The 72,089-nt window shown below is 45.5% G+C and overlaps 1 long non-coding RNA gene across 1 annotated transcript; it reads right to left on the reverse strand.

The window, feature by feature from the left end:
- Positions 1–6,033: 6,033 nt before the first annotated feature.
- On the reverse strand, positions 6,034–35,862 carry LOC144797787 (uncharacterized). The gene is made up of 3 exons (XR_013603465.1): positions 35,815–35,862; positions 6,133–6,218; positions 6,034–6,049 (listed from the first exon to the last, which is right to left on the reverse strand). It is a non-coding gene; the product is annotated as an uncharacterized LOC144797787 (long non-coding RNA).
- Positions 35,863–72,089: the final 36,227 nt, after the last annotated feature.

Here is a 72,089-nt window from a genome sequence, read left to right on the forward strand (position 1 = left end):
ATAGGTACTGTTTAGTAAAATGTAAACTTACTGGGGCCAGCAAAGGAGCCCTCGCCTGCCCGATCCTGGCCTGCATCCTCAGCACCCTCCTCCTGTGCCCTCTTGCCCTTGGGGGGAGCTGATGTACAACATGAAAGAAAGAAAAACCATAAAACATGGATGAGATTTTTCAACCAAATCAAACATTTCAAAAGAACAATAACAACATATTTTGGAAAAATAGCAAATAGATAGACAACTATTCCACGGGATCTATCTCATGTGGTATACTACGTTATTCGTATTGCCTGATTTGCGGAACGTTGACTTAGAAAGTTCCTATGTAACTCAATAAACAGACTACTAAAGAGGTTTGCCTAGGCCTGGCACTGCAGGCAGTAGTGCACAACACGTGACAGACAAAGTCCATCCTGCTTGCAGATCAGTGAATACTCAAACTATCAATCCACCCGCCACCACCGCCACTATTTCTTCTGATAGCCATGTGACTGTCTAAAGGAAGGACACTGGACTTCAGTCTGTTGGGGCTGATTTATAAGTCCCTTGCGGAAGTTGCGGCTGATTTTCCTCCATTGTTGCGTGCCTTTTCTGACGCAGCGGCAGAACAAAAGACTCGCCATGGTGTTGGTGCGGCGTATATATTAAAAAAAAAAAACACATATGGGCATATGGGCGATGCATCACGTTGTAAAGCCCTGCGCCATCAGGGGGCGTTCCGGCGCAAGGGAGGGCGTACCTGCGCAGGAACGAATCCTAAAAGTGGCTGAGGGAAATCTACAAGATGTCAATCAGTCATTTTTATGACAATGATGCATGACTCAAACCCTGCGCGCTTGAAGCCGACGTACGGCTTGATGCAGCATTGGGGAGATAGGGTACCCCAGAGCATTGCTGGAGCTGCGCCATCGTTGGCACGCAACTCCAGCAATGCGCTGCCTTTACGGCACAGATGCGTAAGGCTTCTGTGACGTTTTGGGCCAATGGGTGGTGGTGGCATGGCACACAATTACTGCCGCATCCCTGCTACTTTGCAGGGATGCGCCGGTAATTGAAAATATGACCCTTACTGTCTAGCATTACGCAGTTCTTTTCTTTACAGTACACTGATACATAATTTCTCAGGCCAATGAAATGCTTCTGAACACAACATACAAAACAAAGAAGCATAGTAGCAAGCAAGGCTACTGAGAAGGAGAGCAGTGCACCTGAAAATGAAATGCATAGAAGATTTTGAAATATAATTTACCTCAATGTAATCGGCAGCATTATTGCTCTTGGTAAAGAACAAAGATTTGCAAATAACAGAGCAGGATAAAACAGAGTAGTAAATGTACTACTACTACTACTCACCAAGCCCGGGGACCTCTACGCCGAGCGCGTCCAGCAAGTCCCGCTCCCGGTCCATGACATCGGTCCAGCGGTGGGTGGCCTGGTTATATGTGCGCCGGACCCCAGAGATCTTGTACATGGCCCGGCACACCTTCTCCCACCGCTGGCGGCGCTCCCGGATGCCATAGCCGGTCGCGATCTTGCCGCCTCCCAGGATCGTCTTGGGGAGGCGGCGCTGGACATGGAAGATCAGTGCCGCCACTTCCTCCGCGCTAAAGATCTCCCTCGGGACCACTTGCTCCCCCCTTAAACGCCCGCACGGGAGCCGGGCACGGGGTGCGGGACCCTTCCCCTTCTCAGGGTGCTTCCCGGCTCCCTTTACCATGGTCTGGGCAGAAATAAACTTAAATGATAAAGAAGAAATAGAATAGTGAAGAAGAAAATAAAAGAGTTTAAAAAAGTAGTTTAAAAGTAACTAAAAGCTGCAGAAAACACAAAAATATAGAGCTAGAAAAATAGAGGGTTAGATAATAAGTAAAATTAGATCAAAAAAACTTCAAACAAGCAAAGGATGGCAGAGATTGAGAGAGGATAGAGAAAGCATGCCCAGAACCATAGCAATGAATGAGAAACAAGATGGCCGCGCCCGTTCACGACCGCGTGGGTAAGTTCGCGCGAGATTTTCCTTGCGAGTACGCGCGAACTTGTACTCGCGAGCAGCACACTTTGCGAGATTACACATAGCGGGCGGAAACGGAATTACGTCACGCCAACAAGATGGCCGCGCCCGTGTACGACCGATAGGGTAACTTGGCAAACGAATAGCTAGAAGCGCCTCGCGAACACGCGCAAGATCACGCGAACATACACGTCGCAACAAAAACAATTTTGTATTCGCACGTATTCGCGGCTTCCGAAATCGATCTCGCACGGATTCGCGCCCCAAATAACGCGCGAAATTGCAAAAAAAACGATTTTAGCTAAAATGAAAGCAATGAGCAGGTGCAAAAGTTCAAACTTAACATTAGTAACATTCAAGGTAGTGCTTCCTGATGGGCCCCTCCAGAGTTTGCAACAATTCTATGACCCTGCTATGACCCAAACAGCAGGCTCATAGAATAGCACCATAAAGGTCCTGTAAAAAAAAAATTTCACTGCAACAAAAAGCAAATTACAGATAAGGAAGGAAGCAGGTGCCAGCCAGACTGGAACTTTCAAAATTACTGACACATTAATGAAACACAAATTAATTGATGGCAGTTGAAGAAGGGCAGGTGTGCTAGCTTTTTTCAACCACCATAATCTACAGTAATAAATAAACCTAATAGGTGCCTGTGAGGATGTACTAGAGGGTGGCATGGGTGTCCCAGAGGGTGGCAGTGGTGAAACAGAGGGTGCTGTGAACCTGTGATGATAAACCAGACGTAGAAACAACATAGTCGCGGCCGTTGCAAGCCGAAAAGTAAGTTCGCAATTGCGAACTTGTCCCAAAATCGGCGCGAACACGCGCCAACACAAAAAACGGAAAAATCCGCAAGTCCGCTAGAGTTCGCGGATCTTCGCGGATTGCGAATCCGTAAATACGCAAGTTCGCGGATTGCCAATCCGCAAAATCCGCCCATGCTTAGTGACCATGGTGATGCCACTTCTGTCCTGAGTGTCAGGCAGACTTGTACACGACACATTAGTTGTGTCACCCTCAAGGAAGTCCTGGTGCGCCAGGCATCTGACCAAAGAGGTACGTCCCTTGGTTGGGGAGCCAGGGTCAGGTGTTGCCTGTCCTGGACGGCAGGGCGACTGTAGCCAGTGTCCTGGCCGGTTTGTCTTCTAGGGGTGCCCCTGTGAACACAGGTGGGGCTCATCTTAAGTGAAGAGACCCTGTGTTTCCCAGAAGGGGTGGTACAGGCCTAGCAGGGATCTTTAGGGTTCTTGGTGGAGTGTTGTGGTACTACCCTGAGAGCAGGTGGGGCCTACCTTAAGTGGAGGGACCCTGTTCTACAGTGGGAGGGTGCAGAACTCTGGAAGGGGGTCAGATGGAGTCTGACCCCTGTGCATCCGGTGAATTTGAATCCCAGGTGGTAAACCAGTTAAGGGAGCTGTGACTCTGTCATGACCAGCCTGGTGTCCTGTAGGCACCGCACTGAGCCGCGTCTGCCTTCGGCCGCGCAGCCTATGCCGCTCGCCGTCCCCGTCTCGACGCGGTCCGCGAGCCGCCGCCTGCGCCGCATCTGGCAACCCGCAAAGTGCAACGCCTTACTACACCGTTCTTGTGCTGGTCTGACTGTGGTCACTGCTGCTGAGGAAGTCAGGTCCTAAACTGGTGGGAGAGTTGTGTTCTGGAGGGTGCTTCAGAAGTAGAGGTAGGGTGGGGCAATCGTGCCCGTGACCTCTGGTCAGCCTGAGGGTGCGGACCCTAGGTTGAAGGATCAGTGGTAGTTTGGAACTACACTGAGAAAGGAAGTGGAGAATGGCTATTGTAGGCCAGGGGTTACCACCCCCCACTCTGTCGATTGGCAAGGACCAGTGGTATCTGGGTGGCCTAGGGCCTGGTCCTAGCCGTGGACAACTAAGGAGTACCAGTGGGGTAGCCTAGTTGGGCCTGTTTTTTTTAAGGATGTGCTTGTCTTATGGATCAACGTGGCGTAGAACAGGAGGGTGTCCCTGCAGTGCGGGCCCGCGTCCGTGTTCTATCGCCCTAAGCAGGGAAGTCCATCACAGTGGTGATTGGCCTACCCTGCGTTTTGGCTGGAAGGGGGTTGTGTTGGACTTGGCCCGTTTGGCAGGTTCACCCCTGAACTGTTTGCCTTGCAATTATAGTGATTTCTGGTCTTTGCGCACTTTGACACTGTGGCGCAGTGTAAAGTGCGTGCGCACTTGGAGTGCGTGTGTGAGATAGGCCTGCCCTCCCATAGGAATGCATGGGGAATGTATGTGTCCCTGGTAGTCTGAGAAAAACAATACCTAGGCAGTATTTCAATATATCAGACAATATTATAAAGACCAACACTGGCTGCAGAACAGTTTCTAAGTCATAACAATTTTTATTACAGTCACATTAAAAAATTATACATGTATCTAATATAAATTATTAAAACTATACCATCCTTAGAAAGTATATATACATAAAAAATACGTGAACATAAATGAATGAGTTGTGTGTCGACGCGTTTCGGCGGCCAGCGCCTTTCTCAAGACAGTTTACAACTACCTGAAAATGAAAAACAATAATCACTATATGAAGTATAGTCATACATTATAATTTTAACTACACAATACAGGCATATTGAAAAATCACGTATATACATAATTCAATTTCTAACCTAGAAACAGTTGTTCCGCCAACCGGGTCCTACATTAATATAATGTGAACAGAGTTGATGATATGACATATTTAGCATAACGAACATGCTCATGATATAACCTCTATTGTAGCTTTCTTATAGTAAGGACGTTACTTCAATCTCTACATAACTTTCAGACATAGATACTATAACTGATACAATATGTGGCTGTTTCCTACGTCAATCTTCTAATGGCCACTATTGACCAATGAATTCTTTGCACAACATTGCCACTGTATTGACTTTGCACTTATCGACCTAGATCTCTAGATAGCTAAACAGCATAACTATTATGGATATTCCAGACGCTCGTATTCTGATGCAAATAATTGAACGTATATCAACCATAAAAGTTAGATACTTGTTTCTGGTGCAGGACTCGCTCTGTCAGTCGATTACCAGGTTATTAATGTTCTATCCGTTTATGATTCTCATATTAATCTAGGCCTCTCATGAACAATGAATACAGTGATGTCTCCCAATTAAATCCATCTATACCGTCTAGGTTCAGGGAGAGGAGACTGACAGAAAAGGAAATGACAAATAGAGTGAGATAGACAGCAAAGGGTCTGTGGATTCCCTACTACATATGTGTTTGCTTTACTATTAGAAAGGCCAAGCTATTAAGGGTCTCCTATATTATTGCCACATATACGGACACTTCTAGTAATTACTCGAGTCTCATTTTTAGATATTTTTATAGATATGAAGGGTCGTTTTTAATTTGCAGGGATAGATATCTAAGGAAATGGTTCCACTTACCTAACAAAGTGAAATAAAACTACGATTCACTCCACAGTGGTTAGCACTTCACACTATGGGGATCCATATGATGGTTTAAAATAGAATTGCTGCGTGAATTCGTGCACAATTCTATAATCAATAATGACAAAATAATTTTTGTTAGTCCCACATCTCAAAGCTGATACTCGTTTTATCATCCCAGCAAATATACTGACCTAAACTGTTAAATTTGCAATTTGTGTTGTAATAGACAAATATGCAAAGGCCTCTGCACTCTGACACTTCGGCTTCTGTTGCCCAGATACCCGAACTTCCTATATGAAATGAAAAAAGCCTTATTATATATGTACAAAGAGGGCTTATCGGACCTAAGTACTCCTATGTGAGCTCCTTACCTGCACACGGAGCTTGTAAATTGCAGCGCCTCCACAGACTGGTTCAAACTTTCAAGTAAAAAATTATCTGAAATAGGATAAGTGAGATACAGATTTTAGGATTTGGCCGAAGGGGAGAGCAATAAATCAGCTAGTACTACCCTCTATGTTCTTACCCGGTGGTTTTGCGAGTCTCAAACGTTTATTGTTGTGGGGTCTGATATTCAGGAATATGCTGAATTGTCGTGCTCAATTCCAAGCCTAAATAAATAAAACACTTGCTTACTCGCGATTGAAAACAGGCGTCCTCGCTAAATCTCTACTATAACTAAAAATTAACATACCTCCAGAGTAGGCTCTTTAAATTTTAATACGCTCGCACAATGGCGATCAAAACACATGAAGACGCTGAATGCTTCTCGAGGAGTGCCTGCCAATTAACAGAATGATAATCTATTAACCGCAGGTCCTGCACACGTAGCGGCTAATTTACAGAAAATAAACAGGCTTGCTGAAGTTCTCATCGAGAACGCAATGATATTCTAAATGACTAGTCATTTAATGAAAACCGAAGCATACGACTGTTAGGTTAAATGTGCGTGCCGGACTTCTCGTGTAAAATGAAATAAACTTTTAAATAATTGGTGCATTTAATAAAGACTAAAGCAAACGACTGCTCAGTAGGAGCGAGAAACAAATGTGGAGCCGGCGTCTGTGGCGTACATACCTATAGTTTCATATCTGGAAACCACATGGAGGCGGATATCTCACTCCTTCGAATTCCGTGATGATAATGAGGGTCGAGTCAATTGCGCGCGCATATTTAAATAGACCACTGGGTGTCTCATTAGGCTGCTCATGACGTGGCTTCAAGTAATGAAGCTCGAAAAAATACTACTCTGCTAGTTACTTCGGAACGAAGTGACCTACTCAGCTGTTCCTATATTTACTAGTTGTAATAGATAATCCATCATGATTTAATACATTAGATTCTCTCTAAAACACGGATTACCCATCTAAAGAATATATATACATGAGAGACGAAAACGGCTCAAAATAAGACTACGCTACTGGTTATTTAAACTGGAATTAACTCGCTCTACTCTTTTATTTTCTCCACTACTATTCGCTGTAGATAGTCAACTATTATTTCCCACATGAAAATTCTATTTCAGGCACTAATAACAAGTCGAAAAAAATGTATAAATACATAAAGAACAACAACATCAGTTGAAGATCCATATGCATGTATATTAACAGCTAATCATAGGCTGATAACGGGAACGCAACTATTCAAGTGGCTCTTTATCATCACTTTGTTTTATTCTGACGCTATCTATTTAAAAAATCGCATTTTCCCATGGAATTTCGCTGTTTAACCCCTCACGGAATGTATTAAAAGAAAAAATCCAGAAGACTTCACGCTTCTTGCGTATTGCCTCGCCTCCTTTGTTGTCACTCATATTGATTTTTTCTAGTATGCGCCACGTGAAGTCATTAGGACCATGGCCATGGTCTAAGAAATGCTTCACGATAGGTGCTGTTGTTTTTTTAGTTCTCACCGCAGAGCGATGTTCAGTCAGTCGTGTCTGGATGGCACGAGATGTTTCGCCTACGTACCCTAGCCGACATGGGCATTCCAGAAAATATATAACATTGGAAGTTCTGCAATTGAACATCCCTTTGGCGCTAGTAGTATAGCCATTATGAGTGAACGTTGCACCTGCATGAATATTGGCGCAAGATTTACAACTAGAACAGGGAAAGGTACCTTCTACAGGGTTGTCTCCTATTAAAGATTTCTGTGCTAAATATTGAGAATTTACAGAGTTTTTCATTCTTGAATGGACAATATAATCCTTAATATTTTTGTTTCGCCTGTGGGCAAACAAAGGTTTTTCCAATTTGATTGTACCATTACTGTTTAAAATGTGCCATGAGGAGTTGATTACTTGTTTCACTTTGGCATCTACTGTGGAATGCCGTGTGATACAAACTAATTTATTCGCTTCTTTTGTGGGCTTAGATCTCAGCAAACAATCTCTATCATAGTATCGAGCTCTCTTGTAAGAGTCTCGTACTAATCTATGAGGATAGCCTCGGTTTAAAAATTACAATTTCATCTCCGCTGCCTGTATATCGAAGTCTTGGAGATTGGTGCAGTTCCTCCTTACTCTCAAAAATTGAGAAAAGGGGATGCTCTGTTTCTGATTCCTCGGATGAAAACTGCGGAAATGCAAGAGCGTATTCCTGGCAGTCGGTTTTGTAAAAAGATCAACTTTCAATTTTCCTTCCTCATGGAAGATCCAGATATCTAAAAATTCCAACTTCTCAGCACTAATGTGAGAAGTAAATTTAAGGTTGGGATCACAAGAGTTCAACCATGCTAAAAAATCATCCAAGGCTGATCTCCCATCGGTCCAGACGAAAAAAATATCGTCTATATACCTGGACCAATGGGAGATTGACTCATAAAAAGGCGCTACTTCATTATAAATGTGTCTTGCTTCAAATTCAGCCATATAAATGTTTGCCACAGATGGTGCCACTGAAGCCCCCATGCTGACTCCTTTGGTTTGGCGGTATAATCTCTGTCCAAACTCAAATATATTCTCAGTGAGCACCATGTGGAGACATTGAAGCAGAAAGATCTTAGGACAAGGTACAGAGTAGAGGTCAATGAACCATTCGACCGATGACAGAGCTTCTCTAATAGGGATATTACTGTAGAGAGACTCAATGTCTAATGTAACAAGGAGATCTCTGGACGGGTTAAAATTGATGCTCTCTACTTTATTGATCATCGCTCCAGTATCTTTAATGTAAGATGGAACGTTAGGTATAAATGGACATAGAAAGGTGTCCACATATTTAGAGAGTCCCTCTGTGGGAGTACCAATCGTGGACACGATCGGTCTATATGGGGGATTTTTCTCATCTTTGTGAATCTTTGGTTGACCGTAAATACAGGCAGTCTTCCCTGCGTTAGTATTTAGGTAATCATACTCTTTAGTGTTTATATCTCCATTCTCTAAAGCCTGGGTGGTTAGTGTCCGTATGTCCTTAGTTATTTTGTTAATGGGATTATGCCTTTCCACTTGATAAAATGTTTGATCTTCTAACATTTTGAGCATATTCATCTCATATGCTTTAGAATCTAGAACTGCTATGCCTCCACCTTTGTCGCAACTTTTGATTACGATGGATGTATCTGAGGCAAGATTGTGAAGGGCAGCGTGTTCTAATCTGTCCATATTATAAATGGGTTTTGGGATAAAGCGAAGTGTTTGCTCCAATTTTTTAAGGACAACTAACTCAAAGGCTGCTACCTCCGGTCCTATCTGATCTAGAGAAGGGCTGAATGTAGATGGAAGTCTGAGGGTTGCTGGTTCTATAGGTACAGAATCAACTAATTCATTTTGAAAATACTTTTTTAATCGAATTTTCCTAAAAAACGATATTATATCGCTATATAATTCAAAAACGTTCGTGCCACAATGGGGTACAAATGACAATCCTTTTGATAAGAGGCTGACACTCGATTCATTTAAGGGGGTACTAGAAAGATTAAATATGGGAATTACATTCCCGGTTTCCAGTACTGTCTGTTTCTTGTCTCTCTGACAAACTGAGGTTCCTGCTGTTGATACTGATTCTGAGGCTCCTGCTGATAATGATGCTGGGGTTTGTACCCTCCTCTGCTTTGAGTTTGGAACCTCACTCTCGATCCCCCCCTGCGACCACCTCGGTTGCCTAAAAAAGGAGCCTGATTTTGATTGCGGTTTATTTGAGCCGAATTAAAGTTGCCTTCTTGCTCGTAAAACGCATCTTCTCCTTCTCCGCCTGATTCAGATGAGGCAGAAAAATTATTAACCCTCTGTTGTTGGTTCCTATTAGTATCCATATTGTGGTAAATAAATAAATAATACCCTATTTTTGACTAGGCATATAGCATAACAGATAGCTCAATAAATAAGAGTCAAGATTCGAGGTAGTAGGAGTTTCTGCAGGTTTATTACAGCATAAGGACAGGATCAGGACAACCTGCATAGGAATAGGACAATAAGGCCCGGCAGCTGCCGGGGCTGGGTCTGGGATGAGCGCGCTAATATTCAATAACAAAACACAGGCATATATACATAGCGCGAACACATAGCATTACATTGCAGTAGGCGTAGCAGTGGGTGGAGCAGAAGGCGTGACGCGTAGCAGTCGCGAGAGATAACAGTAAAAGTAGGTGTAACTGGGAGTATACATAGACATGTGATGCAAAAGTAACAGAATATGTCATGAATGGGCGGAATCATTGGAGGGGGCTACCTAAGGAGCCGGGACCTCTAACCTAATGGTGCGCGTAAACTGGCAATGACGTATTACTAGGAGAAGCTGGGGGCTATGAACTCTGTGCTAGGAGCAGAGACTAAAGTCTGGAGGGTCGGAGCGACATGTACCTAAACCCTATCTAGTATCTGATGTTTAGGGAACATGTTGATATAAACTAGAAGTCATGAGGGGAAAAGCTAACTTGATTCTAAGACTGGACCATGCATTGCACTACATGTAGTGCGTGATGAAGAATATTAAATGACCATTTAAATACAGTATTTCTCTAACGTGGAGACGTGAAGGCTAGACAATGACGGAAACTATTGATGCAGTTCAGTAGCTTAGGAATGCAGAGAAGGAGGACTGAACTGATAACTGGAACTATAACATACTTTTGGCAGACTCAGAGGCAGAGCCAAGCTGCACCGGGCACTGCGAGGCAGGAAGTAAGTGAAAGGTCGAGGATACAGGTGGGGGCTGTATCGCTCCTCAGCGAGGCTTTCAGGAGACAGGAGCTGAATCTAGTGTCCGGGCCCTGTTGAGGCCTGGAAACGGGGACTTTATAATGGAATAACGTGCACACTGAGAAACGTGGCAACGTAACTTTACATAGGCCTGATATTCGTAGTATTCACGAGGACTGGAAACTAACATACTAAAGGTGGACACAACTGGAATTGCGTCATTAATTGGACATGGGGAATAACATATGCATATTAGTCATGCACACATAACATATGATGGATGAGGCGTAGGGACACAGAACATGGCAAAATTTACTTTTCCACATTCCCTCCTTGTCACTACGTTTCCATCAGGAAACATCAATATTCATGATACCATCTATCATTTCATACAGTACCATTTGCTCGTCTCGAATTGTCTTGGAACGGGATTTAGAACGGGGCTTAGGACTAGGAATACAAGAGGTAGCACACATGCTGCAAATCGCAGGGCCACATTGTATACAGAGGCAGCAGCTAAATATGATCGCTACTGCTATACTTAGAAAGGACAGGACTTTCCATCCCCATGCGGAAATTATATTCCAGAACCAACCGGACCATGTCCAGGTGCCTGGGTCTTGATGTAACAGATGGGCAATTTTATGGAGTCTGGTTATAGCTGAATAAACAGACGGCGCGTTATTTGGAATAAAAATGCAGCAACTAGATCCGAGAACTCTACAGGCCCCGCCCCTATCGGCCAGTATGACGTCAAGGACGAGACGATTCTGTAAAACGACAATTCTCATAAAGGATTGCTCTTCGGTTAAGTTACCTAGAGCGGAGGCAGTCTCATCTACCACTGCTTCAAGGGTTCTTGTTAACCTACGGATTAGTTTACTATTTACAACTGTACCTAAATAAGGGAAAACACCTTTATCTATATCAATGAATTGTTCTGCGGCGGTTTCAGTATAATCGACAATCGGGAGATTTCTCTTGTGTCTAGTATGTACTAGGAAGGAATTCCTATGGTAGTCAGGTGGGGCTAGGAAAACAGGTGGCAGTAGGAAGGCAATGTAACAGGTTCCCTCCCAATCGAGGGGCAGACGAACATATGCGGTTTGACCACAAACAAAATAAGAATGACGTGAAGCTTTGAAAACAGATTTCCCACTGTCACTATACTGGATAACAGTAGTACATTCACTATGACCTACATGTACAGAACCATAACTACGGACACATAATTCGCCTTTTACAGGTAGTACTGAAATAGCAGGTGAATCTGGAGTAGTATCAGACTGAACATTCAGGACCATGAAATTCGACGAATAATTACCTAAATTATAAACTTCATTTTCTAGATCTAAACCTGTTCTGTGGGGGAAACCTTGCTTATCTGGAAAACATGTACTGTTAAGAAAAGACATATCTGTTGCGGATGACGTTAACGTGGACCATGCTCCACACGAACCATTATGTGAAAATGGATAAGGAAAGAGTGGCAGAACTCCCTTCGGTGTCTGGAAAGGGGGGAGTCGACCACACACCCAACAATTAGTGGCATTGCTGGTCTGGTGTGAGTAATGTAACATACGGATAAATGAGTTGTTGCGCATAGCGAGGCGGTAAGAATATTCGTGAGGAGGCAGATCACTAAACGTGTGCTCTACTGTAGCATTAGCAGACATATTTACATGAGGAACTGGAAAATACAGATAGAACGCATAGCTGATGCAGGAAATCATAATGCTGATGAATAATATGAAACTTAGAAAAACGATACATCTGATTGAACTTTGACTGACTCTCTCACTATGGGGGTCTATTTTATACATGTCAGAAACAGTCTAACCGTTTCACCTAGGGGAGGACTTATACAATCAAACTGACTGACTTATTTTGCTAGACCTGAGCTTTAACTTATACTCCTGTTGCGGAGTTTTCTCTAACAAGGGAGGGGTTGTAGTAATGTCTTTTGCGGGACAGTCCTTTAAAACAATGTTTTGGCAGTCTTTAGAATCTTGGGAATCCTTGGAAATGTTCTTGGAGACTGGTTTCAATCCATTGAAAAGTTTTACATGAGAAAGATGGACCCATCCTTTTCTGCCTTCCAACTTGACGGCAGTACGGGTGGTCAAGAGGACCTGACGTGGCTCTTTCCAACGAGGCTCCAGCGGACTTGATCTGTCAAAATTGCGGACCATCACAAGGGAACCTGGAACGATTTCATGCGGTGCCACCTCGGTATTGTCTGGAAATGCGGCGGCAACCTGTGAACGACATGAGTTGAGGGCAGACATCAAGGAAGCTAGGTAATCTGTCAGCATATTACATGAAACATCGGTAATACTTCGGGGTCTAGGAGTACCCCACATGTTAGGGGGGCGGCCGAATACGACCTCATACGGGGACAGACCTGATCTGGAATGTGCGACCATGCGCATATAAAACAAAGCGACTGGCAGAGCTACTAGCCAGTCCACACCTTTTTCCTTACAAACTTTGGCAATACGGATTTTCAGGGTCTGATTATGTCTCTCAACTAGACCGGCTGCTTCAGGATGGCGTACACAATGGAACTTCCACTGGTACCCTAACAACAGGGAAACGTGCTTCATTAACTCTGAGGAGAATGGCTGACCGTTATCAGAATATACGACTCTAGGGAGTCCATATCTAGGGAAAAATTCACGAACCAACTGCTTGGCAGTGGTCGCGGCTGTGTAATCTGGGACTGGATATGCTTCTGTCCACCTGGACAAAGCGCATACTACTACAAGGACATACTTGAAACCTCGACATCGCTCCATTTGAATATAATCCATCTGGAGGACCTCAAAAGGGTGGTCAGGGGGCTGGAAACCACCTTGTTCCACCGAGACACTTTTACCTGGATTAAACTGACAACATATCATACAGGTACGGACTTTCTGTTTGGCTGCAGCTCGTAAATGCTTATTGAACCAAATATTCTGGATACTGTCTAACATAGCTTTTTCTCCTAAATGTGCTGGACTATGTGCGGTATTGATAATGACTTGAACCATAGAGTCGGGGAGAAACCATGTGGCTCTACCCTTCGTTAACCATCCTTGATCTGTCTGGACCCCTCCTTGTTCAGACCATTTCTTGATTTCTTCGGGAGTAGCATGTAACTGGATATCTATGACATCTTGAGTAGGGTCCTTAACTGTCATGCATGTAGTCGGATCTGGAGTATGTGTCATGTTAACTGGAATGTCTGGAGTCTGTGCTGTAAGCTTGGCTGTGCGATCTGCTAGATCATTACCTTGGGAAATAATGTCAGTAATTTTCGTATGTGCTTTGCATTTCATGATAGCAATGGATGTCGGTAAATGTATGGCATCTAACAGGGCTTGAATAAGGAGACCATGCTGAATCTTGGTTCCATGAGAAGTCATGAAACCTCTCTCCTGCCAGAGCACTCCGAAGTCGTGTACAACTCCAAATGCGTAACGTGAATCTGTGTAAACATTAACTTTCAGGTTCTTGGCGTGTATACAGGCTTGTGTCAGAGCGACTAGCTCTGCTGCTTGAGCGGACAGGGTATCAATACGGTGTGTTTCAATAACTTCAGTGTCAGTAGTTACTGCATACGCGGCGACTAGTTCTCCTGTACTAGTTCTCATACATGAACCATCCACATAGAGTGTCAGATCGGGATCTGGTAACGGAATGTCTGTCAGGTCTTGTCTTGGCTTTGTCGTAATGTTAATTACTTCCACACAGTCATGTGGGTCAGAATTTGAACTAACTGATGGTAACAGTGTAGCAGGATTCAGGACGTTGCAGCGTCTAATTTCTATGTGTGGCTGGAACAGTGTCAATTCATAACCTGTTAAACGTGCAATTGTCAAGTGCTGAGTTTGTGTTCGGTTCAAAAGAACTTCCACGGAATGTGGGACTTGTACTGTCAGGGAATGTCCTAAAACTATGGAATCACTTTGTCTGATAGCTAGTGCTGTGGCTGCAACTGACTTGAGGCACACAGGCAACGCCTGGGCGACTGGATCTAGTGTGCTAGAAAAATAAGCACAGGGCTTGTATTGTCCTGCTTGATCTTGTGTAAGAACAGATAATGCTGTACCTTCACGTTCAGTAACGAAAAGTGTAAAAGGCTTACTGTAGTTCGGTGTAGCTAGAACTGGAGCTTGGCATAGGGCTTTCTTTAATTCGTTGAAACTAAGTGTATGTTCAGATGTCCAAGGGAGGACAGTCGATACGGCTGCCTCCTGTGTCGTTAACTGTATCAGTGGCTTGGCTAGAAATGCATACTGGGGAATCCATTGTCTACAATAAGAAGTAAGGCCGATAAAGGCACGTACCTCCTTCTGGGTTCTGGGCTGGGGAAGACTCGCTATTAACTGGATACGGTCGGGTGTCAACTGCCTACCCCTCTTGGACAGCAAGTGTCCTAAGTATACCACTTGCTGGACACAGAATTGAAGCTTCGAAGGTGACACCTTGTGCCCCATCTCGGCTAGGAAATACAGAACCGTCAGTGACGCTCGCTCGCAGTCACGTTCAGAACGGGCTGTGATCAGTAGATCATCGACATACTGGAGCAGGGCAGTGTCAGTTGGCATATGAACGTTGTCTAGTTGTCTCTTGAGTGCTTGACTGTAAATACTAGGGCTTTCTGTGAAACCTTGAGGAGCGCGTGTGAACATATAGCTCCTTCCATTAAAACAAAATCCGAAAAGAAACTGGCTGTCTGGATGAATTGGAACACTAAAAAATGCATTCTTGAGGTCTATGACAGTGAAAAACGTGGCTTCAGAATCAATGGCTGTTAACAGGGAAGAAATGTCTGGGACAACTGGGTACTGAGGAATAATACATTTATTAAGTTCTCGTAAATCAATCACTAATCGATATACTGGGGGTGCATTTGGATCAGTACGTTTCATGACTGGAATGATCGGAGAATTACATACATTGGAGTCAGTTTCTACAACTACTCCTTGAGCCATGAGCTCGTCAATAATTTTGGATAAGGCTGTTACAGCCTCAGGTGGCAATCTGTACTGTCTGATTCGTGGTAACACTACACCTGGCTTGAGAGTCACACGATAGGGTGTGATTTGCATGTAACCTACATCAGTTGGACCTTGCGCCCATAAGTGCTGTGGAACATTAGACAATCTCGAATCAAAATCTCGTAGTACATAGTGACCCTTGAAGTCACGTAGGAACAGACGTATTCCCTCTGGGGAACAGCAAATGACTGCACCTAACTCTCTCAGTGTCTTAATGCCTAACAGATTTTCTGGGCATGACTTAGTAAGTAACAGATCAGTAGTGCGGGACAATGGACCTACTTCTAGAGTAACTGGCTTAGATATCTCATTAACTATTGGCTTTCCTGAAAATCCAAGGGAAACATTTCTTGAGCCTGAGAGCGGAGCCCCTGGAACTTCGGCATGACTAATTGTGGTCCTACTTGCCCCTGTATCGATCAAAAACTTTCTGTCTTTCCCTAATACTTGACTATGAACATAAGGACCTTCTTGATCTACAGGTATCTCGATGAGAGGCAAGCCTACCTCCCTCTCTAGGCTGTTTCATGAATATGGCTGGTACTCTGGATACTCGGACTGTGCATACTGGTACATCTGCGATGTAACATGCTGTGTTGCAGCGATAGGCTGCGGTACTGTAACTGTCTGTGGTGCATTCTGTAACTGAGGAGTCTGTGAAACTTGTTCTTGTCTAGGCGGACGTGGTCTTTCTTTAGTCTTACCAGTAGCTATGTTGTGTTTCAGAACTGCACATTCGTTTATAAAATGACCTGGCTGTTTACAATAATTGTAGTTCCCTTTAACGGGAGCTGCAGGATGACTGACTTGATTCGGACCCCTCTTCTGACTGTCTTGAGGAACAGATTGTGCAACTAGTACTTTCATTTTCGTATCTTTCATACGTTTTCTCTCGTGTTCTTGCTCTTCCCTGATTCTATTCTGGTGATACTGGAGCATCTGGAGCATCTGGGACGGAGTATTTGCTTGCCAGGTGCTTTCGACTTTCAAGACTCGATTTTTAATTTGTGGACTTGAATTCTCGACTAATTTAGTAACGAAAAGGTGAGGGTATGACTCACTACTTGTCTTGAGACCACTGTTAATACTGAAACATTTTTCAAACCTAGAATAAAAATCACTAATATCTTCATCTTGTTTCTGTTTACAGGCTGAGATTGCATCCCAGTCTTCTTTTCTCGTTGTCAATAATCTGGGTAAAACTTGAATCAATAATTCTGGTAATTCTTTACATTTATCTCCAAGACCGGTACCTGGTACTCGTGCCTTGTCTTCAGCTTCTAGAGCTGTCCAATCGATCTTTTTCTCTCCCACCTCCCATTCTTTTTCCTTTAACTTTTCATACACCCCTGCGGGCAACAGGACTTTTAACATTTTAATGATATCTGGGTAAGTGTATTCTCCCATACGGAGCATGTCTTTTAATTCTCGATGGAACCCCGCTGGATCTTTGTCATGACAGGGAATTAATTTCTTCATTTCAAGAAGTTCCATCTTTGATATTGGAGTGTATACAAACACTCGTTGCATTTCGCCACCCGTCCCTCTGACTGGGTGGACTTCTCGTAACGGATTCTGTCTGTCTATGTAAAATGATTTATTTTCTGGAGGTGAGACATGAACAAAATGCGGGTTCAAGAACGTTCTATATTTGTGACGCTGTTCTAGAATGACACTAATTAAATCGGTACCTAGACCTCTCCATTTGTACTGGAGTAACTCGTTCAGAATATCATGTAACGGACCTGGATCAGAGTGCTGACCCTCGTACAGAGTAATGAGGTGCTGAATCATATACATACCCACCAGTCGTTGCTCGGCTGGGGGCAGTTTCAGAAACATTTGTGCCACTATTTCGTCTGGAAAAGTGGTAGAATCAGTAATCCATCGGACTGCTGATCGAGCTAGTTCTTGTTCATGCATAGTACTTAACTCACTATAACCGATTCGTGATTTCAGAATGTGATCGGTAGCTTGAAATACTTGTTCTAGAGAACCTTGTTCTGGTGCTGAATGATGAAAAATAGACTTGTGTTCTAGGCGTAAATGGCGATCTGGAAATCTAGATTTTCCTACATACGCTATTCTGGCGGGATTCTCGTCGTCTACCTCTTCAGTATCAGAGTTACTTTCTTTCTCACTTACTTGTGCTGCTTTACGTTGTTCGTGTATCTTTATTATTTCTTTACGGATTTTCTTGTACATACTCTCCATAGCACCGACGGTCTTGTGCTTACCCTCGGCTATATTATCACTCCACCTTGTCAGGATTCTCATTTCGGCGGAATCTTTAGACGGGTAATCTTGTTCTCTTATTAGACAATTGATCAGGAACTTTAATATCATGAGCTGGATCTCGGCTTTCCTTTGAGACATAGTCTCGCTAATACTTTCTGGATCATCCCCTGTACGGATGAAACGATATATTCTGTCTAGATCTTCTTTCATATTCGGTAAGGTGACTAGATACTCGGCCACCTTTCTTACGCGAAATGAATATAAAACCATATTATCCTCGCCTGGGACTGGATCATAGCAACATTCGGCAAGGGATTTTCTTATTTCTGCAACAGACTGATACCTAGGCGTACGCTGTAATGCTTGTGCATGTAATTCGGCTAACGTTAAACGCTTGTGTGGCGGCGGGGTTTGAGGAGGACCTCCTCCTGCGGCCCCTAAACTGGAGTCATCGACGGACATTCTTCGTGGCGGAGCGGGAAGTTGAAATGCTGGCTGGACCGGGGGTACCGTAGCAGGTACTCCGGTGTCTGGAAGAGCGGGAAGTGCCTGATTTACAGGGACTGGCGGAGCGCGAACAGGATTTGCATATTCGGGGACTGTGTCGTCCAAATAGGACGAAATAAAAATATCAGCTGCGGTCGGTTTGTGACGTAGCTTGGTCGGAACTAATGGTGGCGGGAAATTACTGGATGCCTCTGGGGTCGCTTTTGGCAAGCCCTCGGCAAGAAGAGGATACATACCCTTAATGAGGGCATGCCTCTGTCTGTCTGACTGTTCGGCTTTGACTTGTTCACCTATCTCGATTAATTCTCTTTCTTGGGCTCGTTCTTGGGATTCCCTACTTAACTCTGACTTTCTGACTTCCTTTTCGGTTCTTCTATGCGCTTCTTTACGCCATAACTCGATGGCATCTTTCTGTGACTGTCTGGCTTTCTTTTTCCATAATGCTTCTTCTACTCGCATGATACATTCGGCATCCCATGTACCCGATACGGGCCATCTATACTTTTCTTCTAACTGTTTGGTATACTCTACCCATAAATCTAGATATAATATGGCGCTTATGCCATGTTTCTGATACATAAAGTGACCTGGACTGTCCCTAGGCGGAACAGGAACTGCTGCTTCCAGCAGACCCTTTCTAGTTTTTAACTGACGTAACTTGGAAAATATAGGCATGACTGAACTGTAATCTGGACACAATACAATATACAATGAAAACACGAAATCACATCACACTCATACCACAACATTAAAATACATAAAGAACATTATAAATAACAGTTCGAACAGAATATTACCTGAAATACTGAGAACAGAAATACAAGAATTTTCTCGAGAACGGAACAGACTAGAGTTACTAGATGCACTGCTATAACAGTACGGAACATACCGGTCCCATAAAGGGACGCATCAAGACCCGTATCCACCTAGGTGAACACTTCGTTTGTGAGTCTGGGCACCACCAACCCACGGACCAGGAGTCAATTTAGATTGGTCCTGTCTAGATACTACCCCAGCAATGGTACTCACCGGGCAGCACGGAACGGAAGGCTTCGGACTGGACTGGATTTCTACGACGACGAACTTCGGACTTCAGTTACGGGTGGGCCTCCGGATACCTCGGACCTTGGACTCTCGGCTTGGGCTCTGGTCGGGACTCGCCGCGTTCCTCCACCGTCTCGTTCGGATGCTGGACCGCCTCCTCCGTCTCCTCCGTGGGCCTGAGGGATACTTGGAGCAGAAATATCTGCCAGTGCACGGTATGGTTCCGTCACGACTGCAGAGGGTCAGGGGGTCGGCGTGGCTTCACCGACGCGTGGGGAAAGGGCAAGTCCCTGTTCGGGCGCCATTATGTGGTAAATAAATAAATAATACCCTATTTTTGACTAGGCATATAGCATAACAGATAGCTCAATAAATAAGAGTCAAGATTCGAGGTAGTAGGAGTTTCTGCAGGTTTATTACAGCATAAGGACAGGATCAGGACAACCTGCATAGGAATAGGACAATAAGGCCCGGCAGCTGCCGGGGCTGGGTCTGGGATGAGCGCGCTAATATTCAATAACAAAACACAGGCATATATACATAGCGCGAACACATAGCATTACATTGCAGTAGGCGTAGCAGTGGGTGGAGCAGAAGGCGTGACGCGTAGCAGTCGCGAGAGATAACAGTAAAAGTAGGTGTAACTGGGAGTATACATAGACATGTGATGCAAAAGTAACAGAATATGTCATGAATGGGCGGAATCATTGGAGGGGGCTACCTAAGGAGCCGGGACCTCTAACCTAATGGTGCGCGTAAACTGGCAATGACGTATTACTAGGAGAAGCTGGGGGCTATGAACTCTGTGCTAGGAGCAGAGACTAAAGTCTGGAGGGTCGGAGCGACATGTACCTAAACCCTATCTAGTATCTGATGTTTAGGGAACATGTTGATATAAACTAGAAGTCATGAGGGGAAAAGCTAACTTGATTCTAAGACTGGACCATGCATTGCACTACATGTAGTGCGTGATGAAGAATATTAAATGACCATTTAAATACAGTATTTCTCTAACGTGGAGACGTGAAGGCTAGACAATGACGGAAACTATTGATGCAGTTCAGTAGCTTAGGAATGCAGAGAAGGAGGACTGAACTGATAACTGGAACTATAACATACTTTTGGCAGACTCAGAGGCAGAGCCAAGCTGCACCGGGCACTGCGAGGCAGGAAGTAAGTGAAAGGTCGAGGATACAGGTGGGGGCTGTATCGCTCCTCAGCGAGGCTTTCAGGAGACAGGAGCTGAATCTAGTGTCCGGGCCCTGTTGAGGCCTGGAAACGGGGACTTTATAATGGAATAACGTGCACACTGAGAAACGTGGCAACGTAACTTTACATAGGCCTGATATTCGTAGTATTCACGAGGACTGGAAACTAACATACTAAAGGTGGACACAACTGGAATTGCGTCATTAATTGGACATGGGGAATAACATATGCATATTAGTCATGCACACATAACATATGATGGATGAGGCGTAGGGACACAGAACATGGCAAAATTTACTTTTCCACAATATAATGATTTTGCTTGTAAAAATCTGGTCTGAGATATGGATAAGCAAGTTCTATAGAATAGAATCTTTTTTCTTTGGTAAGTTTGTCATTTTTACGTTTTTCTAGGTAGCTCACAAATGATTCTACTTCTTTATTTAGGTCTTCTAGTTTTTTCATTGTTTCTTCTAGATTGCCGAGTTGTTTAATGGCTTCTTCTAGGGTTTCTATCTCTTTTTTAATGTCTGATGCTAATTCTTTGGCAGTCTCTACTATGAGCATCATTAAGTCTCGCGAGCATCGACTCGCGATCATGCTCCATTTTTCAATGAAACTACGATGATGTACGAATAAACCAGGGATGTTTCTTACTCGTAGTCCCATGGGAATTATGCCTGATTTCAGATAAGCTAGCATAAATTCTCCATGGGCTTCCATTCGTCTTAGTTTCTTTTTTAAATCAAATAATTTGTTATAGTCATCTTGTCCTCTTTGGGTATTCAAGGAAGAGGATGTTGTATTAGTGACAATATTTGATGTTCCTATCAATAAAGCAAATTCTGCATCGGAGAAGCCAAAGGTTTGGATTTGTGCCATCTTATATTTTAATGATGTAGGAGATGTCTATATACTCAAAGAATAGTAAATCAGAGATAGATGTTAATGGAGACTAGAGAGTGTTAATAAAGTGGAGAATTATTTCATAGAATGAGCCACACCAAGCTACCAAGATAACTAGAGGTTAGCAATATAGCATTATGATATAATAGAAGAGAACCACCCTACACAGACAAGCTGTGGGTACAATACTTGTAATCAACAAGGGTTCCCTGTTAGAACAATTAACATTCAACCCCTAGGTCAGGGAATAAATCTGAGAAAAACAATACCTAGGCAGTATTTCAATATATCAGACAATATTATAAAGACCAACACTGGCTGCAGAACAGTTTCTAAGTCATAACAATTTTTATTACAGTCACATTAAAAAATTATACATGTATCTAATATAAATTATTAAAACTATACCATCCTTAGAAAGTATATATACATAAAAAATACGTGAACATAAATGAATGAGTTGTGTGTCGACGCGTTTCGGCGGCCAGCGCCTTTCTCAAGACAGTTTACAACTACCTGAAAATGAAAAACAATAATCACTATATGAAGTATAGTCATACATTATAATTTTAACTACACAATACAGGCATATTGAAAAATCACGTATATACATAATTCAATTTCTAACCTAGAAACAGTTGTTCCGCCAACCGGGTCCTACATTAATATAATGTGAACAGAGTTGATGATATGACATAATTAGCATAACGAACATGCTCATGATATAACCTCTATTGTAGCTTTCTTATACTAAGGACGTTACTTCAATCTCTACATAACTTTCAGACATAGATACTATAACTGATACAATATGTGGCTGTTTCCTACGTCAATCTTCTAATGGCCACTATTGACCAATGAATTCTTTGCACAACATTGCCACTGTATTGACTTTGCACTTATCGACCTAGATCTCTAGATAGCTAAACAGCATAACTATTATGGATATTCCAGACGCTCGTATTCTGATGCAAATAATTGAACGTATATCAACCATAAAAGTTAGATACTTGTTTCTGGTGCAGGACTCGCTCTGTCAGTCGATTACCAGGTTATTAATGTTCTATCCGTTTATGATTCTCATATTAATCTAGGCCTCTCATGAACAATGAATACAGTGATGTCTCCCAATTAAATCCATCTATACCGTCTAGGTTCAGGGAGAGGAGACTGACAGAAAAGGAAATGACAAATAGAGTGAGATAGACAGCAAAGGGTCTGTGGATTCCCTACTACATATGTGTTTGCTTTACTATTAGAAAGGCCAAGCTATTAAGGGTCTCTTATATTATTGCCACATATACGGACACTTCTAGTAATTACTCGAGTCTCATTTTTAGATATTTTTATAGATATGAAGGGTCGTTTTTAATTTGCAGGGATAGATATCTAAGGAAATGGTTCCACTTACCTAACAAAGTGAAATAAAACTACGATTCACTCCACAGTGGTTAGCACTTCACACTATGGGGATCCATATGATGGTTTAAAATAGAATTGCTGCGTGAATTCGTGCACAATTCTATAATCAATAATGACAAAATAATTTTTGTTAGTCCCACATCTCAAAGCTGATACTCGTTTTATCATCCAAGCAAATATACTGACCTAAACTGTTAAATTTGCAATTTGTGTTGTAATAGACAAATATGCAAAGGCCTCTGCACTCTGACACTTCGGCTTCTGTTGCCCAGATACCCGAACTTCCTATATGAAATGAAAAAAGCCTTATTATATATGTACAAAGAGGGCTTATCGGACCTAAGTACTCCTATGTGAGCTCCTTACCTGCACACGGAGCTTGTAAATTGGAGTGCGTGTGTGAGATAGGCCTGCCCTCCCATAGGAATGCATGGGGAATGTATGTGTCCCTGGTAGTTCCTGATGCGTGGGGAGTGCAGGCTCGAGTTAGTATGTGTGAACTCGTGAGAGTGAATGCTGCGAGATGGTGTATGGGGCATGTATGTGTCTAGAAGGGAAGTGCTACTTCTGGACATTGATGTGTGTGTGCAGAGAGGGTGCTGGAGCGTGATTGGCTGGAGCTGGCTGGCATGCCAGGCTCCAGAAAGTCTGGATGGGTCTGCCCGGTGGTGAGTGTGAGATTAGCATGAGTGATGTGTGGGAGGAGTGTACCTGTGTCCTGGATGGGCTGGGTTTTCCCCACACAATGCTGGCTCCGCCCCCCTGTGGTGTGACTGATGACCCTAGCCTCCCCAGTGAATGAAATGGGTGGTTGGGCCATCAAGAGTGCTCCAGAACCAGCTGCGACTGGTTTCTCCCCCACCCTGCACCCTTAGACAAAGGATGTGTCTGTATAAAAAGAGGCTGTGACCTCTTGGAAAATGTTCTTGTTCTCAACTTGAATCTTGCCAGGGGCGTGCTGCTGCTTGGGCTCAGGGGAAGGCTTGCCTCCCTGAGCCCTGCCCAGCCCCTGGACTGCTGGGATGCTGAATTGCTGAAGGACTTTGTTGCTTTCTGTTGCTCTAGCGCTGGGGAGCGCTTTATCCTGCTTACTAGCGCCTGGAAGCGCTGTATTTCTTTCCTAGCGCTTGGGAGCGCTTTTATCCTGCTGATAGCGCTGGGAGCGCTGTCCCTTGACCCCTAGCGCTTGAGAGCGCTTTTTATGCCCACAGCGCCTGGGGAGCGCTGTATCTTAATTGGCTCGTGAGCCGAGATTCGCAGGAGCCTACCCTGCATGGTGCCCGATTTTCATTATGGTCATTCACGGGTGCCACCCCGCTTGTCGGAGCCCTAGCGGGTGCTCACCCCGCTGTTTGCGTTGTATCTCGAGGGTGCCACCCCTCTGAAATGCCCCCGAGATTCACCGCCACGGCCCGAGCGCCGCCAAACAGGAAGTCAGGCACTACAGTGCCTGACGCGGGGCGGGACTTCAGGTTTCCCGGAGGAAGTCCCGCCCGCCGCCGCGCTGGGATTGGCCAGCGCCGTCAGGGAGACTGAGCCTGGAGCTGAGTCCCGGTCCCGAGATGGGGGACCGGGTGAAGACCCTTGTGTCGAGAAAGCGGGGCTCTCATGAGGTGAGAGAGCCCCGCCCGCTGCCCTGCTGACACCCGCCGAGGCTCCCTTGAGCAAGGGAGAGCCCCGGCAGACTGCTGAAAGGAGACTGTGTCCCCCGCCGTCTCCGGAGAGCAGCCGGTGAGTAGAGCTGCCCCGGGGGGGTGGTGAGAGGGCGCGAAGGATTCCCCCGCAACGCTGAGCGGCCCCGCTTGACAGAGGGCCGCTCCCACGGCCCCCAGTAGTTGTTCTTCGAGCCTAGAGGGCTCGCTGGGGGCATTTCCTTGCTTCATGAGCCCACAGAGGCTCGAGTGCTGAGAGGCTCACCGCCCGTATTTGTTTCCGAGCCCAGAGAGGCTCAAGAAGGCGCCACAGATGTTTTGCAGAGCCACAGAGGCTCTAGAGGGCATTTTATTGATTTCGAGTCCCCGGAGGGGGGACTCCAACGTTGGCACCACATTTGCTCGAGCCCAGAGAGGCTCAGGGGCATTGCTTAGTTTGAGAGCCTAGAGGGCTCCCAGTTTGCGCAGCTTTGGGTTCCAGAGGGCTAGTAAGAGCCCTGTCGCAATTCTGTTTTCAGCTGCCCAGCAATTAGTGGGCAGCTGCACCGTTTAGGTCTCTCTCTTTTAGGGACATGTACTCTGGACTTTAGGAGTGAGGCGCACTCCTTCATCCCTGGCCTTTCCCCAGCTGCGCAGCACTTAGTGCCAGCTGCAGCGTTTAGGCCCCCTGTTCTGTCCCTCAGCTGCCCAGCACTTTGTGGGCAGCTGCTACGTTTAGGTCTTGGCGCAGTGGCGCAACCTGGACCCTGGACTTTGATGTAAGTTCATGTTACTGTGATTTCTGCAAAGTGCTCTTTGCTGCACCTCTGAATGTGTTGTTGATACATTATGTGCCCTGTTCCTTACACCGCTGAACGTGTGTTGATGCGTCATGTGTTCCTTACACCGCTGAATGTAGGTTCTGCATCATGTGTTTTGTCCCCAGGTCTATGCCCCCACTTGTATTGTGATACTGAGGTGGTTGTTCTTGCTAGTGCAGGTGGTGCTAGTAAGGTCCTGGTTCCCTGCGTGACCTGTTCCTAGGGTGGTTAGGATTGCGTAGGGGGTACTTACCAGTTACCAGTGGGTACTGGTTGTGTGCTTTATGTCCTATTTTGTGTTACAGTGATCTTCTGTTATAAGTGATCCCAAGGGCTTTATACTAAGCTTGCCCCCTGACCAGAGTCCCAGGACCAGTGGACTCTATGGTGCCTTCCCTGCCAAATTGCTGGGACTTGTCTGATCTCCCTGGGCCCCTGGGGCCTCGCTGAAGTGTGCCTCGCTCGTTCCCCTCGGCAGCTCGTGCTGGCAGCCCGTCCAAGCCTCGAGCAGCGCCGCTCTCCCCTGAGCCGCGCCGCTTCGCTGGGTCGCCCGCATCCTGCCTTCCCCTCCTCTTCTGAGCCGCACACATTGGTCGCCCCAGAGAAACGCTTGTACCTTGCCGGCCGCCCGCTCAAGCCTCAAGCCGCGCCGCTCTCCCCTGAGCCGCGCTGCTTCGCTGGGCCGCCCGCTCAAGTTTACTGAAGAGATCACTCGCATTATCCCGTGCAACCAGGACGGAAGGTACTGTCTGATAGGCTATGTTCTAAGTTCTAGGCCTATAAGTATTGTATTCTACGTCCAGAAAGTGCTATTCCTGACAGTGGTCCAGGTGGCCCTGTCTTGTAAATAATCCCTTGTAAATTCTGCCCGTGCCTCTGGCACATTGTAAAGTGTGTGTTTTATCTAATGTGTTTTGGTGTAATACAAAGGCTATTTTTATATAACCTTGTGTGGAGTTTCCTTTGTGGTGGGCCTTTGGGTGTTGTTGCTGGGGTGCATGCGCAAATACTTAACTTACATCGCCTCCAAGTTTAGCCTTGCTGCTCGCGCCACGTTACCTAGAGGGTGAGCAGGGGTTATCTTGGCGTGTAACTCCCTTGCCCTGACTTGGGAGTGGTGGTCTCTGACTGACTTTGGCGAAAGGCCTGGCCAGCCGGGGATCCCATTTTCAACAGTATACCTTGGTATTGTCAGTAGTTTTGCGGTTCGTTTCCAGATTTTTAAAGCATCTGTAAAGATCTTGAATTTAATCTTTTTGAAGTAGGATGGCTCGACTTGTTTTAGCAGCAGACCTCTGGCCTTATTTCCTAGTGGTAATTCATACATTGAGGGTATAGCCTGATCCCGGTTGGTGTCTACTGGAGCTCGAGCAATAATAAGGATGGTCATTTGTTGCAGGAGGGTCGCCCATGAATAGTATGTTAAATTTGGTATTGCTAAACCTCCTCTAAGATGTGGTAGTGTTAGCTTAGGGAGTGCTCTCCTAACTTTGCCATAATTCCAGATAAATCTCGACATAGCTGAATCTAACTTTTTAATTGTATCATTGTTGACTAAGAGGGGAATTGCTCGAAACAGGTATAATATTTTTGGGAACACACTCATTTTAATGTAGTTACCCCTACCAATTATAGAAAGATGGAGATTATTAACTCTGAGAAGGTCTTTCTTAACTTTCTTAATAAGTGGGTCATAATTTAGCTGGTTGATTTCACTTATTTTAGGCGAGATGTTTACCCCCAGATATTTTGCGTTGTTAACTCTATATTGGCTAACAAAAGATGTATTCTCGGTGCAAATGACCATCGTTTTATCTCTATTCAGGGAGTATCCTGAATATGAGCCAAAAGACCGTGTGATTTCTTCGATCTCAGCAATCGCCTCTGTGGGGTTTGGTGTTAATACCGCCACGTCATCGGCATAGGCCAATACTTTGGTATTATACAAGCCTACTTTAACTGGTTCAATTGTTGGTGAAGTAATAAGTTTAAGGATAAGTGGGTTGATGTAGAGGGCGAAGAGTAACGGGGAGCACGGGCAGCCTTGCCGCGTGCCCCTCTGGATGTTAATAAACTCTGATTCGCTACCCCCTACCATAATTTTTGCCTTAAGGTCGACGTAGAGGGCCTTAAGTGAAGTAGTGTGGCTCACTGGTTAGAGGCGGCAGACCCGAGAGCAGAGGACGGCCCGGGACCAGGGTTCGATTCCCGGCGCGGCAGGTTTCTGGACCAGGGTCAGCGGACTCGATAATTCTCTCGCCTCGGTGCCCACTCTGATCAGCGTTCACACTCGGCAACTCTGGGCATTAGCTTGCCTCATCTTCACTAACGGCCCCACCAGACCGCCGGGGATGCCTGGTCTCACCCTGGAGATACCCATTAAGGGACCATCTCTCAGGGAAGCCAGGAAGGGTTTCGCAGCGGTCGAAGCGCCTTGGGACCCTACGGGTAAGTAGTGCGCTATATAAATGCCTATACATTTACATACATTTACATATATTAATAGATTTTATAAAGACCGGGCCAAGATAGTTTGTTGCTAACACCTCCCAGAGGAACTGCCATGAGACCCGGTCAAAGGCCTTCTCAGCGTCCAATAGGATCATCGACATCTGGCCTCCCTCTACTCCCATGATGTCAAATAGGGAGATGGCTCTGCGAGTATGGTCTATCGTGCTCTTACCAGGAATAAAGCCGTGCTGCCAGGGGGAGACCAGATGTTCGACAATCCTACTGAGACGATTGGCAAAGATCTTGGCGTAAATTTTTGAATCTGAGTTGATGAGTGAGATTGGGCGGTATGAAGAGGTTTGTTCCGGTGGTTTATCTTTTTTTGGGAAGATGGCTATATTTGTGTGTTTCCAAGACTCAGGGGGTTTGCCATGCCATTGCACCCCAAGAAATAGATCGTAGAGGAATGGGAGGATAAGATTACCAAGCAGTTTATACAGATCTAAGGGTATTCTATCTGGCCCGGCTGCTTTTCCGGTAGCCAGTTCTGTTAGAGCTAATTCTACCTCAGATCTTGAGACTTCTTTTTCAAGGTCTTCCCTTGTTATTTCATCTATGGTTTTACCAAGATTTGTCTCTATAAGCCAATTATTCAAGAACTCTTTAGTGTTAGGTGTTAGCTGTTGATCTTCATTTTGGTATAGCTTCTGGTAATAGTCTTGGAATGACGCTACTATACCTTCAGAGGAAGTGTGTTTCTGTCCTCCGTATTCAATGGTTTGAATGGAATTGTATGATTGCTTCTGGCGGGTTCTAAGGGCCAGGTGTTTCCCCACATTTTCTCCGGTTTCATATATTTTATTCCGGTTTACCTGGAGAGTTTCTGCTGCTTTTTGTGAAAGATCGCTATTAATCTCAGCTTTTAAAACCAGAATCTTACAGAGAGTATCTTCTGTTTGTTCCCCAAGATGGATCTGGGTAGCATGTAAGTGTTCTAAGTTTATTAGTTCATTGTTTAATTGTGCAGCCAGCCTGTCGCGATCTTTTTTACGCGTGGCTACAAAAGATACAGTTTCTCCCCTTAGAGCTGCTTTGTAACAATCCCAGACAACCACCCTAGATGCGCTATATTGGTTAAGCTAAAAAAACTCTTTAGTCCATAGCCTTATGTGTGTTATATATTCTTGATTAGCAAGAAGCTTACGATCAAATGACCATTGAGGATATACTCTCTAGTATCTGGCAACATCAAATACTACAGAGAGAGCGTTATGATCTGATAACGTCTTAGGGGCTTTAGTTATGACGGCATTTAGGGCAATGTCAGCAGTCGACATTATGTAATCAATACGTACGTATTTATTATGGGGATATGAAAAATACGTGTAACCCGGGTCGCCTTTATTCTTCAAAGTCCAGATGTCTCTTAAATTGTAGCTGGCCATCAATTGGTGCACTGCCCTAAATACCTTGGGCTTACGTCCTACGTAGGTATGCTGAGCATGTCTATTCTGTGGGTGACCCATCGTTATAATAAAGTCCCCACATATTATGAGCGTGCCGGTCCAAGATACCAGCTCGAGTTCTAAATCGTTAAATAAAGCAGGCTCATCAAAGTTTGACCCGTAGATCGAGCAAATGGTAATGCCTATGTCAAGCTGTAAAATAGTCCACCTGCCGTGGGGGTCTGCCATTTTTCGCATTGGTTTACCCAAATAAGCCCTTGCCAGGATGGCCACTCCCCGAGTCTTAGAGGTCTGTGTGGTTGAAACAAGAATGTTAAATCCAGGGATTTTTAACTGATCTATTTCGCCTATTGGGATATGGGTCTCCTGTAAGCATATAATATCCCATGAACTTTGATGTATTGCTTGACATAGTTGCGCCCTCTTCCCCCTGTCGTTAAGACCCGCTACATTCCAACACCCGAGTTTTAACTTCCCCATAGTATCTTTCCAAAAGTCAGACTATACCTAGTATTGTAATAGATCATTTGTTTGTTTGATTTCATGCATTGAACCTCGTTTACTGCCTCAACAATTGTGTTATTTACTGAATTAATTGTACCCTTTGACCTGCTCATTTTGCTAGGACTTCCACTGAACTGTATCTTAAAACCTCTGCCGAGTAGGTACATCAATCCTTGTAAAGCAGGAGCATTGAGCCATTCATCCCCTCCCAGCCTAGTGATTTCCTTCGGACTTGGCTGGAAACTGCTACCCTGCCTCCCACATAAATTGTCCTATCGCCATCCAGGCTAATCCCGAAGCAAGTTTAGAGCCTACCTTGCACACCTCATTAAGAACCCCTTAAGCCATGCTGGGAAGCAAAACTTTGAGAATGCGTACATCTTCTCCATCACTTTCTCTTCATGCTGCTGCTGAGGTGGAGCTGTATGTTTGTTCAGGATGGCCATGCCTGTCTGCAAACCGCACAGACCTGGGCACTGGGAGTAAAGCATGAGCAGTGCCAAGGAGTGGAGCAGAGGCGGCACACAAGTGCAGCCTTAAGCCATGCGCCCGCTGCTACCTGCCCCTCTCCCACAGTACTCATTAGCGGACAGGCAAAGTGTGCTCTAAGTCAGTATGTTTTTTGAGTCAGGCATCAGCGTTATGTTATGTTATGTTATGGTATATTTTATTTGTACAGCGCACAGCTACTAAAAGTGTCCCGGCGCTAACTCCAGAAAGTTAGAATTTATCTACACTCCGATGTCAGGCTTAAAAAAGCAGCGTTTTTAATTTTTTGTAAAAAAAGCAATGAGTCATGAATAATCATCAAAGCCAGCGGTATTAGGTTCTAGGCCAGGGCAGCTTTGTGGACAAAGGAGTTACCGCCTAGCCTCTGGCGATTGAACTGAGGATTCTGCATAAGCAACTGATCCGATGAGCGCAGGTGTCGAGAAGGTTTATAGAATGCACATCGCTTCTGCAAATAGCTAGGACCTAGTCCATACAGAGCACGATGAGCAATGGAAAGCGTTTTAAATTTTATGCGAGAGTCCACCGGGAGCCAATGCAGAGTACATAAATGAATACGAACACTCTGTGTAAGAGGCAATCCCAGTAGCAGTCTAGCGGCCGCATTTTGGACCACTTGAAGTTTCCTGGTCAAATAGGCCGGGCTGCCAACCAGCAAGGCGTTAGCATAATCTAAGCGAGACAAAATCAGTGCTCTGACCACCGTCTCCTTAGTGTCCCGAAACATGTCCCTGTCAACTTTTTTATCTGAGTTGAGAAGTTCAAGTCTTCATCTAACCAAACCCCGAGATTTTTGGCAGAGCCCTTGCTCACAGTAGGAAGTGGGAAATCAGTGGGCCATAGCCTATCCCTGAAATCCTCTGGGAATGAGCCATACAGAAGTACCTCCTATTTTTCTTCATTACACTTCAACTGTGCGCCTGCCAGCCAATGAAACACCAAGGCTAGGCAATGCTGCACAGCCTCCAGCGCATCCTCTGCCCTCTTCCAAAAGAGATGGGGTTGTTGTTGTGTGTCATCTGCATAGGCCATCACCTTAGCCCCCAGGGACTCCGCAAGGTAAACCAGCAGAGTCACATAGATGTTAAAAAGAAGAGGGCTAAGGGATAACCCCTGCGGAACACCAGTGGCCAGATACAACGGCGTAGACGCACAGGGAGGCAGCCACACCTGCTGTGATCTGCCTTCCAAAAAAGCTCGAATCCAGCTCAAAGCCGAACCTGAGATACCAATTGCCATTAGGCGATCCAAGAGTAAAGAGTGGGGCACCGTATCGAATGCGGCCAAGAGATCGAGCATAACCAGCGCGACTCTCCCGCCGGCATCCAGGCACTCACGGATCGCCTCTGTCACCTCCACAAGCGCAGACTCCGTGCTGTGGGCCGCACAAAATTCCGATTACGCTGGGTGTAACAGGCCCGCCACCTCTACATAGTTGGTAAGCTGAGATGTCACGACCTTCTCACAACCTTTAGCCAGACTTGGCAAGAGCGAGTTAGGCTGATAGTTGGCAGGTGACATTGGATCAAGGGACGGCTTCTTAAGGAGGGGCAGGATTAGTGCTTGCTTCCATGGTATTGGAACACTGGCCTCGGGAAGCGACTGATTGATCACTAGATTGACCTCGCAAATAATTGTCTCAGCCACCTCCGCTAGCAGCCTAGCGACACAGGGGTCTTTCGGCGAGCCTGATTTGAGTGCTTTCAAAATTCTGAGCGATGTAGTTAAATCCACTGAACTAAATGCAGAACAGGTGCCACCCCGCTCCCTCTCCTGTAACCCCAAAGGAGCAGCCAAAACTGTCTTGGGCCCACTCAAAAAATATTGCGGGATACCGACTATTTTTTCCTGAAAGAAGTTTACCAAGGTATTACACCAGGTAACAGAGGATGGTATCACTGCCGCCTGGGCACTAGGAGCCACAAAGCTCTGCACGATGGCAAATATTTCTTTGGAATTTTTATTGGCCCGCTCAATACGAGCTGAAAAATAACAACCCTTGGCTAGGCCAATAGAAGAATAGTAAAGCTTCTGTTTAGCTCTAAGTGCCTGTTTAGCAATGGGGCAGTAACCACTGGAAAGCCAAGCTCTTTCAAGGATCTTACAGGCGTGTTTCAGTGTTCTCAGCTCCAAGGTAAACCAAGGCTTAGATGGAGACTCTCTCCTGAACTTACTATGCACCGGGATGGAGATAGTACTGACCGAGTCAGAAATCCAATCAGCAAAACTAGCCACATTCTCTTCCAGGCTGCCCAGAAGAAGAGGCCACCCGCAGCTAGACAGCCGCTGAGTTGCCCCGCGTCCAGTTTCCTAGCAGTAGGGGGACGATGGTGACTGGCTGCCTGCAACGGGCGTTGCGCCGTCCATGAAAAAAATATGGGGAAATGGTCCGACCAAGCGACCTGTAGGGGCTTCACCATAGATATAGGGAAATTGGTGCAGATGGGATCAAGAATATGCCCCCCTTGGTGGGTCGGATGTACCACCCATTGGAAGAACTGGGCCATCTGAAGTGTCTCAAGAAAAGCGACTGATTCCGCCAGGTCTGTAACATCCAGATGCAAATTGAAATCTCCCAAGAGCAAGTAATTCGTAAAGCGTAGTGATCTGTCTGCCAAAGCGTCCGCAAAGGAATCCAGAAACGCCTTGGCTGGCCCCGGAGGTCGATATAAAAAAGAACCCCCTAAAGTGAAATGTGGAGATAATTGCAGGCAAAAGACAAGAGCCTCGCATCCCCCCCCCCCCACCACCCCCCCACAAGGAGGAGGTTTCACTATGCAGAGACCAACAGTCCCTGTTTAGGATGGCCAAACCCCCGCCTCTACCAACTGGGCGGTCCAGGCGATGAATTTTATAGCTCATCAGGGTAGCCAACGCAACAATCGTATTAGAGAATGTATCAAGCCAGGTCTCCGTGATGAATAGGAGATCTACCTGATTGTCGGTAATCAAGTCTGTTATATCATTAAAATGCTTCCTCATAGATCTTACATTCATGAGACAGGCATTAATGATTCCCTGAGAACCCGGGCGGTGATCGCAGCGTCCGTGGGAAGAGTTAGGGTGGGAAGGTACCCACAATCAATGCACCCGATGCTGCTGATAACCCCTAACTGGTTGGTTATCCGAGATGGACAAATGGGAATACTGTATGACTTGAGCACAGCGCTTGAGTACTTGATAATCCTTCTATTACTTTTATCGTGGGAAAAACCGGCGGAGAGACTCGCCCTGAGCCCTGCCTTAGCGCTGACGGGTGCAGACGGGCTTGCCTTAGGAGCGCCTTCGGCACGCCCGCTGCGCATTCTCCCAATGCGCATTTATATAGGGTATGGCCAATGCTTGACCGCTGACCGCGAGAGACGCGTGTCACTTCCAAAATGGCCGCTGCCCGACTGCAACTGTGCCGGGATACGCAGCAGTGGCGTGGAATTAGCCCACACGAGGAGCCGTGCAAAAGTACCCCAACACAACACAAATTCCCCAGGTAACAGGAACAATTTCAATGTGATGCCGGTTTTTTAAAATTTCATTCTCCCCTAATTCCCCATTAAGTACATAAAAGTGTTAAAGCAATCAACATTCGGAGCGTATTAAAAAAAAATAACCTTTCACAATGGTAAAAAGAACAGGCAAAAGTAAAGAGATGATAAGGTAATAGCAGAATAAGGCAAACCCAAGAATTTCGGGGCAAAAAGAATCTATTAAAATGCACGAATGCAACTCACAGAGGTAGTGATACATGGGCACTCCCACAGTAAGGGTCACAAGTAAAAATAGCAAGCAATGGCAAAGCCATTAGGTTTGGCTTTAATGTGCTAACACGTGCAAACACAGGCATGCACAAGTGCTCTTTACCTTAAAGTCAGTCCTATTGGCTTTGCCAGTGCTTGTTGAATTTGCTTGTTAATTTATGAGGGCGGGAGAGATGAATGAGAAGAATAAGAAATCATTAGAGAACCTGGGCCCATCCATTCCATATCATACTGATTTTCAAACCTTTAGATATATTTAAACATGCCTATCTTGCAAAACTAATGTGGTTTAAAATGGTTTTGCATGCTCTGATATGCAGGGCTGGGGAAGGCGCTACACCGACAACGCAAAAGCAGTTCACATTAAAATGCAAAAAATATGCAAGCTCCATAAGAAGAGCAAGCGCCCATTTCCAGCTACAAATATCTATATTTTTTTATCTATAATAAGCCCCACTTTAATTCGGGATTGTGACATTGCTGGAAAACTATAACCAAATAGAACCAGAACAAATATAGTCCAGTTCACTTTGAAAAACGTTTTATTTTCTATAAACTTCAGACGATTTTATAGACTGTACAATTCTCATAAAAAACACCAGGTGGCACTGTGAGACCACTATTCACAATGTTATCGCTCCACTGAGAATATTGAATTGTAAAAGCTTAATTTGCTGCGGACCTTTTCAATTTACATCAGAATGATTGAAGTCTATCAATCCAATCCCAAGTGAAATTCACGACAAAGATTATTCTTATTATGAGAACAGATGGATGAACTCGTTGAACGGTAAAATCCATATTAGGTAAATCCGGCAGCGAGATCTATCTGCCTAGGTTTAATGAAATGTATGGCACGAGTCAATGTTATGGTACTGTTTGCTGGAGCTAATCCTCACAATCACACGCAGGCAAATACACAATTATAAGTTGTTTAAGTGCATACTATAGTACTGCAGGGTGTATGTAAAGCAGTACTCCTGTTCCTGTAGTACTCTTTCACATACTCTTAAATGCCTTTGGGAATTGCACCGAAAGTATAGTTTCCAAAAGCAGCAAGTACATTACCAATACCAAGCAAGCGCTGACAAAGCCAGTAAGCCTTACCATGACAAACTGACAAGATGGTTAATTAAAATAAAAAATTAAAAACATTGGAAGCATGTGATAAAAAAATCGAAAAGCTGTATGCTTGCAATACAAAATGTAAATTAAAGAAAACAAAGATCATACATTATTTTAATAGAACAGTGTGTGTGTTTCCTAGTAGGCAGGTGTACTTAGAAAAGGTATAGCCTCCATTTTTATTAGTTGTCATGCACACCAAAGGAAAATATGATTCTTATTGGCGTATAGAAAAAGGCACCATTGACTTTGAATTGCTGCAACACTGAAGTAAAAGTTTAAGAAGAGAAGGCTGACTTAAACAAACATTTGCAATGCAATAGGTCTGGCATTTATGCGAGTTTAAGCTATTGGCCTTGTAAATTATAATGATTTTATTTATGCTTTAAAAACGAAAACAAAAATAATAAGCATTGCTATTTGCAATGTCGATAGCTCAAACTTGTGTAATTGAGAGACCTACTGCATTGCAAATGCTTGTTAGATTAGTGAGTAGAAACGCTCCCTTTCGGCCCAAGCAGCAAATTAATTAAATAAACAAGCGTGCCCGCTAAAGTGAAAGCGGACCGCGCTGCAAATAAAAAAAAATTAGTGCTTACCGACTTATGAAGGAGACCATGTAACGCCACAAGTAAAAGATCCAGTCCTCATGGGAGGTAACAAATGGCAACAGGGCGGTAACAAGGAGGGACTAACAAGCCTCATTTTCAATTGGAAGCCAGCATTTACCAAAGACAATGACACAGGCAATCTAAAATATGGGAGGAGAGTAGGCGAGGCTTCCACAGCATACTCGACTACTGCATGCCTCGCAGAGCGAGTAGCGCATGCGCCCTGCCGCTACTCTCAACCTAAAAAGTAGTACTTGAAAAAGAGGTCAGTGCATCCATGCTCCAGGACCGGGACAAACACAGGAACACGAAAGAAGCCTACCTAAGCTTATGAATAAGAAGCAACCAAATGAGAGTGACAGTGAAGCAAATTAATGGTAAGCAATAGGCAGCCTCTATGCCCCCTGTAAGAGAGGAATAGGTAATGCAAGAGGCACCACATGCACTGTCTTAGGAGACCTAAAAAGGATTTCCAGACTTCCCACTAAAATTATCCATCCTGTTATGTTTCTGAAGGTATTTACTGCTTCCATTGCATGTTGAGCCAATACTCTACAGAACTTTGAAATGTCAGTGAATGTCACAGGAGAACACGGTTACAGAAGGCCGGATTTAGAGTCTGGCGGCTGTGGGACATATGCTAAGAAGCGTGTGTCCTGTCCGTCCTATTTAGAGTGCAGATACATCAATACACCCTAAATAGGGCAGACAGGGCATCCGGAAATCTCTCAATCCACCTAAAGTCAGTCAACATAAATTTGGAGGCCACGTCGTGTATGTGGCTCAAGCGGGGTGAAACGAGTGGGTAGGCTGACTTGATCACACGTCTAGGGGTGCTAAGGTTCTACGTTTCCATTGTCAGTGTCGAGTATTGAGCTGTGTTCCTCCTTCCCACCCCTATTGGGATTGCAAAAGAACTATTGACTTTGTGTGGTTTGTGTAAAAACTAAGCAGGTAATAACAAATATCACATATTCAAAAATGTTAAAATCCAAAAGTGGGAGATTTTGAAAAATAATAATCGGGGGATGTGTTTTCCCCATTCACTTATGCTGCAGCAGAGGCAGTTTTTGGCCGGAGACTGTTGAAATGAAGCCATTTTGGCTTAAAAAATTCGGGAGTCTCTTGTCTGAATCTGGTCTGTTGACATGTATGAAATATAATCAATGTTGAATGGGGAATGTCACATTGGGCAGACAGCAAGCAATTAGGACATTTTTACTTTGAGGGAGAAACTAGGCCACTTATTTGAGACGTTGACCTTAACAGGAGGAAAGGGGCTGTTTGCAAAGTTTGAATGAACCTGTTTATCAGCCTGGAGTGAGAGAAGCCCTGCGCCAGGGGCACTGCGGGAAGGCCCAGCAGAGACGAGTGCCTGTAACCAAGGGGACAGCAGGCTGGCTGTGTACACTCCGGCTCCAGGCCACAGGCAGGGCCAGGCGCTGCCGTTCACCTCGGTGCGAGGGGGCGCTAGCACCGCGCAGTGTCCTTGTGCTGCCAGTCTTGGTTAACCGAGCACCGGAGGCGGGTTTAACACTGGGGTGAGGAGTCTGAGAGTCTTTCACCTCAGGGCTCCACTGCTCCAGTGGTCGAAGTGGGAAAAAAAAGTAGGGGAACTGTGGGTGGAGAATCAGGGGGCGGGAATAACCGAAGATTGAATCAGTTGGCGGAGTCAGGGGTGTGGCTAGAAATAGCAAAACATGCCAATTTTTAGTACGTTTAGCATTTCACTGACCAGTTACAGCTTATAACGTTATTTAATTCAAACAATGGATAAACATGTTTATTTGAGGTTTAATTCAGGAAAAAGCAAACACTCGTAGGGAATACAGGTTTATGTAAAGCGTGCGAAATATAAGCAGGAACAACATGTTACCTTAATGCTTTTACTCTCATTGTTCAGAAATCCATGATTATTTTTTATCTCAAACATTGAGGTCATGAATACAGGGCTCCTCCAGTTCACATGTGTTAAGCAGGGCTCAGAAGAGAAAGGGACTCTTCAGGAGAATCTAGACTCACGGAAACCCACAAAGGCTCCTTCACATTCATGTCAGCCAAGTAGCAGCTCAATCATAATATAGCAAAAAGAATAACTAGTGGACAGAATGCAGAACAATGTCATACATTCATCCCAGTACAGAGATCTGGGCCTAAATCCATCGTTTCTTTGCTCGCCATTCCAGTCTGGCCCCAGCCATATGCAAATCAGTCTTGATCCTACGCCCAATGGGAACAGTCCAGCCCGAAACTGCCAGGCCAGGTCCTCCCTGGACTGGAAACAAGCATCCTGGGACCGGTTTCGGGCTTTCAGCCCTCATCAGCCAGGATAGCTTGATTCCAGTGGCATGGAGAGCACGGGACCCACGCCTGGGCATACCCTTCCCACTCTAGGTGACAAAAGCAAAGAGAATAACTAGTGGACAGAATTCAGAACAATGTCATACATTCACCCCAGTACAAAGATCTGGCCCTAAATCCATCGTTTTTTGCACACCATGCCATTCCAGTTTGGACCCAGCCATATAATCAGTCTTGATCCTGCACCCAATGGGAACAGTCCAGCCCGAACTGCCAGGCCAGGTCCTCCATGGACTGGAAACAAGCATCCTAGGACCGGTTTCGGGCTTTCAGCCCTCATCAGCCAGGATAGCTTGATTCCAGTGGCATGGAGAGCACAGGACTCACGTCTGAGCATACCTGTCCCACTCGGGGTGACAAATGCAACAATTGATGGACAGAATGCAGAAAAATGTCATACATTCACCCCAGTTCAGAGATCTGGGCTTAAATCCATCGTTCTTTGCCCACCATGCCATTCCAGTTTGGACCCAGCCATATGCAAACCAGTCTTGATCCTGCACCCAATGTGAATAGTCCAGCCCGATCTGCCAGGCCATATGTATTCAAGTGACCTTTTATTCGGGAAAGCAGTACCCACTGAACTATGCACATAAAATATTGCTCTTTGATATGCATGGTACATGTTCTTTGCAGCAGCCTTAGATGAGTAAAACAGCCACTAGACAAAACATGCTCCCATCTCTCTCCAGCAGGTACATTGATCACCAAAGTTATCTTGGCACATGTATTGTTGACCGAAACCTGCTGAATATACGAAGAACTTTGCAGTGTTTTTAAAACTCCTGCAGTTGTACAAAACCGGTCCCCCCAAACTAAACTAGCCCCCTACCCTTCCAGTCGCCCTGGGAAATGCCTGCTCCTGCCCTTTCACTGCTCCTGTCCAGTCAGTACTCTGCTCATGCTCAATCAACACTCCTGCTTCGTCAATTCCCCGGCCCCCTCCCTTCTGGTGCCCCGTCACTTCTCCTGGCGCTTCACTTCTCCTGCCCTGTTCACTGCTCCTGCCCCGTTCACTGCTCCTGTCCGTTCACCGCTCCTGCCCGGTTACCGCTCTTGCTCATGCCTAATGACCACCCCTGCCCCATCACTTATCTGCTTCGCCACTTCTCCTGCCCCGTCACCTCTCCTGCCTCATCACCTCTCCTGTCCCATCACCTCTCTTGCCCTGTCACCTCTCCTGCCCAGTCACTTCTCCTGCCCAGTCACTTCTCCTGCCCAGTCACTTCTCCTGCCCAGTCACTTCTCCTGCCCGGTCACCTCTCCTGCCCTGTCATGTCACCTGCACATCATGTCACCTGCCCGTCATGTCACCTGCCCATCATGTCACCTGCCGGTCACTTCTCCTGCCCAGTCACTTCTCCTGCCCGGTCATTTCTCCTGCCCGGTCAGGTCACTTCTCCTGTCCCGTCACTTCTCCTGTCCCGTCACTTCTCCTGTCCCGTCACTTCTCCTGTCCCGTCACTTCTCCTGTCCCGTCACTTCTCCTGTCCTGTCACTTTTCCTGCACCGTCACTTCTCCTTTCCCATCACCTCTCCTTTCCCGTCACCTCTACTTTCCCGTCACCTCTCCTTTCCCGTCACCTCTCCTGCCCGTTACTTCTCCTGCCCATCACTTCTCCTGCTTCGGTCACCTCTCCTGCCCTATTACTTCTCCTTTCCTGTTGCCTCTTCTGTCCCGTCACTGCTCTGCTCAGTATCTACCCTAAAGGTATATTAGAGATGCTTCCCCTTTGCTTTTCTATCATCCCGCCACTCCAGGCTGTTTCTGCAATAATTCTATGTTTTTGTGCAGTACAAGTAGGCTTTCTTCTTATCAAAGTGCCCCAGAACCTCACGCTTTTGTGATTGTGTAACAGGTGCCAAAAGATGCCAACCATTGTCAAGAGGTCTCTTCCCGGAGTAAAACAGTGAACAGGAATTACAACCGGCTGCCACTCATTCTTGCTGTTGCAGAAATGATGCTTTCTTGGACAGCCACGGAGTGCAAAAGGGGGTCCTGTAGCTCTACCACCACAATTTTCAGGCTCACAAGTCTTGTAGTGACTAACAGAAGCAGATGCTCGCTTCGCTATTGGATCTTCTTGGGGGAGTTTGAAAGGGGACTTTAAACTCACAAAGGTGCCAAGTAATTGTGGGAAAAACATACCTTGCTAAACAAGAGTGGAAGTAGTCACGTATTCTCCCATTGAAGACGATTGGAATGCCAGAAACTGGTCCAAGGAAACTTGTTTCCGGTCCAGGGAAGGCATGGCTTGGCAGTTCGGGCTGGACTGTTCCCATGAGGCAGAGGGTGAGAATGATTTGCATATGGCCATGTCTGAACTGGGGTGGCAGAGTGGGCTAAAGAACGGCGATGGATTAAACCCAGATCTGTTGACTGGGTGTGAGTGTTTGATTGGTTCAGATGCTCCATCCATCACCACCCCCTTTTGTACCACTTTAATTAGTGGAAATCATATACCAGGCCAACTTCTCACACCACTGCTGCATTGCTAGCACATATGAAGACATAGCGCGCAAAAACAAAATGGTGGCCTATGGTAAACATACACACTGGCTAAACAAAAATAGCTATCACTGCATGGATAGCAATGAAGGAGGTATACACAACAAAGAACACAGTTGCCGCGCCCTGCCTCCCCACCTCTGAAAAGCCTCATGTAGCATTGCAGGAAAAGGATGGCAAGGATATTATTTATTTACCCAATGTGACTGGGCCCACATACATGCACCTGCCCTTTACCCACCACCATTAAATCAGCAAAGCCAAAAACGGAAACTAAATTAGGTTTAAGAATACCTCAAACACAGTATCAACAATGTCTCACATAAACAAACTCTCAAAAAAATGGTACACAAGCAAATGGGGTAGAAGAAGTTAGCTGAGAACAGAAGAAGATGCCTGGCTACATGGGCCAGAACTCTGAGAGCAACCCCAAACCTAGTCACCAACAGGTACATTTAGAGAAAAAAGAACATACATTTGGAATTTAATCTTTCCACAACCCACTAAATGATTAGTGATGATATGAAACTATATAAAAAAAATACACTCATGGCCTAGTGCAGTGCAGACCAGGCCTCAAAGGTTAAAACAACATGACAATGAAAAAATACATAAATCATTACAAAAATTTACAAAAAACACACAAGAAAATGGAGAAATGGTATATTTAACTCCAGGCCTCCACCATAAAATATTGCAAATGTTTTCCATTAAAAACAGTTAATTTGCAAACTTCAAGCCAACCACCAATAAAGATACAAGATGAAATTTATAGAGTGCACTTTCACCCGAAGGTATGATGGCGCTGATACTCCGGGGAGAGCAGACATTATGTGTCAGAGCCAAACACTTTACTGAATAGCCAAGTTTAAGTGAGCACTGCTGGCGCATTGTCATTCGAAAGGGGCTAATCGGCCTCAATCGGAATTACAATGGGCCTGTCCTCCGTCTGTGAGAGCTCAGGGAGGGGCTGCTGCAGCCTCTGGAGTTCACAGAGAAGTGCGAGCAGCCCCTGGAATCGAATGGAAAAAAAGTGATCGTTTTTAAGGAGGACTATTCTTGCCGTCCCGGGATGCTTTTTTGAGAGTAAGAAGTAGGGGAACGGACTGGAATAATTTTTAGAAGTAGGGGCACGCCGTGCCCTTCCGTCCCCGCCCACTTCTACCACTGCACTGCTCTAGCACCATGTGGCAGAACGCATCAGAGAGCTTTGGCGCTGTGCAAACCAAATATTTTGCGAGGCACAAAGGCGAGGTGAGTGCTCTCCGGAAACGTTCATGTAATGTAAGGGAGATTTCAAGAGCGCCGCTTGTTACCCAGGCTGTGAGAGTATTGAGGCGCTGGTTCTTACAGGTTCTAATGAACAGAGTTGCAAAAACCCCACAATGATTTACTTTTTATGTAGGTGTTAGTTTCATCTAACACAGACCCTAACTAACATTGAGTAAGAGAGAACCGCACAACATACAAATACATCGGAATAAGTGTAATGACATCAGTACAGATATTAATCAACATTCAACTGTTCATTAATGGTTCGCGCATGTACATCCAATCCCACCGCACATGGTGACGAAAGAGCGACCTAGAAACCTTTGAACAAAGCCATACACAAGACTATCAAGCATTTGCATACCAATAGGACTTGCATTTACGAAGACCTATTGCATTGCAAACGGAAGTGCGGGCGGACGGGCCAGACGGGGGGGGCAAGAAGGCACGGACAGCGGGAGTGCGGGCGGGGGCAAGCAGGGGTTGCAAGAAGGCATGGACAACGGGAGTGCGGGAGAGGGGTAGAAGGCACGGGCAACAGGAGTGCAGGCGGGGGGGAGAGCGAGAAGGCACGGACAACGGGAGTGCGGGCGGGGGGAGGGGAAGAAGGCAAGGACAACACGAGTGGGGCGAGGGAGGGTGAAAAATAGTGCTCTAAATATCACATACCATACAGTGTAACACTCGAAGTAAAGGAGCCAATAGCCATGGGAGGGTACAAATGACGACATGGCCATAATAAGGCGGGACTAACAAGCCTCATAATCAATCAGAAGACAGAATTTATGAAGGACAAAGACAGAAGCCAATGGAAAATATGGGCAGAGAGTGAGGGCAACTTGTCTCCCATATCTTTACCACTGCATGCCTCGCAGAGCGAGCAGCGCATGCGCTCTGCCACTAAAGCTCGACCTAAAAAGGACAAATAATGGAAAAAAGGAAAAAAATTGCCATTTAAATATTTGTCCAGCTGCCCCTTTCTTTTTACAAGGATGTGATCTTGCAAGATGCCCGCACTCACAGCGCAAGACAGCCAAAGGCCGAACAACTGCTGTATGGTCATGGTGGGCAGAAAGAAAATGAAAATGAAGAGGTGAATAGACTGAAGGAAAAAGAGGTCTTAAACCAAGCCTCTCTATGCTTATATTACGTACAATTGACAAAATAAGTAAAGGTGACAAAGAGCCAGACATCAAAATCAGGCAATACCAACACATTTAGAGGCCATATTTTAAATTGTGTAATAAAATGTAAACCTACGCCGTATGGCTACATACATAATAGCTTAAATGCTAAAGTTTGCAGATCGATTGCGGTTTCTCAGACTACCTTTTCCAACGTTTTCCATCACAGTTTTCTTCTCTTTTTTTTTACCCATTCTATTATTTCATGCACAGTTGCGTTAATCAGTTTCACTAACTTGTTTTCATAAACATCCAAATTAAATAGGACACATGGGGCAAACTACTGTAGGACCTTTCTATGCTGTAATACTGCAAGCTTCTTCACCGGAAGACGCACTCGCAGAAGCAAATTTAACCTGGGCATGAACTCTATTCTAGTGATTCAAGGTAATTGTGAATGGTTTTTAAAACACACACAGGGCATGAAGTTGCAAAAAGCATATTTTTATCCATTAACTACTGGTTTCCAGGCTATACTTAATCTTAGGCCTGTAGTTCCTGTCTGGGTTGTGGTTTTGAATTCACGCCTGATAGGTTTTTGAAGAAAAAAGACACTTGAAATGTTGTAATTAACGTTTTTATTTTTCATTTAAACAATGAAATATATGAGGCAAGCAAAAAAGGAGAGTGTGCTTGTACAGGGGTAACAATCAGGCATGCCAACGGATGCCCAGGGACAGGAGCATGACTGTCTCTCATACTGGGCCCTGCCCTGCACACAGATAATGGTCTTTTACAAGTGTCTCAGTCCACATTTCCACATTTACTAGTCAAATCTAGGTGCACGTATGGGGTGATCTCTGTATTTGGGGCAAGATTTCTGCACAGAAAAGAAAAGAGCAGCGGAGGTGTAGACCTTGGCATATAGGTTTGGGACAGGAAATGTGGCCTAATGGCTAGAGTGGTCGACCTCAAAGCTGTGGAACCAGGTTGGAGTCTCGGCAGGGACGCTCAACATCCTGTGATTCTTGGAAAATCACTTAATCTCCCACTGCCTAACAAAATGAATGTGTCGGTCTGTAACGCGAGTGGTGCGCATGTAAAGTGCTCTGATAACTTCGGGTCAGGTTCGCTCTATATAAAACGCCCCCCCCCCCAATACGTCTTTGAATTGCATTCAGTGGTACAACGCGGATCAATCTAAAATAGCGTATCACATATCAGCACCAAAATGTAAGTTGGCAAACATGGCTAAGAACTGAAGTGAGGTTGTTCAGCCAACTAATGGGGTAGCCATGGTTTACTGGGCTGGATCCCTATTGAGTGCTAATCTTCACTTGTGGTATCCCATGACAAATCCCACCATATGTGACAGGTTTAGTCATCAGGGTGAAGAAGAGAATCAGCTTGTCCTCTGCTGCACATTTGGGAGTGTTGTCTGCCGGCGAGTTATATGTGATGACCGACCAGGCCATCACATCGATTTCTTTGTTGCCCAGAAGCTAACGCTGTCACTTTTCAAAGCCAAGGCATGTGTCTGCAACAACCATATTTAATTGACAGATGCTGTGGGAGTTTATGCACCTAGGTTGGGCACCCATCTACAAGTATTAGAAACAGCCACCTGCATCCTCAAGAGCACCTGGCACCTTCCAACACTAACCACCGCAGTGCCTGTCACCTTATCTGACGCCTTACCCCGTTTGGTGCCTGATACTTGTAGTCACTCACAGAGGCACCTCCTTTTCCCAATGCATCCCCATGGCCCCTACTGCAAAGTGACGAGATTTTAATTACATTTAAAAACATTTTTTTTTCTCATTAATCTTTTCCAAATGTTATCAATTTACATAAACATTTGAGTCCAATATATTGTAAATACTTTATGTTCACCAAAAATTAAGTCACAAATGAAATAATGCACAACTTGCACCCAAGAGTGTGGCACATTCAAACAAATTGAACTGTTTAGATTAGGGAGGGAAAATTACCATTTTAATAAGTTTTATTTACTTATAAATATTACAAATATTAAAATTGTCAAAAAAAATGAATATGTTAAGTTTAAGTGCAGATATAATGTCCCTTACTACTGAAATAGTTATAGGTGGATAGAAGTTGGAGAAGAGTGTTTTAATTATTAAAAATATATTTTTAAAGTAACATTATTTTTATAAAAAATCTCTGTTACTCGCTATAGGAGCTCTCCGGCCTGAAGGAAAAGATTTGCGCAATCATGTGGAAAGTTACTAAAGGTAACTTTAAACTTGTAAATTCAGTCGAAGGAGTCTCCATCTCCTGATTGGAAATCTATATCTAGGTGTACATAAACACATGGAAATGGTGATTTCCAACCTTGAGAAGATTGACATCTAGATGGATGAGCAGAACTACATGTGAGGAGATATACACATGGAACCTTACGTTTGTGAATAGAGCATTGAGATTTTTTGCATGAAACAAAAAGTGATTACATTATTTTTTTTATGTGGAAGCACCCTGCTACTGCCTGCTACAGAATATAAACACATGTTGCGACAATCCAAACCGGGGTAAAAAGGCGTAACTTTGGCTTTCCTACAGAATAGTTCAACTTTAACAAAACTTTATGCCACTTTCAAGAAACAACATGACAGTGCTGTGCTTTTTCGCATAACATCCACTGGGATCACTGTGAGAATAAGGGAGGACACTACATCCTTCTAAAGAAGACCCTTGAAAGCAGTACACCATCAACACCATGATTAACTACAGTAAGTAGGGGGTCGCTTCTCAAAGACATAATTCCAAAGATGGGATTGAATGAGCTGTACAACATATCAATCAAACACTAACCTCCTCTCTGCACCAATTATTTCTGACACAACAATGGTTTATATTGACTTGAATGGTTATCAGGAACAGCCTAATGTAACAAAAGAAATGAAAAATTCACCAGTGAACCCCTACAACATACAATACCTACAGGAATTTGATTGAGTACCTGCATATCATCCAAATTATGGTTGGGCCATAACACAATATTCAAAATATTCATAGTGCAAAAAATGTCATGGGACGGACTACCAAGGGTAAGTATATTGTGCTTATCTTTGTAAATAATATTGATGTTTACAATGTAATCTAATAAAATATTGTGGTATATATTATGATTGTTATGCGTTATTTTATGGTTTTTGTTGTAATAATTATTATTTATAGGTTAATTAAATTATTGTTTATTCGAATTATAACATTTTTATAAATGTTTTATGTTGTATCTATTTCTTATTCAATTGCATTATTAATTGATTTGTAAGTCATTTATTTCTCTCTAAATTTGCATTTTAAATATAATACTAATGTTGACTCGGTTTTGTTTTTTGGGTTCCAGCAATTATCGAGGGTCAGGTGGGTATTCTTTTAATTAAAGAATTAAAGGATATGTTCATATGCAAGTTTTATTTGCAAATGTAGTTGTTAAATATTAGTGAATTGATAAAAAATGTATACATTTTTAAATAGTACATATATTTATACCTACTAATTAAAAACAAAAAACGTTTTTGCCACTTTGTATAGGGGTATGGGTTATGTAGGTCATCTCTATTAGAAACAATACATTAAATACATTCTAGAGGATGTAATTGATATTTATATTTAATTTTGTATTTAAAGGCATTGATTTGTATTTCAGTAAGATATTAGAGTTCAGTGTTTAAATTAATATCTGCATTTAAAGGGAAAATTAAATTCTCGGTTAATTCTAAAAATTAATTGGGGTTCATATTTGTTTGCATTGTATTTTTTCATTTTTCACAATTAAAATAATAATTTAACATATATGATTTCGTATTTATAAAGGAAACACTTTCTTTTTAGGACACAGGTTTTTTTACTTTTATTTACTACAGGTTGAGTAATGTTTTATTTTAAGGCTAGGCTAATTATTATACAAATATACATTTTAAATTAAATGTTTTTCTCTTAAAATGTTATAATTATGTTATTTAGTGGAAGTCAAAGACATCTTGAAATATTCACAATTAACGATCTATAATTAGTATTTTGAAACAAAATGGGTTCTGTACTTTGTATTTGGGTGCTTGTTATGTAGTTTATTTTTTTTTAAATATACATTTATAGACAATTTGGGGGAAGGTAAGAGATAATTTATTTTTAATTTAGTATTATACATTTGTAAACGTTATTTTAAGTATAATATCGAATTCCAATGTTTACATTAATATAAATGGATTGATTCTAAATTTGTCAAGGACCAGTTTTAAGAAAGTGTTATGAAAAAATCGAATAGATTTACAGGTGAAAGCAAAAGTACAACATGACAACATGCATGCATTTAACAACCATCCATGTATTCGATAATGTGCAAAGGACCCCCCCCCCCAAAAGGTTTAAGATAATATAGGGAATTGATCTCATTGCAACCATTGCTGGTGGTAGGAATGCTCAAAATATAATTTAGAAGTATTATAAGCAGAATTATGCAAAATATTCCATAAACAGAACTGGGTTCAGCACTGTGCGAAAAATTAGCATGAGCCTGTGTATGTTAACCTATTATTTTCCACATCAAGAAATTCAGCACAATTACAATACAGCAAAGGGCATTTTGTTGACATTCCATGAGTATGAACAAAAACACCTGAGCATTGGATTGAGAAAACGCACAGGCTGTAAAGAGAGAGTAATTATGTCTGAATATATTAAATGAAAAATGCAAGATCTGGTGAAAAAGAACAAGGCCGTGCCAAGTACTTCATTTTTTATTGCTGACTATCTTTCTTTTTCATTCATTAGGAGATTCAGCTGTCACTGCTGTCAACATTATCAGCACACTGTCCAGCACCAAAAGAAAGATTAACAACAGAAAACTCCTACTGTTAACTCAATTTTGAAAATGTTCCAACTAGTTTAAAAGGGTGTCATGCGTTTTCTTTCATATAACCTGGTACTAAGCAGTTGCAAACTGAATAAAACAGGATAATATGAAAATAAATACACCTATTGCGTCGGGATTTGTTTTGTTCATTTAAAATCTAACAGCCAGTACTAGTAAAAAAAAAGTAGCATCAAGATGTAAGAAAGTAGCAAATTTGAGAATTTACGGTGTATGACAGACAAGCATGAAGATAAAGCAGGTTATTATTAGGAACAGCCTGCATTTCCATTATAAAGTTATTCCTGCTGCTAAATTAGCACTTTGATAATAATTATAACATCAGTATCAATGTAGAAATAAAGTGGTTTTGTGAAGAGAAGAAAAAGTAAAAACAAAGATGCTAGAAACGGTCGTGATTTCCTGACATGGTGCGGACAGCTGTGCCATATACCGCTTTCATTTCTCTTTCTGCCTCAAACACTGTGCTTAGCCTATCCCTCCCCCACTGGACTTTACATCTGTGAACCTGCTAGGGGGGGCTCCTTGTGGTTTTGGGGGTGCAACCAACGAGTGCCTCCCACATATTACCCCTCACCAAGCCCAGGTGAGATCGAGCAGAGGGCCGGACTGGCCGTAGCGGGCACCAGGTGTTTCCCCGGTGGGCCGCTAGGGTTGGGGACGGTTTTGGACCCATGAGGAGCCATTTTTGTTACTGGAGGCCAGTACAATATTGGCCCCTTGTAACAAATGCAGCTGCAGTGTTTTACACACGCTCCCCCCAAGCCCCCCTGGCCCGACCGACTCAATTGCCAGGGCCGGTTGCGTTCCCAGACCGGCCCTAGTTGTTAAAACGGAGATCAATCGATAGACACAGGTCCATTAACTCTGAGAGAGGAGTGTGAGTGGTGCGTTTGGGCTGAGGTATTGTGTGCATGAAGACCATGTATATGAATGATAATATTTTATGCAGTAAAGGATGGTGGCTTCTTGTCCAAGGTAAGGTCACAGGTGCATGTGGTCAGAATAGCAGTCTCCTAGACCGTGCCTCAGAGACCCCGTTACGGTTTAATTATCGCCTGGTTAAAGATTGCACACTTTTTCCCCAATCTTCACACTCACTCACTGGAGATACACTCACCCCCAGTCACCCATTGGTGATTAAAAGATCCCCCCAGTCACCCATTGGTGATTAACCCCTTCCATGCTGCCGTCGGCCAATGGCCGACGCGGCCCCGCCCATTTTTTAAAACGGCCGCACTGCCGCGAAATCGCGGAAGCAGCCAACGGGTTAAAAGATCTCCCCAGTCACACATTGGTGATTAAAAGATCTCAGACAAAGAGCCCTCTGGCAGGGCCCATAGGGCACAGCAGGACCAACCCGACAAGGAGCAAGCCCAATGATGAAGCATGCCACCTTTGGGCAGGTGAGGGCACTTGCTCAAATGAGCACATGCTCCCAGTGACTACATACAGACTCCACACAGAGGTTGCCATTGTCAGAGTGCAACAGTATACCCCTTGATTGATGGTTCAAGTTTAGAGGAGACTGATACAGGGCCGAAATCCTCCTCGGTATTCCCCATATAGATCATCATTAGATTACTACCTACACTGGAACACTGTGATCCAGGATAATAACTAAAAAGCGCAGTCCATCTCCTATGAAATAGTCAACAGCTTCATACAATGTTCACAAACATGTAACATTCACAATCCCCCGTGGATCATAAACACCACAAAGTGGAGGATTGTCATCCTTATGTAAAAACAGCTAAAACAAAAGTCACACAATGTCAAATTGAACATTAATGTTAACTGTGCACCACAAAATGGAAGTCATTCAACTCCCAAGCCAATCGCTTCATGTAAACAACTGAAAAAATTGGCTGTTTACATCCCCCACCACTTTCTAATCTCTCTTGTTCTGATTCAGCTCTCATCTGTAACACCAGGATAGTAATTCAGGACACTGCTTCTTAAATTCTTTTAACTCATTCCTTCATTCATCCATTCACCCAACCAAAACTAGGTTGTCTCGAATGTCAGGAATGTGAGATTCAGTGTCAAGAAAAATAAGACTTTCCCTTAGTTTAAAGTTAGATAATGTTGGTCTCTTACAATGGGGGTATCTCATAACTTGAGGGCACTACAGGATTCTGATCAGCAACTCAACACTCAGTAGGGACTGACTTTGATAATGAAAGGGTCAGGCTGGAGTGAAACTCACAAATATAACAGCCAGTGGTCCTAACCGTACAAAAAGCAGACACTGGAACCACTCTGGCCCTTCTCCATCCATCTGGCTGGCTCATTGTCACCCAGGTGCCTGGCCTCTGCACCTACAACAGGGTTAAAGGCTTTACGAAATCCATATAAAATGTTTTGCAGAGCAAGAGGGTTGTCGCTGAGTAGAACCACGAATTAGCTCAGGTGCACTTCTTGCATCTCTCTTCTGAACTCCTGTGTGCGATAGAGAAAGGGTCTGTGTGCTGTTTCAAACTTTCAGGACTGGCTATGAGACTGCCAAGGAAAGAAGGTTAGCAACATCAGCAAGGTAAACCGTTCAAGCTTTCGCCTTTTGGGGTGTTCCCAACCATCAGGAAATGAGTACGGAGGTCACTGAGAAGGGAGATTATGTAGACTTGTACATGTAGGATGTACACTTTCCCAGGGGAGGCGTAACGAGGAAATATATGTCTATTTCCCCTCGTTTCGTCTTCTTTCTACGTGTGCTGCTTCCTGTAGCACGCATAGAAACATGAATATGCCTCCTAGGATGGTTTTTATGCAGGAAGGTGCCCATTCCTGCACATAGACAATCCTACAAGCCACAAAGGGACGCTGGGACCATAGTGCAAGGGTGCCTGCATTGGCACTAGGCTGCCAAAAGGAAACCAGAGCAAAGGAAAGGACAGAATGCATCGTATTGCCTTGAATACGGCACATGGCACATTCCTTCCCTTTCCCTGTCACTCATTACAGCACAGTAATGTGACTTGCTGCGCTGCACTGCGTGACTTCCTCATAAGCGAAGCCCTAGATATTTGAACGGTGAGCAGAAGAAGCAATTGTCTTTCTTCAGAGCCACAGGAGACCTAGAGAGCGAAGATTACAAAAATCTCTTGGTCATACCCGGATTTAAACTCACACATAGACCACTTGCAGGATTGTTTGCTATAGAAATGTTCTCCCTGACCTTCAAACGTGGCAGGGCCTTATGTCAGCCAGTCAGTCATCACTGAAATATTACCCCTCTCTGTCAATAACCGCGATAAAGTAAGTTAAGCAAACAAATTTTAAGTATAGCGTGCTCATTTCTACATTGCCTCTAAATTATCTCTATATACAAACTTAAAATGTTGACTTTTAGCATTCGTGAACGGTTTTTGGCACATCTTGCTTTCATGTTTTCCCCAAGGCAGTTTATCAGCACAAACATCATGGGAACACTTCCAGGGCAAGCCATGCACATCTGAAAGTCCTGGCGAGTTTTCATTTGGCAATACAAACATATTTCAAACTCTTTTGACCTTCGGAGAGTAATAAATTGTCCTTTCAAATTATAAATGACATTTTAATATACAATACATTGTAAGAAACTATGACTTAAATGGCCATAGGTTACAGGCAGATCTATTATTGCATAACTCATAACTACATTTTGGTCCATATGAAGGTAACAAGGGTGATATCTGTGTTTTCAGCACATGGAGCGATTATTGTGCATCAGGCAACTGACAGGAACCAACAATGAGGCTGGCATTTTGCTCCACCAACCTTGCCCACTTGTACAGGAACCCGTTAAAATAATGCTAACTAGGTGTAGAGATTACTATTGTGTGCTATGTTGCTGCTTTCATCCCTTGTGGGATGCTCAGAAGCTGCTCTGATTTAACCACTCGGGTGTCACTTTTGCTTCCTAAAGTGCCTGGCTGTGTTTGCTATCAATGACTGTTTATTAGTGAGCTGTACCTTGAGTATTCGTGAAAATGTTAGAATTACAGATGGGTAACAGCCAATGACGAAGGTGTTTTTCACCAAGGGGTTCAGAGTGATGTCAAATAAAGAACGAGAGTGAAGCTCGAGTTGACTATGATATCACTCAGAACCCCGAATCCCTGTAAGTAACTATTTACACATCTATATTTTGATATTGAAGAACCGGGTTATTTAAGACCCAGCGGTGCCAGGGGCACGCCCAAAGTCTTCGAGTTCACCTGTCTTAGAATACAGAGACATGGGATACTTCTTGGTGGCGTCAAAGATAAAATTTATTGGCTGCAGCCAGTAACAGAAGTCCTAGAAATCATCACGGTATGAGTTCTCAGGAGACTGCTCAATCTTACAAAGCAAGTCATCCCTTTTTATGCCAAAAATCACATTCCCAAAAAATACCTAACATTTACAAACTGTCCAATCTCATGTATTCACACCAAAGGTATCGCATGACGGTAAAACCCACTTTTCAGTTGCCCAGCCCATGATCAATCATCGGTCAAACCCAACATTCTTCTTTAGACAGGTCGAACGAACCCATAATAAAAAAGGCCACAACCCAATCATAAATAGACCATAAAGAAAGGAGCAGAAACAGGTGAGAGTAGGATAAGGCATATTTGTGTCCAGTAAAAGTTTATGATGTCCTGTGCTCTGATCCTTAATCTTGATCAGCTAAAGGGCAGGAACTGGTTTTACAAGGTCAGCTTCAGGCAACAGGGTCAGTTCACTCAGGTCAAACAGGAGTCAGCACAAACTCGAGCTAAGGTGTACATGTCCTTAAAAAGACTAGTTCAGCCACAGTCATCGGCCTATGTGAGGGCAACCACAAAATGGCTGCCATACACAAAATGGAACCCAAGGGTTCAGAACGAAATCCCTAAATACGTAGTGAATCCATCGGTCTAACGTGACAAAAAGACTCATACTTGCCGCACTAACTAGTTACGGTTCGCTAATATCAAATTCGTAACGAAACCATGGCCTTTATGAAACGGGTTCAGAATTCACGGAACCTCAATATGTATGGTGCTCCAAATTATCTGCCCCTGACTTCAGCTACTGCACAGCGGCAGATGATAATGGCAAGCTATACATAACATGCCCTTTCCTCCATGACATAAATCTGGAAAATAATGGTATTGTTAACCAAAACTCACTACCTTCCTACCCCCTCCTGCAGCTGTGCTTTCTGTTTTTAATCAAAGCAGAGACACAGAGCTCTGCTGACATGCTATTAGAGAGCTCTGTCACCTGGCCTGGAAGGCCTTTATGACATCACACCAGTTGATAACCAGTTTTGTTATTATTAGACCTGACAGCATTAGAGTGGCCTTCTCCCAAACATTTTACCTGAATGGCTCCAATTTTGCTAAATTATTTTTGTTGGACTTAGGACTCTGAGCACTTTACCACTGCCAACCAGTGCTAAAGTGCATGTGCTTCTTCCCTAAAACATGGTTTGTTTGACTTATACACAATTGGCATATTTAATTTATCTAAAAGTCCCTAGTAGAGTCCAGGGCCTGTAAATTAAATGCTACTAGTGGGTCTGCAACACTGATAGTACCGCCCACACAAATAGCACTTTAAACATGCCTCAGGGCTGCCACTCAAGAGCCTGTGTGTGCAGTTTACAAGGCCAGGTCGAATAGGCATTTCAAACCCCTTGCCAAGCCTTAAACTACCCTTTTATTTCATTTGTCACCCCTAAGGTAGGCCCTAGGTATCCAATTGGGCAGGGTGCTATGTAATCGAAAGATAAGACATGTAATAGCTGTGAAAAACTCCCCAGTTCGTTTTTCAATACTGCATGGCCTACTTCTCTCATAGGTTAACATTGGGGATTCCTTATTACACGTATAAGCCTTAATTCCTGATTGAGAAGGAGAAGGTATGTCATGTTTCATAACACTGGAATGGTAATGGTAAATCCTCTTTACTGGAAAAGATGAGTTTATCACTACCCTTTTAAAAATGCCACTTTTAAAAAGATGCAAAAGGAACAAATGATGGGCGGAATGCTGAACAATGAAAATATTCACCCCCAGTCGCAAATTCTGGGTTTAATCCATCTTTATTTTGCTCACCACACCACTCCAGTTTGGGCACAGTCATATGCAAATCAATCTTGACCCTGTTCATGATGGGAATAGTTCAGCCCGAACTGCCAATCCAGGTTCTCCCTGGACTGGAGCCAAACATCCTGGGACCAGTTTCAAGCATCACCTCTCATCAGCCAGGCTAGCTTGAATCCAGAGGCACAGTGAGCATGGGACCACGTCAGGGCATACCCTTCCCACTTAGGGGAACAAAAGCAAAAGGAACAAATGATGGACAGAATGCTGAACAACGCAAACATTCATCCAAAGTGACAAAGATCTGGATTTAATCCATAATTGTTTTGCGCACCACACCACTCCAGTTTGGATACAGCCATATGTAAATCAGTCTTGAACCTGCTCCCAATGGCAACAGGCCAGCCCAAACAGCCAAGCCAGGTCCTTCTTGGTACCACGTTTTGGGTATCAGCCCTCATCAGCCAGGCTAGCTTGAATCCAGTGGCGCAGTGAGCACAGGACCCACATCTGGGCATACCCTTCTCATTTAGGGCGACAAAAGCAAAAGGAACAAATCATGGATGGAATGCTGACCAATGCAAATATTCGCCCCCAGTCACAAAGATCTGGGTTTGATCAATTGTTCCTTTGCTCACCACGCCACCCCAGGTCTTTTAGAAATATAGCATTTGTTTGCTATTAGCGCAGTGTGCCTGCAGCCTGTAGCCGGTCTCTAATACAAGTAAGTCTGTGGTGGGTGGGTGACAGCATGATTTTGTGCTTTCTCTCTAGCCAATCACATACAAAGGGAGCTTAGATGTGAATGTGGTGTGGCCATCCACATCCTGATGGGCCACTCTGAGCAGGCTGGGAGGGACGAGCTGACACTTACACCTCAATATGCTGTGTCTTGACCCCACACAAAGGGATGTATACCCCTCTGTAGTGAGTCTGGAGACAGAGCTGGGAGGGAGGACTTCTGTGCACTTCAAATCCCCTCGTTGAAGTCATCTACTCTTCAAAGGCACAATTGGATATAAGTACTGGGTCTCTGACCCCACCAAATCAGACAACACTGGACCTGTGAAGAACTCTGCCAGAAGGAAGGATTGCTGTACTGTTTCAAAGACTGCCACTCTGCTGGACTGCTGCTCTGGAAAAACTGCTTTTCTGCTGTGCTGCCCTGCTGAGGAAGGACTGGATCTATCTCACTAGAATCCAGAGTGACTCCAAAGACATGTTGACTTGTCCACTCTTCTAAATCTCAGGTACATCAAAGACTTGTTGTCCATCTGCAACAGTACCTGGGCTTTGCTTGCTACAGATCTTGTCCTGCCAAGCAGTGTCAATCCAGTCCTGGATCCTTGGAAATGGGTATTAGGCGCTGCAACTGCTAAAATTCCATGCATCGACGATGTGCCGATTGGAACCAGCCCACCTCCCTAAAAGCCGTTGCATCGTCGCTGCTGCACGGACTACGGAGCTCTAATGGCCGACTATAGCGCGCATCATCTCCAGTTCAGGTCGCATTGTCTTCATTCTGCAGCTCAGCGACGACACATCTCTGATTTGTTTGGCTAAAAGACAACGCATCGCCTTCAATTCAATGCTGATGCATCGCTCTTTGCTTCTCGCATCTCAACTCCATCGATCGCGCATCCAAGGCACTTGTCAGCCGGCCAAGTCCGGTCTCTGTATCCGACAAGCGCTCCATCATGGTGAGCCTGAACGTTTGGATTTACCCCAGTCAAGCACGTCCAGATGTCCACGGTTAAAGGTTTAAGCTTAAAAGCACTATATTTTCATGTATTCTTTAAAAATTCCTAACTCCAGTTATACTTATTGGATTTTTGTCGTTTTGGTCTTGTTTTGTTCTTAAAAATGTAAGCTATTTTCCTAACCTGGTGTGAATTCTTTCTGTGTTCTTTTCACTGTGTTACTGTTCGAAGTGTTGAACAAATAATTTACACATTGCCTCTTAGGTTAGGCCTGCCTGCTCTGTGCCAAGTTACCAGAAGGTGAGCACAGGTTAAATTATGGTGCATCTCTGACTTACCCTGACATGATGGTAGCTCCTGCTTGGACAGGGTGCATACCTCTGCCAACCTGAAACCCAATTTCTAACAGTTATCAACTGTTGTAATGTTACAGCAAAGAGCTATGACTTTCAGAAACAGAAATAAAAGATAGAGGAGCCTCTCATAACAAATATATAATGATCCGTTATCAGGGTGAATGGTCATGGATTGTTACTTGTAGTGATGTCAGTGTGGGCCAAAAGACCTATGGAGCCGCTTCCCCTATGGGTATAATTTGGTGGAAGTGTGCACAGGAGCGTTTCTTTGTCAAAAATGTAATATAAATCCTCATTCTTGCTGTGGCTAGCTCATTCTGCTGACTACTTTACAGGAGTGATTGAGATAACTTGCATTTTTATTTTAGGAAGTGTACTTGTGTGGGTGTAGTATTCTAAAGCAGATCTAGTGTTTTTCCTCGTAGGCAAAGCTTTTGTTCTGAAAACGTAGGTGCAGGTAAAACCCTGGTATGCGTGTCAGTTATGCATATGCTTGTTTGCCATTGTTGGAAGATGGTTTGTGTGCTGAGTATTTTTTGGTTTCAGATTTCCTACTGTTCATCAATCACACAAGTTCACATATTCTTCTCTGTCTGGAACTCACAGTCTAGGAGAATCATATTTGTTCTTTCTTTTAGTTTATCGTGGATGCATAATACCTACCCGGGCCCAACCTACTGGTCAGGATACCACTGGTGCTCATACTACCCACTTCCCTTGCCAAATTCCAGTTCTGGCGCTACCTATTAGCCATCAAATTAATGCAATTTTGACATTTTGGTCTTTTCTAGGCTACCTCAAGCACCCTGGAAGGACTAGACTCACTAGTACATTATGGTTTTTAAGTATATGGAACACTCCAACACTTTGCTGGTCTTAAAAAATGCAGACAGTTCCATCATATGGTGGACTGTCATAATTAAGTGCCAGTTTTATTATTATTATTATTATTGTGTTTATAAATAGTTGCTGGAATGAAGCCCTGGAGAACATATTAAGCACTGCATGGATGTCACTTTCCGAAAGCTGATGTGACTAAGGTGGGGCTCCAAATCACAATCTGCTATCTAAGCAGCATGCATGCCTACAAATGTACACTTATATGTAAATCCACACAAACATATAACACAATATCAGAGTCTTTCAAAATATTGGGCCCAATATATATGTTGTCGGAAAGGTAATTGACTCATGGCAGCAACAGCGTTCTCTCCCTGCCAACGTAGTGGTCTGCCCACCCAATTTCATTTTGGGTGGGCCATTAGTTTGGCCATGGCAGAGGCTACTCTGTCTCCGCTGTGGCGAAACTTCTCCAACGGCCCAGGGGTATAAGGGCTGTCGGAGAAATGGCTACCTGTCGCCCACCCAATTTAAATGGGCAGACATGTAGCCATTTTTTTGTTTTTTTCACAACTAGACAAAACCTGCAGGTGAAACTCCCAAGGCAAGGGGAACATTATTATTTTCTTTACAAAATGACGCACTGGATGGACCGGATACAACCACCTGATGGAGAAGCCTAATAAGGCTCAGATAATGGGGATACAAGATTTCTTATCCACATCACTAACTGAGATACCTTCAGAGTTAGGGACACCACCATCTCTAGCCAACAAACTGAGAAGCCTTGGTATCTGGGTAGATTCAGGACGCACAATGATTTAGTAAGTCACACAAGGGAGCAACACTGGCTTATATCACCTGGGGGGGCAAGATAATGTGCAAATGCTAGAGTCTCCACTAGAGGACGTGGGCAACAAAGGTTTTAGTTGACATTTGGCTGGATCATGCTAACCATCAACTTCGGCATATACCTCTTCAAAAACCTACACCAATTACAAAATACTGTGATTCATGCCTTAATGCGAGTTACCATCTCAAATTGGGAGTCAGTAATTTAGCTATGTTTTGCCACCAAAATCCCATAGGGAAACACGGCTATCTGAACTGCAACACAATACATCTCTGCCAAATTGAGATTCAGAAGTATTCACAAACTCATTTTTTAAAACATTTATATATTGTTTTTTTACAGGATTAAAAAGTGAACTCCGCGTTAATATAGAAGATGACCCATTTGCAATTTGCATTGCATGTCTCATAGTACACAGCCACTTCAGCAAGGAGATAATACATCACAACTGGCCCTCCTACCTATGCCCAGTTTTACTGATCCCCTTGCCCCCCGGGTCCGGTCCGGTGTGGGGACCAGGCCCCCATGACAATGTAGCAGAAGTAAACTCTAAGATAGTCCAATCCTAGACCGTAGTGCTCTCTTTATCGATCCCATGCTTTGTCAAACATTCTGGAGCATCCTCTGCTGGTGTAAACCACTCTGCTGCCTAAATAAATGTGTATGCCTATGACTCGTGGTTGGTTAGTTGTCAATTGTGGCCTGCCCCACAACATAGCAATGTCCCTCTTCGCTAGTATGAATCCTCAATTACAGAACAGGAGATGAGCTCACACGAAATCAACATTTCACAGGACGCCAATAGGATCAATTGTGGCATTGTAGGGATGGACACATCAAGGATGGCTTACATTTTTTCAATAATGGTGGCCAAGTACTTGGCGATAAGGTGACAACCAGAGATAGTGTGTATGAATGTACCCTCACCCACCCCACATCGTAAGCATTGTGGGTTTGGAGTTCTGCTCATTTGGTACAATCAACTTCTATTGTGGTAGGTCCTGTGTAAGATGTTCAGCTGTATTAATCTCAGTTTGGATTTAATGGCTACTTCTTTAGGATGCATTAAGGCCGCTTCCCAATCCACTTTCTCCATGAGGCCTATGCCTCTCTCCCAAGTCACTCTAGGTTGTATACGCTTGTCATTTATTATGGTTTGATATTTATGTGAGACTACTTTACTAATCACCTCTTTCCAAGTATTCCATTCTGGAAAGGGCTACTATTGGTATCTGTCTCCCAGTCTACTTTCTATACTTGCAGAGCATGATGCAGTTTCAGGAAGGGGGGTGGCCAAGTCCCGAAGATGTCGGACGCGTCTGACTAGCGCTCCGCAGTGAATCTCCCGTTTATCCTGAGCATCCTCTGAAATCTGTGGTCTTCCCCGATTTGGCCTGCATCTGCAGTGCCCGTGAGACTCGGTGGCGCCTGGCGAGGACTTCCCCGAACACCGGCGACCATTTGTTGGAGCCCCGGGCGCTTTGGCCTGTTGCACAGTGGGAGCCGGTGGCAACCCCGTCTCGCGGCGGTCCCAGCAGGGAGCTTGGGGTGACATACTCTGCTGCCCCCTGAATCGGCGACTCCTTGGAAGGGGGCAGTACTGGCCGGCGGCGGCGATCTGCAGAGTCGTGGACATCACGTTTGAGCCCGCGCGGACCTGGTCTATGGTGCGGGGTGCTCTTCCCGCCGGCGGCCTGGTGACGGTTGGTGAGGCCCTTAGTGGAACAGGTAGGCCTGTGGTCTGTGTTAGCGGCGTCTGCTTGACATCGGGGGGCCACAGGGGTCGTGCGGGCCCAGGGGCCCCCAGCCAGACTTGGAGCGGGGGTCGCCGCGTGACTGCTGGTGCAAGCTCCGAGGCTGGTGCTGCAACGAGCTCTGGTGGGTGGCCACGGGGGTCGCCGGGCCTAAGGCCCCCACCGGGGTGATGCGCTGAGGTCCCTGAGTGGTGTGGAGGCGGTCTCTTCCCTGCAGTTGTAGCGCCTGATTGGTGTCGTGGGGCCATGGGGTTCGGTCAGACCAAGGGCCCCCCCGTCTTGACACAGAACGGAGATAGCCACATGGCTGCTGGGTGGGCCCCTTGACTGGCGCTGCTGGGCACCCTGCGTGATAGTGGAGGCGGGCTCTGTGGTGGGGGCCACGGGAGTCGATCGGACCTGGGGGTCCCGCCCGGACTTCACATGCCCTGGGTGATATGCTTGCTGCACTGGGCCTGCAAACGAGGGCTACGGCACCTGGGCTGATGTAGTGGACCACGGGGGCCGGTCGGGCCTAGGTCCACTCACCTGCAATAATCGGCGGACTGGTAGGTGTCTTGAACTTGCGCAGCTCAGTCTTTTGGGGTCCGAATCAGTGGGGCAGTGCTGCGGACTGGATCTCGTGGGCTCTGCTTATGAGGGGGCCCGCGGATACAGTGAGCCTCTATAGTGTTGTTGCATTTGCGAACGTGAAGACGGGTGGCCTGAGTGTGGTGACCTTGCAGCAATCCTGAGGCCGCTGGACACCGCTTTCTCCCCTGGTGGTGCCGTGGGCGGTACCCTGTGCTCTCTGCAGACCGGTGGCAGCTTGTGGGGGGCGCCTGGACCCGGCGACGCGGGCTGCATCTATGGGGGCCACCGGCGCAACATTGGAAGAACCTGGTGGGGCCTTTGTCACAGAGGTAGGCCTGCGGGGGTCGGTCAGACCTAAGGGCCCCCTGCCTGATAACTGCACCGCTGCTCCTGTGTTCTAGGCGGATGGTGCGAGTCACGAGGGTCGGTTGGGCCTAGGGCTCCAGAGGTGGTTACTTGTATGGGGGGTCCCATTGACTGGGTGCATGCGACGGCCCTGCAGTTTTTCTGGACCTGTGAGGCCGGTGTGAGGTGGAGGTCCATGGGGGTCGGTTGGGCCTATGGGCCCTCACCTATATGGGGCTAAGACTGAGTGGCTGCGCCTGCTGTGGTCTGGAAGAGGCGATGGCACTTGTACCTTGCTGCCCCTTGCTTTAAAAGTTGGCACACGGTGTCACCCTCCCCTCTGAGGCGGTCGTTGTCTACTGGGGTGCTGGTCCCACCCCCCGGAACTTGGCCTCTGAATGTGGTGCTCTCCTGCGGTGAGACATTTTGACTAGAGTGGAGCTCCGCTGTGGAGAGCCCGATCCTGGTCACAGACGGGGCCTCTAAGTTAGGGGGATCGCTGCCTTGTTCCCTATGAAGGGCGCTCAGCAGATCGACATGGGTCCCTTCCGCAACAACTCCTCTCGTGATGCGCCACCCGGGGGGCCAGACGGGGGCATTATACACAACCCCCGGGTTAATGATGGCATTGCCACCAAACTGGATTCTGTGCTGGCAGCAGTGGAACGCATTGGCTACGCCCTGGACCTGACCCGCACACCCTTGGAGGGCCGCATGGATACTATCACCTCGGACTTCACACTCCTTTGGGACGACCAGCACAAACTCTCAGACCGAGTACGTGAGGCTGAGGCCACGCTAGCAGACCTCCGACCCTGATCCCAAAATTGCTCCTCCTCACTTCAAAACTACTGGATCGAGTTTGTACCCTAGAGGACAAAGTAGATGATGTGGAAGGTCGCTCCTGCTGAAATAATATCCCTGTAGTCAATCTCCCTGAAGGGGTTGAAGGGCGGGACCCGGAGGCCTTCCAGGAGGCAAGGATGAAGGAGCTTATGGCCCCCGGATCACTCTCCCACAGTTTGCAGTGGAGTGGGCTCACTGAATACCTACTCGCAGGCCCCCTCCTGGAGTGCGCCCTCGCTCTTCACTCTTTAGAGTCATGAACTTCAGGGACAGAGACACTATTCTACGGGAGCTGGGCAAACACCCGGCCCTGAGGTACAAAACGTCTCTGTTTCTCTTTTTCCTGAGAACACAGCTCAGGTGCAGAGGAGGTGGGCCACCTTCACAGCAGTAAAACAACAGCTCAGAAATCTGGACCGCTGCTTCTCCTTGCTCTTCCCGGCCCGTCTGCGAATCATCAGAGATGTATCTACGAAGTACTTTGATTCCCCTGCTGAGACATGGTACTGGCTCGAGGTACAGGGGTTGGCGACGGCACCCAAACCATCTGAGGAGTCCCATCCACGTGAACACCCTCGCAGAGGTAGACGCCGAGGGGGTAGGACCAAGAGCGCGGAACTTACGGTGACCGTCCCCGGTCCCAACCAAATCAGATTGGAGTGACAGGGGGCCCTGCAGGCGATGGCGGACCTCCAGCCCTCCAGATCCCTGTCCCCAGCCGGCTCTGCTGCCTCCCCGCTCCGATCCGGAACCCCAGAGTCCACACCGGAGTGGTTCATGGATGCGGATTTTCCCCCACTTAACTCTGCTTTCATACTGGCCTTCCACACTAATTCAGGGCCTGTCTGATTGCTTCTAACAGCTGTGTGTTGGGCCCTCTTCCTCCCCCTGTCTTCGCATACTCTCTTGAGGTGCTGGAAAGGGTCAGCCCTTACATTGTTTATTTCCTCTTTCAGGTTATCCTCTCCCCCGACGACCCGGCTTTAGTTGACTTATGCCTTATACACATGTTGGAGCACCATAGTGCCTCAGGTCATGTTTCCTTTTATACATAAGTGATACTCTATTTCCTGATCTATTGAGGTAATTAAAGGGTGTGGCCCCTACATTGACTCCTCGTATTCACTGGCCTACATCCTATTCCCCCACAGTCATACAACGACGATAGTTCCGTAGCCATGATTTCTAATGATGGTTTGGGCAGTTCCCCACGTTGGGGTACCGCTCCGTTCCTGTTGCAAAGTTTCTTATTGCCCCATCTTCTTAATTTTCTTCCCTTGTTCGAGTCGCCATCCCTGCAGACCTGTCGCCTCTCCGTCCTCCCAATCCAAGAGAGTCCTTCACACCGGTTTGGACACAGTGATCTTAATTACCCCGATGACCAACCTTAACGCCCTAACTTGGAATGTCAAGGGTATCCAAACACCCTCTAAGCGATACACCATCTATGCCTATTTGCAGTGTCATAAGACAAGTGTTGCACTCCTGCAGGAAACACACCTAGCAACCATTGAAGTCACATGCTTACACCGGTGTTGGCGTAGTCAGGTTTACAGCACCAACTACTCGTCTGTGGCTAAAGGGGTGATGATATGGATCAAAGCGTGGGTCCCATGGGAGGAAAAGGAAGTCCTGACAGACCTGATGGGGCGGTATGTCCTGATAAGCGGCAGACTGAATGGCCAACCGATTTTACTGGGTTCCCTATACGCCCCCAATGTTGCCCAGGGCACCTATCTGAGTAATCTGTCAGAGATACTGCTCCACTGGAGGGACGTCCTGTGGTTCTTGGGCGGGGATTTTAATGCAGTACTTGATGTTTCCCTTGACCGTTCCTTTCCTCCCCTCACTAGTTACACAGCCTCCTCCAACACTCGCCTCTTAAACACATGCTAAGTAACTGGGCCCTTTCAGATGTCTGGCAGGAACGTCATCCTCACTCCAGGGTATACTCCTATTCCCCAGTCAAGAAGTTACACGTGCGCCTTGACCGTATACTGTTGTCCGCAGCCCTCCTCCCCCTGATGCAAGTGACGGACTACCTTGGTCGGACACACTCTGATCATGATTCCCTGTTGATGCATCTGGCCTGGGAGGCACCACCCCCACCAGTTCTGACCTGGCACTTACAGACCACGGCCCTGGAGGATCCCCTATTCCAAAGCTAGCTGGAGTCAGCAATAGTCAACTACTTTGCGCTTAATACCGGTTCAGCGGACTCGGTCCTCACTGAGTGGGAGGCCTTTAATGTGGTGATTAGAGGCCATTGTCTGGGACAGACTTGGAGTATTCACAGGCAATTAGACACCTTATTGACCCACATTGAGGGACAGGGACTCCTACTCGAGTCATGAGTAGTCACCAACCCAGCGAAACAGCAACAACTTGATGCTGCTCATACCGATTGAGCGGCACTTCTAGACCGCTTGCGCTGTCATAACTATTTGGCACACTCGATCCGTTCCCACTCGGCCGTGGACAAAGCTGGGAGACTGCTGGCCTACTTGATTAGGCAGGAACATACCCAGCGCCCCATACATCTCTTACTCGTAGACCTTGGTAGAGAGCGTAACACCCAGGGAGACATACACGCACTGATGACTGAACACTACACTCGTTTGTACGACACCCTTCTGAAGGGTAACACACAAGACGTAAAATCCTTCCTAGACACGGTGGAGTTACCAACTCTCACGGTGGACCAGTCCCTAGAGCTGGACTCTCCTATAGTTGAAGATGAAATACGGGATGCGTTGCATGCCTTGTCCTCGGGTAAAACTCCAGGACCGGACGGACTTTCAACAGAATTTATTTAACTTACAGTAAACATTTAGTACCGCAACCACAGTCAGTGTTTCTGGAGGCAATCTCGGAAGGGACCCTGCCCCCCACCATGCGTACCGCTAATGTGGTGTCCTTGTTGAAACCTGGTAAGGACCCCACATCCCCTGGCTCCTTCAGACCGACCGCTATATTAAATTCAGATTATAAAATCCTGGCAAAGGTCTTGGCAAACCGGCTGGTCCTGCTAGTCCCTGATCTGGGGCACCCTGACCAGAACGGTTTTGTTCCGCAGCGCAGCACTTCTCTGAATCTACGCCGCTACTTTCGGGTGGCGGAATATACCCCAACCGCCTGGTCGCGTTCCAGTTGCACGGTATTAGACCTTGAGAAGGCCTTTGACTCACTAGCCTGGAACTTCCTATTTGCTGCCCTGGTTCGTTTTGGGGTTGGCCCCTACTTCCTAGGCTTACAACAGGTGTTATATTGTAATCAATCAGTCTGTGTTCAGACGGGCCCATATATTTCAGATCAGATTCGAGTGCAGCGTGGGATCCGGCAGGGATGCCTTTGTCTCCGCTACTATTTGCGTTAGCTGTGGAGCCGCTGGCGGCTCATATCCGCACGCACGTGGACATGGGAATTGAACTAGGTGATGGTGTACACACCATATCGCTCTACAGCGATGACCTGTTAATATGTGCCAGGGATCTTCATGATATTCCTCCTTCCCTTGATCATGCCCTTAGCCTTTTTGCACAAACTTCCGGGCTGTGAGCCATACTCCATACTCTCCCCATTCCTACAAGACACCCCGGACCCAGGTTATACACTCGGGGGGACAAAGGTGGCCTGGTGCACTGACTCTTTCCGTTACTTAGGTGTCCGGATTGATCACGCCAAGGCTGACCTCTTTAACGGAAACATTGTCCGAGCTACCACTGTGCTACAATCCCAGATGGGTTTCCGGAAAACTCTCCCATTAGCGATCTTTGGTAGAATAACTCTGGTTAAAACGGTGGTCCTTCCCCGCTTCCTCAATTACTTTGCCACTCTACCCCTCATCATTCCCCCCTTCTTCAGGCAGTAGGAGGGAGTAGTGCAAGATTTCATATGGGGTACCTCCCGACATAGGGTGTCCATGAGAAAACTTTCTCTACCAATGGAGCTGGGCAGCCTTGCGGTACCCAATTTTGAACATTACTACCTGGCCTCCCAGCTGCAATGGATCGCCAGGTGGATGTCATGCCATTGCCTACTAGACACAGCCTCCCTGCGACCCCCACTGCAGCTGAAAACTCTACTCCAGGTCTTCCACCCCTGCGCAGCGCTTAGACTTCCAGATAGTTTCCTCCTCACTGTAGCGCACAAATGCTTTCGTTGATGCCTTTTCCTCACTAGAACTGCCATTCCATACGCACCCGCCATCCCACTGTTGGGAACTCCATGGGGGGACACTTACACAACGGCAGCAGAATTACATCACCTCGGAGGGGATACAAGATGTGGGGGACCTATTTCAAGATGGCGCTCTTATTCTGTTTCAGGAACTTATAATAGGGGAGAATATACACCCTGGAAGTTTTTACTACATAGAACACTCATAGCCTCATTAGCGTCCAAATGGGCTGCGCTCGCTCAGGAACTTCCCATACACCACACTTTGCAATACCTTCATGTGATGGGGAGAGGACGACACCTCACGCATTGGTTTGCATCCTAACTTCGACAGCACACGGAAACAGATCTCACTCGACTCCGACTTCACTGGGAGGAGGCCCTGGGTAGAGCGTTCACAGATAGGGAATGGTTGGCTGCCCGTAGCGGTCCAACCCACATCCCCCGGAATCAACGATTCTGACAGATACAATTTTTCATACTGTATCAGGCCTACCTTACCCCAGCCCACATAAACAGATACTTCCTTCGGATGGATGCAGCCTGCCCCCGCTGCCGACAACTAAAGGCCGACTTGATACATATGCTTTGGGGTTGCTCAGTCCTGATTGACTACTGGAACACCCGTGACTGCTACCCTCATAAACTGCACATCCCGCACCATTCCCATGACCTTGGAAGCCCATGTACTGCACCTCTTCAGCAGAAACAAGAAATATCGAGCTGCCACATGGTTTTTAGACCTAGGTCTAATAACAGTCAAACGCTTGATCACTAAGCGATGGAAATCCCCCCTACCGCCTCACCCTCTTGCTGGCATCAATCCCTATCCAACTGGGTGAGGGGAGAGGGTGCAGCGCTACACAGAGAAGACTTGCTTGGCATTTGCATGTTCCCCCTGGCCCCTCAATGGGATGCGATGGTCTCCAAACATTTGGGCACAGACAAGGGACCCCCACCTACGGCACAGAGGATCATCACTCAGAACACCCCCTCCCCTCCCCCACTGATGCGACTGCAGACTAACACTGATGCCCAGACCACCACTGCTCCTCTACCACAGAATACCGCTGCCACTGAGTCTTAGAGGTGTTTGAGATCCTCCGGCAAACTTGGCTATGGCGACAGGTCTTGGACTATCCTACCATTCCTTTGCTTTCGTTGTCCTCATTTTGGTGTGCCCTATGTCCTAGGTTACATTTGAACTGCACTGCTCTCATATTACTCACATTCTATTTTAAACTGTAATTTGTCAGCATCACCCTGTTTTCTTGAGACATTGCCACAAGCTTTGATGTAATTCATGCACTCTGAACTTTCATTGCCATGTTGTTATTAGCCCTGGAGTGCCTTGTTGCTGACAATCAATCTTCTCTCCTTCACCATCTGTTACATGAGAAATACCCTGACTGTATGTTTTATTGCCTGAATTCCTTGCATACTACCCGATGCTGGGATTTGTCAGCACCACTCTGTCTTTCTTGGGATATTGTCCCCAGCCTTGATGTAACGAACGCAATCTGAGTCTTCATTGTCATGTTATTACTAGTCAAAATGTACCTTGCTACTGGCAATTAATCTTCTCCCCCTCCCCTTTTCCATCTATTACATGAGTGCTGTTCTGACCATATGCTTTATTGATAAATGTGCAAGACAAACAAAGAGAAAAAAGGTTAATAAAAAAGGGTTTAAACAAAAAAATAATGCAGTTTCAGCAAAATATATTTCTGCGTAGGTCTCAGATCATATTCTTGCTTTAGGACTTTGAAGGATTTTGCTTTATCCACATTCATTATATCCCCTATGGTGGTGATGCCTATAATATACCATTAGCAATATTCAGTCAACTTCCCAGCTTCCTTTAAAATGTGTCATTTTACCTTTCCCTACCAACCCAAGTGCCTAGTAGCCTTGTCCCACACATCTAATGTTGCTTGGATGGGTGCAACATTTTTGCTGCATAAATATTGTATGCATGTGTGCTCTTCCAGTCCCAATTGTTCCAGTCTTCTAGCAGGGTCATCTCCAGTGAATCCTAGTTTGTTAATGTGCTGTAACTGTGTTGCCCATTAAAATGGCCCAGTATCTTAAAATGTGATACCAACATTGTATAATCAGTGTAGGGAGCGGAGGGCTATCTGGGGTGTACCTTCATCATGTAGGAAAAGACACACAGATGGTGGACGGAATGTAGAGCAAATCAAACATTCAACCCCAGTAAAGAGATCTGGGTTAAATCCATCATTCTTTTGCTCACCGTGCAACCCCAGTTTAGACACATCCATATGCAAATCAGTCTTGACCCTGTGCCTCATGGGAACAGTCCAGCCCGAACTGCCAAGCCAAGTCCTCCCTGAAACAGAAACAAGCATCCTGGGACCGGTTTCGGGGCATCAACCCTTATCAGCAAGGCTACCTCGAATCCAGTGGCACAGTGATATATAGGAGGCTGCATGTGATTTGATCTATTCTGTCGAAGTATGACTCAGAAATAGTGAAGAGTGTGTTTTGATTTTGTAGGATGTACAGCAGCTTGGGAAGTGTTATCATTTAAAAATGTGATGCTCACCCCATTAGAGACTGTGACAGCCATCTCTATCGTTCCATGTCTGCCTCATATTCCCTTGTGACTCTATCAAGGTTTGCGTCCAGGAACTGCACATTGTCTAAAGTTATCTCGACCCCAAGGTATTGAAACCCACCCCTCATGACCCAGGTGCCAAACCCAAATGTCTATCTTTTAGATTTTTTTTGTATCTCTATACATCTGTGAGGCCCGGGGCATGTGTAAACTCCGCTAGGTTTGTGACCAAGTGGTGTATTTCAGTATGAGGTTCAGGTCAATCTGCACCCATATCTAAAACGTTGTTAAAATTGCCCCCTATTATGTGTCTTGTGACACTAGATTCCAATAATATGGGACCTGTTGCCTTAAGAGCCAATTGTTGAAGCCTGGGAGGGGCATAAACACTAAGCATCAATATTGATTGCTGATCCCATCTGCCCTGTAGTCTGACATATTAGCATTCAGGATCTTACCATTTTCTAGTTATCTAAAATGGAAGATTCTTCATCATTAGGATTTCCACTCCCCTAGAGCCCCTAGTAAATCCAAAATGGGCCAGGGACACATAGGGGCATACCGAGATCCCAGTAGGTGAGTTTCTTGCAAAAACACAGGTTCTGTGCCTGTCTGCGGAGATATTGGTTGACTCCCCTTTGCTTAATTATACTTGCTAGGCCATTGACATTCCAAGAGAGGATTCTAAGGACAGTGGGCTCTACTTCTTACGTTGCCATTAGATTAGGGTTCTGCCTGGGAGGCCAGAGGATCTACTCTGGATCCATTCCTGTTCCTGTGCATATTTTCATATGTACATTTGGATCTTGTGATCATGAGAAACTTAAACAACATCCACAACTGCTCCCCACTTTTTGTATTTGTAGGATCAAAATTACCCAGTTCCCTAACTTCAGAAAGGTCTGTCTCCCACCCATATCCGCCTGTGCTATTTAAGATCAGCACACAACCTTTACGGTACCTTTAAAAACAAAACAACAATAAGCAAGCTCAAACAACAAAGGGCTGGTGTTGACAAATAAGAGCTGGTGCTGAGCATCGGAAACAACCTACTCAAATTAAGCACTAGGCTCATCCCTTCCCCACAATAGAAATTGTTTACTACAGCCGTCGTGTCAATCGGGTGTGTCCTATTGTCTCTAGGGTCTGTGTGCGAGCAGCTCATGTCAGTTCCAGATGAGTCCAAGGAGCCTCCAGCTTGCACTTGGTCTGTGTGTGAGTGAGTTTTGTGCCTGCCACATTGGAGTCCATCCATAGGGGGGGTTTAATTTTGTCTATCCAAAGAGGAATGCAGCAAGGGTTTGTAGCGTCTCAGCTCTCTCTTCTCCACCACCCATTCCCACGCTGCCTCCGAGGTGCCAAAGAAGTAGGACTTAGATCCATTGACTACCCTAAGTTTGGGAGGAAAGAGGAGCATGTTGGATAAATTCATGTCTCAAAGATTCGATTTCACTGTCTCAAATGATTTCTGTGATTCTTAACTTGCCTAGTGTAGTCAGGAAAAATCATTACATCACTCCCGCAAAATGCACACCTCTGTCTCAAAAAATAAATGTACAGGCAATTAGGGATCAAGGGGGTGCGCAAGGGGAGGGTTTCTGTGTCAGTGTCTGATGTGCTCTTTCAATCCTACCCAGGGTAGCAGCACTCCACTAGGTATCCAGGGTACAATCCAGTCCACCAGGAATTTATCTAGAGAGAATGATCCCCTGGCCTCCAGAAACCCAATGAATCATAATTTATTGCATCTGGATTTATTTTCAGCATCCTCATCCATCATTTCCAGGGTTTTGGTAGCCATGAGTAGCATTGGCACATCAGTTCAGAGGGTAGCCGTTCATCTTCAAGTGTTGAGACCCAACAATCTGCCTCTGAGATCCTGTTGTCTACATTATGGAGGTCTTGTTATAGAATTAACACATCCGCCCCTACTTCTTCAATCTTTGTCTCCACAGCTACTCGGGTGGGCAGGATTTCTTTCAGGATCATAGCTCTATCAGTAGTGTCTGGTATTTTCAGGGCGGGAGCACTGTTAAGGCCAGCACCAGACAACCCCATCTGAGGTACCTTGTATCTGTTTATCTTTGTCTTTATCGGTTGCCCAGGTCCCTTGTATTCCCTATCCAGGCCATTTACCTGTCGCAAATGTACAGTTCAGGGGACTCAACCTGTTTTTTTGATCAATGGCCTTTAAACGCATCTGTTGGTCCCAGGAGTGGCACAGGTGCCAGTTCCTGCAGCCCTTTACCTCCTAAAGAGAATAGCGACGCAGTACGCCACAACCAGGGTTCAGGGAGGAGTAGCAGGCAGTAATCAGCCACAGTTCAGCCCAGTCATCGTGTTGGGTATCCACCCTATGTTTACAACACAGCCTGCTTGCACTATCCATATGTGTCTAGACAGGCAGCACAAGCAGCAGTGAGTTGTTGGTGTTTACTGGCCCATACAACTGGGTAGGCCAGTTTATCTCTGACAACTTTCTGCCACTGTAACTGCAGCTCCCTACCCCCAGCAGTTTCAGTGGTTGCAATCAATTTCAGCCCCCACATACACAATCTTATGTAAATGGAACCACAAGGCATCTCCCGCCGCCTTTCAGTCCGTGGGGAGGGAGCCCCCTGACCTGGACACTCCTGCTCTTGTGTTGGGCCATGTCAACAGGGCCTCAGTTCAATGCGGGATGCCAAATCACCCCTCCACCTTCTAGGCCCCTGGCCTTGTAGAAGTCTACATGGGCCATACTTCTCTACCTCCAACACAGCTGTGAGCAATGCCCCCCCCCCTGAACAGATACCCTTGGGCCCACCCCAGCAGGGGCCGGAGAGACATATGCCATGCCGAGCACCAGATTCTTCAGCCCAGAGCAGTCCAGTTACTCAACATGGCCTCCTAGTACAAGGCAGCACAATCAGCTGGAACCTTACAGGATGGAGTGTGCTCCCTCCTGTCCAGCCAGTGGCCAACTGGTCACCTCCTGAGACCTCCAGTCAATTAGTGAGGCCCACTGTCAGCAGGGTGATTAAGGATTACAGAGGAAGTCAAGGAGCAAGATCATGGTGCACCCCCATCTTGGCTAGCTCGGTCACGCCCGCTTGCAAATTTATTTTAGGAGTCTGTAAAACTCAAATCAATCAGAGTCTTATAAAGCGCAACTACTCACCTGTGAGGGTCTCAAGGCACTGGGTGGGGGAGGGCTGGGTCTCTGTTAAGCCAAAAAGCCAGTCTTGAGGTCCTTCCTGAATTGCGGCAGTGGTGGTGATTGCCTGAGTTGCAAAGGCAGGGAGTTCCAGGTCTTTGCAGCAAGATAGGAGAAGGATCTTTAGCTGTGGTCTTGAGGATCCATGGGATGGTGGACAGGGCCAGTTAGGCAGAGGGGACATGTCTGGTGGGAGGTATGCAGGTCCGGCTTTGTTGAGTGCTTTGTAGGCATGTCTCAGGTGGCCGGTGATGTGGTTGCTGCATGGAATGTTCAGAATGTGTCATGTATGGGTGTTCTGGACGGTCTGCAGTTTTTTGGGGAATTGTTTCTGTGGTGCTCACTAAGAATGCATTGCAGTAGTTGAGTCTGCTGCTGACTAGTGAATGGGTGACCTTTTTCCTGGACTCGGTGGGGATCCACTTGAAGATCTTCCGAATGAGGCAGAGCGTGTGGAAGCAGGAGGATGAGACGCCATTGATTTGGTAGTTCCTTGAGAGCGAGGACTACAGGATAATGCAATGGTTTTGTGTGTGGTCCAGGTGGAGGGGGAGGAACCCAGGATGAGGACTTTGTTCTTGTTTGAGTTAAGCTTAAGGCAGCTGTCCTTCAACCAGGTGGCGACTGCCTTCATCCCATCATGGAAGTTACTCTTGGCGGCTGTGGGTTTGTCTGTGAGGGAGCGAATCGGCTGGGTGTCATCAGCATGGGAGACGATGTTGAGTCTGTGGCTTTTGATGATGGCTGCAAGGGGTGCCATGTAAATGTTGAAGATGGTGGGGCTCAGAGAGAATCCTGAGGCATTCCATAGCTTATCT

This window comes from Lissotriton helveticus, chromosome 12 (genome assembly GCF_964261635.1).
Source record: "Lissotriton helveticus chromosome 12, aLisHel1.1, whole genome shotgun sequence".
NCBI lineage: Eukaryota > Metazoa > Chordata > Amphibia > Caudata > Salamandridae > Lissotriton > Lissotriton helveticus.